At 30.0% G+C, this 60,948-nt stretch overlaps 6 protein-coding genes across 13 annotated transcripts; 3 read left to right on the forward strand and 3 right to left on the reverse strand.

The window, feature by feature from the left end:
* The first annotated feature begins 12,938 nt into the window (after nucleotides 1-12,938).
* Nucleotides 12,939-15,795, forward strand: LOC8277541 (transcription factor TCP8). Its single transcript, XM_015725272.3, has 2 exons — nucleotides 12,939-15,293; nucleotides 15,392-15,795. Exon 1 carries the CDS (start codon nucleotides 13,619-13,621, stop codon nucleotides 15,257-15,259), a length of 1,641 nt encoding a protein of 546 aa, XP_015580758.1. The 5' UTR covers nucleotides 12,939-13,618; the 3' UTR covers nucleotides 15,260-15,293; nucleotides 15,392-15,795.
* A 7,978-nt stretch (nucleotides 15,796-23,773) lies between these two features.
* LOC8277540 (protein EI24 homolog) lies at nucleotides 23,774-29,958 on the reverse strand. Of its 4 annotated transcripts, none has more exons than XM_025159102.2 (14): nucleotides 29,764-29,955; nucleotides 29,455-29,520; nucleotides 28,242-28,392; nucleotides 27,508-27,560; nucleotides 27,027-27,164; nucleotides 26,849-26,912; nucleotides 26,647-26,732; nucleotides 26,481-26,563; nucleotides 26,085-26,161; nucleotides 25,864-25,979; nucleotides 25,311-25,316; nucleotides 25,088-25,179; nucleotides 24,892-24,955; nucleotides 23,774-24,361 (listed from the first exon to the last, which is right to left on the reverse strand). In XM_025159102.2, exons 1-12 carry the CDS (start codon nucleotides 29,883-29,885, stop codon nucleotides 25,113-25,115), a joined length of 1,029 nt encoding a protein of 342 aa, XP_025014870.1. In that variant the 5' UTR covers nucleotides 29,886-29,955; the 3' UTR covers nucleotides 23,774-24,361; nucleotides 24,892-24,955; nucleotides 25,088-25,112. The 4 variants fall into 4 exon arrangements, with proteins under 4 accessions (XP_025014870.1, XP_025014869.1, XP_025014871.1 ...); XM_025159101.2 differs by having other exon boundaries at nucleotides 23,847-24,361; nucleotides 24,483-24,955; XM_025159103.2 differs by lacking the exons at nucleotides 23,774-24,361; nucleotides 29,455-29,520 and having other exon boundaries at nucleotides 24,635-24,955; nucleotides 29,764-29,958.
* A 3,775-nt stretch (nucleotides 29,959-33,733) lies between these two features.
* LOC8277538 (cx9C motif-containing protein 4) lies at nucleotides 33,734-36,076 on the forward strand. Its single transcript, XM_002528961.4, has 2 exons — nucleotides 33,734-33,948; nucleotides 35,638-36,076. Exons 1-2 carry the CDS (start codon nucleotides 33,863-33,865, stop codon nucleotides 35,744-35,746), a joined length of 195 nt encoding a protein of 64 aa, XP_002529007.1. The 5' UTR covers nucleotides 33,734-33,862; the 3' UTR covers nucleotides 35,747-36,076.
* A 1,389-nt stretch (nucleotides 36,077-37,465) lies between these two features.
* Nucleotides 37,466-40,441, forward strand: LOC8277537 (2-(3-amino-3-carboxypropyl)histidine synthase subunit 1). 2 transcript variants are annotated; one of them, XM_048375560.1, is made up of 3 exons: nucleotides 37,466-39,350; nucleotides 39,716-39,827; nucleotides 40,027-40,441. In XM_048375560.1, the coding sequence occupies exon 1, from the start codon at nucleotides 37,817-37,819 to the stop codon at nucleotides 39,119-39,121; it is 1,305 nt and encodes a 434-aa protein (XP_048231517.1). In that variant the 5' UTR covers nucleotides 37,466-37,816; the 3' UTR covers nucleotides 39,122-39,350; nucleotides 39,716-39,827; nucleotides 40,027-40,441. The 2 variants fall into 2 exon arrangements, with proteins under 2 accessions (XP_048231517.1, XP_048231518.1); XM_048375561.1 differs by lacking the exon at nucleotides 39,716-39,827.
* Nucleotides 40,442-41,107: 666 nt separating this feature from the next.
* On the reverse strand, nucleotides 41,108-46,631 carry LOC8277536 (probable magnesium transporter NIPA4). 3 transcript variants are annotated; one of them, XM_048375563.1, is made up of 10 exons: nucleotides 45,884-46,022; nucleotides 45,239-45,343; nucleotides 44,884-44,940; nucleotides 44,619-44,709; nucleotides 44,378-44,538; nucleotides 44,153-44,280; nucleotides 43,918-44,055; nucleotides 42,532-42,624; nucleotides 41,767-41,872; nucleotides 41,108-41,601 (listed from the first exon to the last, which is right to left on the reverse strand). In XM_048375563.1, exons 3-10 carry the CDS (start codon nucleotides 44,891-44,893, stop codon nucleotides 41,495-41,497), a joined length of 834 nt encoding a protein of 277 aa, XP_048231520.1. In that variant the 5' UTR covers nucleotides 44,894-44,940; nucleotides 45,239-45,343; nucleotides 45,884-46,022; the 3' UTR covers nucleotides 41,108-41,494. The 3 variants fall into 3 exon arrangements, with proteins under 3 accessions (XP_048231520.1, XP_002529005.1, XP_048231519.1); XM_002528959.3 differs by lacking the exon at nucleotides 45,239-45,343 and having other exon boundaries at nucleotides 45,884-46,629; XM_048375562.1 differs by lacking the exons at nucleotides 42,532-42,624; nucleotides 45,239-45,343 and having other exon boundaries at nucleotides 45,884-46,631.
* Nucleotides 46,632-52,777: 6,146 nt separating this feature from the next.
* LOC8270046 (ATP phosphoribosyltransferase 2, chloroplastic) lies at nucleotides 52,778-59,934 on the reverse strand. 2 transcript variants are annotated; one of them, XR_007216473.1, is made up of 12 exons: nucleotides 59,469-59,934; nucleotides 59,242-59,301; nucleotides 57,990-58,103; nucleotides 57,096-57,161; nucleotides 56,874-56,981; nucleotides 56,668-56,751; nucleotides 55,985-56,086; nucleotides 55,744-55,857; nucleotides 55,579-55,659; nucleotides 55,226-55,345; nucleotides 54,150-54,361; nucleotides 52,778-53,165 (listed from the first exon to the last, which is right to left on the reverse strand). XR_007216473.1 is itself a non-coding variant. In XM_048376033.1 (11 exons), exons 1-11 carry the CDS (start codon nucleotides 59,754-59,756, stop codon nucleotides 54,266-54,268), a joined length of 1,233 nt encoding a protein of 410 aa, XP_048231990.1. In that variant the 5' UTR covers nucleotides 59,757-59,934; the 3' UTR covers nucleotides 53,980-54,265. The 2 variants fall into 2 exon arrangements, 1 of the variants encoding a protein (XP_048231990.1); XM_048376033.1 differs by lacking the exon at nucleotides 52,778-53,165 and having other exon boundaries at nucleotides 53,980-54,361.
* Between the last annotated feature and the right edge of the window lie 1,014 nt (nucleotides 59,935-60,948).

Here is a 60,948-nt window from a genome sequence, read left to right on the forward strand (position 1 = left end):
TAAAATATAATTAATATACTATTTTCTAAAATAGAACTAGTATCATTATCTGATTAGGAAACTATTTATTAGTTAATACAATATTAAAATATAATTAATATGTTATTTTTTAGAATTAGATTCAATATTTAATTAGGAACATAACTTATTAGTTAATAAATTGATAGAAAAGAATTATAAAATTACACATAAGTTTGAATCACATGTGTCAAAAATAAATACACATGTTAAAATAAAAATTCTATGTGTCAAAAATTAAACACACATATCAAAAAAAAATTAAGTCTCATCAATTACGGTTAATAAAAAGATAAAAAGATTATTATTTTTTCAACTCTTTTTTATTTTTCTTTATTCTATAATATTATTACAATAACTATAACATTGGTTGAAACTGTTATAATTTTTTTTTAATTTACTGAATGATTTATAGATTATTGGACAGACACTTCTTTCTTTCTTTTTCTCATCAGCAAAACAGATTTCTGTTAATATTATTGAATGGTAGGTGGGGAGATTCAATCTTGATTCTTTTAAATTCTTATTTTTCAGAGTTGAAAACATCAAGCAATAATATATTGATATAATTTCCTATTACTATATAATTGTTTTTTTTTTTTTTTCTGTAATTGGGATATTTAACTCAAACTCACAATTACTGTAAATTGACATGCATACCACTTTATGTTAGAAGATTTTTGTAGAGTAGTGTAGAATGTAGGTTTTGTCTCCTATTAATTTCCTTACAAAAGCAAAGCAAATTGAAGAAAATATCCAGAATGGTCCAAAAACAGAACAATTGATTAGACTGTAGAGTAGGCCTAACCTATTCATATTTATAGCTGAACCCACTGATTGAAATGTGGCCTACCTGTTCCTTATATTACTAGCGCAAGAATATCAAAGATTTGGGTTTCTATAACTATTATTATTATTCAATACTATATGGTATGGATTGTCACCTTATTTTATCTCCTAAAGCTAGATTTTATTCTTCTTTTATTTATTGAGTAAGGTTTTTGCACTAATAAAATATCATCCACTTTAAAAGAACTATAATTATTGCAATTAATTGAAATAAACTAGATAATTCTTAAGTTTGAAAAAAAAGAAAGAAAGGAAAATGGCATTAATAAAATCTAGTATTAAATTCGATCATTAAATAAAAAAAATTATTTATTAATTATTATAAAATACTATTCTTTTTTTATTTTTACGAATAATTATGTGTTCTTGATTTGGTGATTTTATGACTGGCCTTCTCATTTTAAAGAGTAAATTCAATTTTATTTAATTTAGTCCTTTTATATATTTTTATTTAAAAATAGGTGCTTGGACATAAATTTATATGAGTTATTATTTTATTTTGATTTCATTATATCATTGTTAATAAGTCTAATATTGAGGTTGGATAGTTTTAGGTATATGACTAAATGTGTATAAAATAAAATAAATAAAAGTAAAATTAAAACTAGGAAGAATTGGACTTTATTGTAGCTTAAACCTCACCTTGGTACCTAAAGGAACTTTGCCCTTAAAACAAATTTCCTCCAAGTCCCTCCCCAGCTCCTTCTTCTTCTTCTTCTCCAGCATAAGCACCTACCCTGCCGCCACCGTTTACCACCATTTGTGCCACCACTCTCCGCCAAATGCCGACTAAATCTTCCTCCTTATCCCCTCAGCTCACCGGCAATCCATTTCCTCCCATTCCTCGCCTAAAAACGTTGAACCAAAGAGGAAAAGACCGCTACCACAGTCCACACCGCCACCTGCCATTATTATTCCTCCAATCTGACATCGGATTCAAGCTCCTGGACCCTGACAACCCCAAGCTCAAACTTCCCTTCCATTTTCCTCACACCGGTAGCCGTGTCCTAACCCCATCAGAAGCATAGCTTTATAGCCTCGATCTGGCAGTTTCCGGCGAGCTTCAAGTGATAAGAACACCATTTCTGGACTCCTCTCTTCGAAAGCTTCGCGTGGACAGCCTCGGATTTAATTTTCGACACCGTTGGAAATTCTGGCGATCGGATTCTAGGGACATTGGGACGCATGTCAAAGAGCAGAAAGTCTATCTCGGCTTCTCGATTCATCACGTGCTAACTGTTCGAATTAAACTCGTCTCAGTATAATATCTTCAGACCCAGAATTTAATTTAATTTAATATTTATTGATCATTGTTTAATTTTATTAATTGTTAGTTTATTATAGTTAAATTTCATAAATTAATTATTAATTTTATTGTGGTTTAATTTTAGTAAATTAGTTAAATGTGTTAGTTGTATACTTGTGACTGAATAAATTAATAGCTGAGATAGTTCTGTAAATAATTGTTGAGCGCGTTAATTAAAATAATTAATTATTATTATGGTAATATGTTGTGTTGGTAAGTTAGAAATATGTTGTAATTTTAGGCGATCCGATTTCAGTTGAATTTAAATAATTATCTAGAAGTGGTTTTAGCAGGTTTTGAACCAATTCTACGAAAAGTAAACATTCTTATTGTAGGGGAAGTTTTTCTAAATTATTAGTAATTGAGATTAATTAGAGTATAGGCGGTCAAATTTTAAAAAAAAAGTCTAAGATTAGAATTATTTATAGAGTTCTATATTAATTAAATTATTTTTTTAAATAGATATTCCGGCAGTTAAGGCAATTCCATCATAACTGTATTGTAAAAGTAACTCGAAAAATCGTTTGAACTGTGAATTAAAATTATATAATTAATTGATTTTATATTATGTAATTTATTTAATTTAAATATTATTGTTGTTAATAATACTATTATTATTATTATTATTATTATTATTATTATTATTATTATATTTCGATTATTATTTTCATTATGACTCATGTTATTAAATTTAAAAATAATTGATTTTAATATTATCTATTCTGAGGACAATAGTAGAATATGTTACTTGATTAATTATATTATAACACGGGCACATAAGTGAAAATCATACATGTATAAAAATGTTATATATGATAGCTCTTTGGGCTTACCGGAATTAGAAATTGCCGAATAAAAAATTTCTAGTTGAGCTTGGCTCTTTGGATACCAAATGAGTTGAAAATAAAAACTATGGTCGAGCTTTACTCTTTGGGCATTAGTCATATGTAAGAGAGTTTATTAGCTAGTATTATTTGAATCTATGATTTTGCTAATGTCTTAGTACTGTTCTATAAAAATTGATTTTTTACACTAATAGCATGACGAGTGGATATTTAATCTGTAATTATTTCTATATTTATATAATTAGTTTTCTATTGTAAATATATTTATTTTAGATTACATAATTTTAACTTGCTTGGAAGTCTCAAATCGAGTTTTAGATAGTAGTCAGGATTTTAGAGCTCTACTATTTTTCAGCCCGATATCTTTCATTTTCAGGCTCAACGTAATCGCTTCCTATTGTATTTCTATATATGACTTCTAGACATTTTGCAATATTTATGTTATGAATTATTTTATTTTGATTTGATGTGTGTAATGAAGTGGTATATTATTTAATAATGTGCCAACTTGTATTATTGATAATGAGATGTATTTTATGGTTATATGCAATGATTATAAATATTGAACATCATATTTGATTACAAATATATATGATTAGGATCTTATTAAATTTATGTTTGCTAGAAACACGGTGGTCTTCCATCTATCTATTTTTTAGCATCGATCACAGGTCTATGTGTTGAATTGTAAAATTAAGTGGCAATAATAATAATAATAATAATAATAGTAAAAATAATATAAATTCTTGAATTATAATTAATTATTTTTTACTAAAAGTTTCTGCGTGAAAACTGATACTCTTGCACAAAAAGATAGTTTGCTATGATGACTCGGACCCATTACGTGGAATAAATTTCAAAGTGGCACTATCTTTAAGAAATCATTTGTTAATTTATATTATTTGACATGGATATGATCTAATCTTTTGAACTATGGTATTTTCTATTGATGTTTAGTCTTCACTTATATCCAAATTTAATGTTGTAATAACAGAAAAATTAAAATGTTAAAAGTTCTATTAGGTTACAAAAGTTTCCTTACAAATTTATTTAAAAATTATTATTATTATTATTAATATAATATAAGAAATCATGAAATCTTAAAATTGTATTTTAGTCAAATTTTATAGATTTAGTATTTTTAAAATAAAAAATTGATTTTGATTTCTTTAAATATATATATATATATATATAAGAAATTAAGTCCAAATTTAAAATGAGAAGCATGATTGTTATGGAGCAACTTATTGGATCACGGGATGAACGAGTGCCACTTCAAATCAATTGCATAATTTCTGGATAAGGAGACATGTCCAATGGGCCCCGCCATCCAAATTGCAATATCATATCATTTATTTAATTTCTGTCCATTTTCCCCACGTGTGATATTAATAGCGCATTTCCTTTTCAAACAAAAGATTTACCATGCCATTATTTGTTCACAAAGCTTTACTCAGTAAATAACAAATCAATTCTCTCCATTACTGTAATTATGAGACTACTATTACGAATTTTCCATTACTTCTTTTGTTTCTTTTTTTTCAATTTTCCTTTATACTTTTATTTACTAATAAAGAAATTTAAAGCATTTTAATCTCTATAATTGAAGAATTCGCAAGTTCATACTCTGTTATTGATATAATTCACAAAACTTATTTAAAAAAAATATACTTTCATAATATTTATGAATTTTAATCTTTTTAGCAGTGTACTAAATATTTATATGTAATTAAAATACATAGATTTAGTTACAAATAAATTTTTATTATAAAAAAAGAATTTTGTCATTATTTAAGAAATACAAATGATACTAATATTAACACAAGAAATATGTATGATATTAGATTTAAAATTATGATTTTATTATTAGAGAGGGCAAATTGCAAAAACTAGAGAGTGGCTGTGAAACGCACGTGATGTGCAAGTGCGGTCAAAATGGTTGAAAATCAGTACAATCATTACATTACATGAATGTCCCGCTCCGTAAATTTGAGGAAAGACTACGGTACTCTGCTGTTTTTATACGCCAGATATCTAGTAACCAATATTTGAGATGAGACCCACGGATTATGACTGCCACCTTTAATTAATTAATTATATATATATAAAAAAAAAGGAAGATCCTGCCTAAAAATAAAGAAGGAAATCAGCCAGGATGTACTTTCTTAAAAATTATCAAAACCTCTCAATTTTGGACATTTGATTGTCTTAATTTTTAAAATAATTAATTGATATTTTAATTTAGTTTTTATAAACTTTATATTTAAATATTTATTATTTTCTCTTATTTTTTACGATGCTCATTCAATATAATTTATAAAAACTAAAATTAAACAGAGTAATTAAATACGATTCAATTAAGAAAAATCAAATATTAAACAGATATTCTAAGTTTAATATTTGAGTGTTGAGTGGAGATCTCCGAATTCCGAAATCAGGCCTACCTCTCATACTTGATTGGCTGACAATAAAGGCACTGGTGATTGCAATTTTTAGCGTATTTAATGGGTAACCAGAGTGGTTGATGTGTTTTCAGATTTCTGAAAAATCAATCGTTGAATAATGCATTTTCGTTAAATTACAATAATTCATTTCAATTTTTTTAATATAAAATAATAATAATAACTGATTAATTTCTCAATTAACAGAAGTAATTTGACTCTCTGTTAACATGTTTAATATAAAACCTCCTAAAGAATCGGATTTGATAGAAGAAATACTCATTATATCGGATTTGATTTTTTAAAAAATGCTACAGAAAAGTATTTATAAATACATTAAATTATTGTATAAGTCTACGTTCTTACAATTATTTAAAAAGAAATATAAATTTGACAGAATAATATTTAAATATTATAAAAATATATATACTTTTTCTTAGAAAAAAACCTCAAATATTCTAAATTCAATTTTCATATTATCTCGGAAACAAAAAATGCAAGCCAATAATGGGACGTCATAAAATCACTTTCATTTTTTATTTGAAATAAAAAGAGCCTTTCATTAACAAAAATAATTAATAAATACAACTTACAGTGGATAAATAAACCTGGCGATCAAAAAATACATGCTAATTTTAGAAGATGAGCTTTTTTTTAGCTTCATTAATTGTGTTGATCGAACAATTGTATATAATACATTGGCTGCATTTGACGCATCAGTGAGAAATATATTTCACTCAGTGGCTATATTGAGCCACAAATCAGTTTCATTGTCAATTGACGAGTTTTTAAACGAGTACGATCTTTTAAATATAAAAATCAAATTCATCATATAACTCCCATAGACAAACTCCCATAAAAAAAAAAGATAAAATAAAATACTCATAATATTTAATCAAAAAAATTAATAAACAACTAAGAAAAGTAAATATAAAATAAGATCCAAATATACTTTCGACTAAATAAATTCATCTTTATTATTGAAAAGTTTTAATTTATCTCTAAATATTGATACTTTAGCAATCATGGAATCTTTTTCCATATATTTTTTATTTATCATTTGTTTATCCAAATTCACTATTAAAAACTCGTTGCATTCAGAATTTATAAACTCTCAACTCATACAAATAAAATAATTTAGTTATCTTATTGTGATTGGAAAAAATTACTAGAAAAAAAGGAAAAAATAAAAAATTGAAATTACTAGGGTTTGGGTGTGCAGAAAATGAAATCACTTTCATTGATTCGTGGTCTTTCAATCCAATAAATATATTAAAATTAAAATAAAATTTAATTTTTCATTCCAAATTTTTCTTTCCAACATAGAGTTAATTATTCAGCTACCTAATTAAAGCATGATATAGAAAATGTATGCCAAGGGTGAAGAATTTCATATATTTGTCAAATCTTCCATAATTATTTCAAATTTATTTGTGTGAAAACCAAACATTTAAAATATTCAATTAGTTATATTCTTAAGCATGCCACCATCAGTTTTCATGGTGGAGTGGAGCCTACCAAAGCAAAGCTCCTTCACCATAACCATATGTTTTAGTTTATAATGCAATTGGAGAATCCTATTAATTAAAGCATGCAAATAAACAATATTAAGGTTAAAAATTTGCAGTTTAATTTTAAAAGAGTCCAAAATTTTAGTATAGTATTTGATTGCAATTCATAAAGTTTATAAAATTTATTTATAAATCTAAAATTTGTATACTTTTAAAAATTTACTATTTTATATAATCAAATTTGTAGAATTTATTAAAATTAAACTAAATTCTAACAAAATAAATAAAATTTTTAAATGAGTTCCACATTAATAAGTCAATACATTTTATAACACTAAATTATCTCCTTCAATTTTATCATTTTCGTTTTACTTTTTCTTTTATATTTTTTTTCCAAATGGAATGAGGAAAACTCTTATCTAAATTTAGTGTATATCCTCACCTATACACCAAACCGATAGACGATTGAGATATATTTATTAGTTTTAAATAATGAAATATGTATCAATCATCGAATATCAAAATATAAAATATTTATACATACGTGTCACTCTCATATTAGTTGTGGTGTGTACACTAAATCTAAGTAAAAACCTCTCATAAAATGAATTATTTTATGAATTTCAACCAAACATAGCATAAATAATATTTAACTATCCATCCAAATATTTAAGTTTTTAAGTTACTAAAAATGTTTTTCACCTAATATTATTTTTACATCATTGTTAATCTCTCTCTATATATGGAGAGAGGGCTTTTACTTATAGGAATAACAATTAGATGAAATTTTTTATTTCTTTCTCTAAATGAGGTGATAAATTTCTTAACTTTTTTCTCTAATGGGGTGAGAATGGAAATATAACTCTTGCACAAGTACTTGAAAAATATTATATATCAAAAATAGAATTATTTTTATTTAATCGTTCAATTGTCATTTCTACTCATACAATCATATCTAAATTAAGAAGTAATTATTATATATCTTTTGTATTTTTATATTACATTACTTATCTCTCAATGTTTAAAAATTCTGTTATATCATTTTTAGTTTTATAATTTTATACTAAAATTTATTTGTCAAAATTTCTATTAAACATCATTAATTAGGTTAATTTTATACTATTTATTTTTTGATTTTTGATGCAAATATAAATTGCCTCTTATATTTTGTTTATTATACTAAAATTTACTTGTATTTCAAAAATTAATAAATTAAAGAACTAAATTGATAAAAAATAAAATTTAATTTTTTAAACTTCTTATCAAAATAAAAGTTAAAATTTTAATATAATAAAACTAATAATAAAAATAATATTTATTTTATTTTAATAATTTAAAATTAAATTAAATAAATTTTTAATATTTTATTAAAATTAAATTATATAAAAATTAGAGCAAGTAAAAAAATATTTATTTTGTAGAGAGACTGAAATTAACTTTTTGCTAAAAGCATAATATTATCTTTATTTTAGATGAGTGTGATGATGAGCATGAACTGATATTTTAAATTATTGTGGGTAGATAGTATAATTCAGGAACAAAATTGCAAAAACTACTTTTTTTGTTTTTCTTTTTTCATTTGTCTCGTAATTTTCACTAATTAATAACTCTCATTATGAAAGGAGACTCAATCAAATTAAGACAGATGAGAAAAGTCAAAGAGTATTCCTCTTTTCTTTTTCTTCTTTGATTGAACATGAAAGATGACTTGCAGCTTTGTTTTGCAATATCATCACTCTCTTTCTTTTGGGTTTGAATTGAAGCTGCAGCTTTTTCTTCTTCTTCTTCTTCTTCTTCTTCTTTTAATTCATATATTAACCTTTCATATATTTTAAAGTTTGACAAGGAGTAAATAAATAAATTATAATAAGGCAAAAAAAAGGTCAAAAGGGGAAAGTATATGGGAACAGAAAGAAATGAGGATCAGGAACTGGAAAATCATTGATGGGGCCATGGTTAAATTTTAACTTGGCAGCAAGTGTCACACAATTCTGTACTATACAGCACCACTAATTACGAGGTCCCCCTATAATAGAAATAGTCCATGTGGGTAGCTGCAAAATTTTCTGACAGTACTTTGACACCATCATTTTGGAATGTGATGTGAACAATTTGCAAGAAAATCAATGGGATTCAAAATATTAATGGATTACAATTATCAGTGTGTTCTTGGGTAATATGTCCATGGACTCTGCTTTCTCTCCTCTGTTTTCTATTATTTTGAAGTTGGATCATCTGATTGTAACTTTAACTTTAAACCCATTTTTAGAATTGCGTTTTCTACTAACCCTTTTCTTTTCTCAACTATTTTTTAGAATCTCAGTAGAGTAAAATTTTACATAAAAAGTTGAAAATTCTTAAAATTATCAAAATAAGATTACCCAGCAAACTGACTCTAGATGAGAAATTGAGAAGATATAAAATTTGTGCAGACACTATATTATTTTTATTTTAAGAAATTGAGAAAATAAAAAACTAAAAAGAAAAGAAATTGAACAGAAAATGAATAAAAATAAGAGCAAGGAGGAACTGAAAATTATATTTCAAAGACATCCATTTCATATGGAGAACCCAACCAAGAAAATATGATGTCTGAACAGTAATGTGCTCTGTGACTACTGTCCTTTCCTAGCAGGTACCACAGTGATATTAATGTATGTGTATTATAGATTTTAAATTTACATTTGTACCCTTGATGGAGACAGAGAGAAGATTATGTTGTTGCTTATTTCAATTAAATTATATTTTTATTCAACATTTGTTAATTGGATTGGATAAAGATATGGGTTGGGAATTTAGATTAATTTAATTATTAGATGATTATCTGTTTAGACTATAATAAGTTTTCTTATAAAGTGGGTCCAGTTAGAATTTGCTGGCTGATAGTGTTTTCTTTGGTTTAAAATATAAGGAGAAAAAGAAAAAGAAAAAAAGATGAAATGATTGGGGCACCTCAAGCTATGAGTTTGGCAGCCCCTAATAATGAGTGGACAAAAAAGTACTTTTATCAACCACTGTTAAAAGAGCATCCACAAAAGCATTATTATGTCACACAACTTTTTATCTCCAATTTGAAAATTTACAATTTTATATGAATTTTTAAAATATAAAACTAGTAGAGATGACAGCGGGTCGGATCTTTTAATATTTTAATAAAATGAGAGTTGAAATTTAATTTTCAACGGATTTATATTTAATATGTTAACATTTATATTAAATTTATATTGCATAGAAATTCAATTTCTCAAACAATATAATTACTAAATATGTAATATTACATCTGATTTATATTTGATAATTTATATGATTAAATATGATGAATTTTATGATAAATTGTATTGATATATAAAATTTTTAATTTTAAATTTGATTAGTTTATATTTCATATTTTTATTTTATTAGATTAATTTCTAACTTTTTTATTTATATTTATTAATTTATTTTGAAATAAATAAATATCTATTTAATTTTTAAATGTTTATATAAATACAACAGATAAAATATTCTTTATCCAATTAAATATCAATAAAATTTATTTTACAGACTGTATATTAAATGAGTTTGAATAAATTCAGATAATATATACATATCTCTTTTGACACATATTTAGATAATATACAAATATTTTTATCTGTATTTATAAAAAATTTAAATAATAAAATATAATGTTTTAAAAATTAATTTAAGATGAGTTTATATAGGTGAATTTTAATGAGATATAAATTCATATAACTTAAAATGGGTGGCTACCTGCGCGACTGCCATTGGTTGGTGTGCTTCCACCTATGTATACTAGATTCAACCAATAAACTACATTCTAGTTATAGTTGGTTAAATTGAATAAACCATGCATATGGTAGAACAACCCGTAATTTCACAATCTTATTTTACAAAAGATAATTCAAATTTTAAAATTTGAATTTTATAATGAGAAATCTAGATTTTAATTTACAAAACTGAATTTTATTATCTCAGTCTCGTAATAACAAAAAAAAAAAAAGAAGATATTAAATATTCATGTTAAATTGTAAAATCTTAAATTATATATATATATATGTGTGTGATGAATTTATTCTTTTTTTTTTTAATGATGCTAATCTCTCTTTAATCATACATGTAGATGTTGTATGATTTTGTTATCATTTTAGTCTGATATTTACCATCATGATATTATTTTGGATGCTTAAAGCATAATTAATAACCTTTTGATTGTAGTAAGCTATGTTATTTGTTATTTTACTAATCCACTTCCAAGTCAAGGCAGCATTATGCATATGGGTGGCAATTAGTATCTTCATAAGACCATATTATAAAATAATATTATGTTGAAAAAATTTAAAAAACAAAATCTTCAAATGATCATACAGAAGAATTGCATTAAACTTTTCATTCATTAATTTGTTGTTACCATAAAACCCTATTTATCAGTCCAAAATCATAATGCCACGGTGCTATTATATGCAATCATGATAACATACCATTGTGATAATATTATGAAATTGGACTGTTGAAATCCACGATTTAATTAATTTAAATTCTTATTTTATCATTTGGGTCATTTGTTTGTTGTTTTATTCATTAAAATTTTGATGATTATATTAAATTAATTTTTTTATTGTCATAACATATTATTCATCTTCTTAGACTCAATATAAAGATGAAAAGTCAAAAACTCAAATAATGAAATGAAGAGAATTCGAATTTAAGACCTCTTACTTTCAAGAGCGAATGTCTTGTCATTTGAGCTAGACTTCAAGTATATATTAAATTAATTTTTATATGTTGTTTAGAAATCTTTGAATATATTTATTTTCTAAATTTAATCACCGTATTAATTTATATTTTTTTTATATATACGGTCTTAAGTAGAATTTTACAATATTACTATAAAATTCAGTAATAAAAGAATGCCGAGCTGATTAACTTAATTGCCAAACTAATTAGTTCCTGTGAGTGGCTTCTCTCTCTCTCTCTCTCTCCCTCTTTTCTGGTTTTGTCTAATCAACTCTTTATAATTTAGGCAATTCTGTCATTTTGCAAACCTGTAAATATCAAAAGAATAAGTGTCCAAATTGAGTTATACAACAGCCCAAAAGATCGAAGAAAAAAATAAATAAAGAAGACAGAGAGGGAGAAGGAGCATTGGAGATTAAAAATAATAAGTGAAGAAAAACAAAAACTATATATATATATTATATATATTTTTCCCAGTGTGGGGTTTGGCTTGGAATGAGCTGTCCCACTGCATTAGATGCTTTTATCTGATGCTTACCTGCGCTGTCTATCTAACTATCTGCTTGCTGCCCTGGACTCACCACCATTCTCACAAACTCACACCCCATTCTCTTCCCTTTTCTTACTTTCTTTTCTTTTCTTTTTTACCATATCCAAAGCCCACTTCACTCTCATAATATATCATTGTTCACCTTGAAAACCCTTAAACCCTCATTCTTGAAAAGGGTCAAACTGGAAACTTGAAAGAAAGACACACACACACACACACATATATATATATATATATATATATAGAGAGAGAGAGAGAGAGAGAGAGAGAGGGAGAGAGAGACAGAGATTTGCTCTATATAATATGGTGTACTTGCAGCAAAAACTAAAAATACAAAACAAAACAAAATCTTTGACAGTGTAGGTACTGTGTTGAATCCAAAATCAGCTTACTTGTGGACTAGGGTTTTCATACAAAAGTACAGAGAAAGACTTGTTATGTCTTGAATATTTCTTTTTATTTATTTTTCTGGTCTGAAAAACTGTGCACCTGCAGAGCATGATCAAGAAATAAAGAAAGAAAAACATGAAGAGAAGAGAAGAGGCAAAAAAAATAAAAAAACCTGAGTAACTCAATTAACTCGGTCATATAAAAAGCATAGAGGTAAAAATCAGGCATTTGTGTTTTGTATACACATAGAAGTTTAGAGGGGGCCACTGAATCATTTTTAATTACAAGATTACCCCTGGTAACATGTAATTTTGTGGGTTGAGACTGAGGGGTAGTATTGGGTTTGAAAGAGAGTTGTATCTTTATATGTACATGTAAACTAGAGGTGATACTATATTTTTATATGTGAAAAAATGCTAAATTGTTTTAACATTCCATTGTTTTTTACTTGACCCCACGGGTGGACTTCTTCTGGTAGCAAAAGCTTTTCTTTATTTATTTTTCTTTTTCCCCTCTAAGGTTCCCCCAAACACCTGCTTCCAATTTGGCCAGCCAGCCAGCCAGCCAGCATCTTAACCTGCGCACCCTTTATTTTCTTTTCTTTTCTCTTTCTTTCTTTCTCTCTCTCTGCTCAAGCAAAGACAACAGTCAATCAATCAGAAAACAAAGCAAAGCAACCCCACAAACAAACTCCTAGTCCTATACTCAGGTCCAGTTCCAGACCCCCTGCTGCAAAAGATTTTAAACTCGCTCTTTTTTCTTTTCTTTCCTTTTCTTTCTCTTGTTTTCAAGAAAACACATGAGAGGTAGATGAGGAACAAAGAGATGGTGGGTATTGAATTTTGATCAATCCAAACAAAAATTAATTAGGGAAAGAAAAAGGAGGAAAAAAAGAAAGAAAATTTTAAAAGAAAAAAAGAAAAAAGAAAAAAAGAAAAGAACCCCATCAAACCCCACTTCCACACAAACATCAAATGGAACTTACAGATATGCAAAACAAGAAGCAAAATAATACTTCTTCTAACCAAGAACCCCACCACCAGCAACAGCAACACCACCACCATCACCACCACCACCACCAAGTTGCTTTTGATGGCAGAGGACCACCATCTCAAGGCGGTCCCTTTATGGGCTCCATATCTATCCAAGCTGGATTATCTCGTACTTCTAATCCACTCCACCACCATCAACAGCAGCAGCAGCAGCAGCAGCAACATAATCTTGCTTCTTCAACTCCTACTACTGCTACTACAGGTTCCACTCCTTCAACTTCTTTATCCTCTTCAACCTCTTCCACCTCTGCCTCCACATCCTCCGCTCCTACTACTCCCCACCTCGTCGACGCGTCTCTCGCGATCGCCACCAGATCTGGGCCTTCACTTTCTATAGTCACAAGCACTGCTACCACCACCACAGCGACTGCTGCAGCTGCAACGCCAGCGAAGCGGTCTACTAAAGACCGACACACGAAAGTTGATGGAAGAGGAAGGAGAATAAGAATGCCAGCAACATGTGCAGCTAGGGTCTTTCAACTGACAAGAGAATTAGGTCATAAATCTGATGGAGAAACAATTGAATGGCTATTAAGACAAGCTGAACCAGCAATTATAGCGGCGACTGGAACTGGAACAATTCCAGCGAATTTTTCAACTTTGAATGTTTCTTTAAGAAGTAGTGGATGTACCCTTTCTGCTCCTCCATCAAAGTCTGCTCCTCATTCGTTTCATGGTGCTTTGGCTTTGGCTCAGGCGCATCATCATTCTCATTATGATCAAGAAGGGTTTGCTCATACGGGTATGTTAGGGTTTCATCATCATCAGCATCTTTTGACAGCAGATCAAATAGCGGAGGCGCTGCCGAGTGGTGGTGGAGAGAGTGGTGGCGGAGGTGGAGATGGAGATTCAAGTGAGAATTATGCGAGAAAACGATATAGGGAAGATTTGTTTAAGGAACATAGTCAACAGGAAAGTGGTGGTGGTGGTGGTGGCGGAGGAGGAGGAGGAGGAGGATCGCCCAATAAAGGGTTTAAAACAGGTTTACAGTTACCAAAAGGACAGCAACAAGAGACTGGTTCTACAGGACTACTAAGGCCATCAAACATGCTACCAGCAACTGCCATGTGGGCTGTGGCACCAGCACCAACTAGCGGCACTGCTGGTAGCACATTTTGGATGCTCCCAGTGACTGCTGGTGGTGGTGGTGGTCCGGCGATGGTTGCGACCCCCGCCGCATCTGGGCCTGCTGGACCATCAGAGCCAGTACCACAGATGTGGCCATTTTCTACAGCAACACCAGCAGCAGCTGCAAGTGGAAATACATTACAAGCTCCGTTGCATTTTGTACCGAGATTTAATCTTCCTGCTAATCTTGATTTTGGAGGTGGAAGGGGTAATGCTTTACAATTGGGTTCAATGTTAATGCAACAACAACCTTCACAACATCTTGGGTTAAGTATGTCAGAGACAAATTTGGGAATGTTAGCTGCTCTTAATGCATATTCCAGAGGTGGATTAAACATGAATTCTGACCAAAATAATCCATTGGAACAACATCATCAACATCAACAGCCTCAAACTACTAATAGTGGAGATGAAGACCCTAATAGCTCTCAGTGACAATCACAAAAAACCCCTATATGCATATAAGTTGGTTAGTAATTGCTCTTAATCTCCTTGTTTTTATTTCTTCTTAATTATTCTATAGGAAGCAGGGGCTAGAGATTGATATTGGGTTTTGGTTTTTGCAAGATTTGGGAGTTGAATTTGTGTGAAAGTAGTTTAGTGCTTGGAAAAATTTCATGGATGGTGATAATGATGATGGAGTATGAGAGTTCACTTCAATTCAATACTCTTTGTAATTGCCATTTTGGTTTTGGGTTTGTTTATTTCTTTTTTGAATTCTTGTTAGATTGATGTGGAGAAGTTTGAGATTGTAATTTGTTAGTTTGGTCCAAAAAAGGGACAAAAAAGAGAATAGAAATAGGGAGAGAGTTTGTATAGGAGGATATTTGTTTGTGTTTATTAGTATAATTATTATTATTATTTGCTTTGTTTGTATGAGCAAAATGGACAAGAACAAGAAGCAGAAGGAATTGAAAGAGAAAAAAAAAAAGAAAAACAATAAGAAACAACTCTTCAGTTTTTGTTCCTTATTTGCACATTTTCTTTTCTTTCCTCCCCACCTTCTCAAGTTTCTTTCTTTTTTCTTGAATCTTGCATAAAAAGCACTTCTTTTCTCTCCCAAAATGCCAAAAGGTAATAGCATGCAAGCCAAGGTAAAGTAATTTAAAGAACTCTTGATATCTTTCTCCATGATAAGGCTGCTGGATTCAAGAAATTCTTGGACACATAGAAGCTATAAAAGGTCTTCTTTATCAGCTAAATGGAACTGGGTAACTAATGGAGCAAGAAAAAAGAAACCCAGAAACCTACCTTCATTTTGTCTGTCCTCTTACATTTGCTTTTTTAAAAACATCTAACCATATAATTTTATTTTTTAATAAAAAGGTACATTTCTGCCTTCTTTTCATCAATTGTATTCTTTTTCTTTTATATATGTTTTATGGGTATGTTTGATGATGTGTTGAGCTGCCTTCACCTCCTGAAAATCTCCCTCTTTTCCAGGAAGTTTAATGTTACCTTGGTATTGCTGATTGTTACTTAAAATATTGCCAACATTTTCAAGAATTCTAAAGCAAAAACAGTACTATTTTATTCACTCTGTTTGTTGTCCTTGTTTTTATTGGATTCTAAATTGAGCAAAAAATGTTTTTTTAAAGTTTTTTGAATTTTGGGAAGGCATGATTTTGACTCGGTGGGTTATGACTGTGTCAACTCGGCGGATTCTTATATCCATGGTAGCTCTCTCTCTCTCTTGTGGAAAAAAGAAAAAAAGAAATTTTGATTTTTTTATGTAATAGTTTTTTGGTTACATTTTTTTTTCTTTTTTATGTATATTTTGTTAAGCTTATTCCCAGGATGACTTTTATTTTGACTTGAACAGTCAATTCAGATGACTTTTTTTTTTTTCTTTTTTGGTTTCATTGCTTAATCATCTTCAGGATTTTGCATTAGATCTCCTAGATTTTTAGCTATTTATGCTTTGGCCCCACTTCTTTTTTCTTTTCTTCTTTATTTACCCCCCAATAGACATACTCTTCATTCTCAAGTTTTCCCTTTGGAACTACTTATGAATTTTTCTGTATTTGGTGTACCTGAAAAAAATAAATGCAATAATAAGAATCTTAAATTATTATCTTTTTGGTTTACAGACACCAAAATGCAATTTTTTAAAAACTCTAAAACAAAGTTTTAGAATTTTATTCAACATGTATATATCAATTATTTATGTTGCATTAAAGATGAAAAGGAGAGATAAATGAGTGAGTAAATCATTAGTACTTTTATATAAAAAAAAATTACAAATGAAAAGAAAAAAGAAGTAAAAGAGAGGTTGAAAAAATTTGTTAGTACTTATTATTGGACCATCATAAACTCTTAAAAATCAACAATAAGTTAAGAGTTCTATTTTCTTCCTTATGAACTATTAGTTTGAGTGTTGGATTATTAAACAAGTTCTAATTGAGAGTTAGTTTAATTGCTAAGAAGGGCTTCTTCTTTTTTTCTTTTACTTTCTAAGATCATCCATTTTAAAAGAAGTATATCAGAATTTATTTCTGAATATACTAAGATGATGTAAGAACATACTTCTTAACATCATTTGAGAATAATCTTAATTTGGATAAAAATTATTATCATGTTTTGGTCATTATATTCAATTCTTTTAATTTTGATAAATTTATTTAAAAATGTAACAGTTTTGGTAATTTTAATCCATTAATATGGCCAGTTAAAATTAATTGACGTGCTTAAAATACTAGATTTATTTTTAACTGCACTTAAAATAAAAATTTAAATTTATACACCAAATATTAGTAAAAATAAAATGTATTTATTCTTAATTTATTTGCAAAGAATGATTTTAAATTTAATAATTTTTTGGCGATTTAATTTTGTTTAAGAAAACTAAACTAACCAAGACATGGCAAATTAAGTATTGTACTAATAGACATTTGGATTAATATGCAAACTACTCCAAAATATATTATTACTGTTTGGAAAATATAATAAGTTATTTCTTTTTAACTTCATCAACTCTAACCCCATTTATAATTAGAAAATGACTATTATTCTACAAAAAGATTTTAACAATAATGAAATCTATTAATATTATATAATGATGAAAAGTTAAAACTATTTTAATTCTCTCATGCTAGTTGAGTGTGATTCAAGCATTCACTTAAGGCTTGAAAAGAAACACTATATTATTATTGGTACAACCCACCCATAATACAAAGCACCACATTTATATTTTAGAACAATCGAATACTACAATGATTGCATATAACATATTATGAAACAGTTGAACCCTATTAATATATATTGATTTCATATTATATATTATGAAATAATAACTCAATTAAGATTATTGATACAACCACAATAATGAAAAATCTATCAAATATGAAATGTCCAACAACATGCACTAAAGTAAACTAAGCAAAATTCATATTTTAGGATGGAAAAAATCGGGAACACAAAAGTACATAAATGCACATTATATTAGATAATGAGTCAACCAAGTCCATTTCATGTCTTAATTTCCCTCAACGAAAGACAAAACTCAACTTTCACCCTCCTCCTCCCTTTCTTAACCTATATATATATATATATATATATATATATATATATATACATTTATTTTGGTACCTATATTAATATTATATAAATATTTCATTTCATGCTTTTTTGGTACCATCATCCCGCAATTTCCGCAATGGAAAAGCTAAATTAGGGCATTAATAAAATAATCTTCTTGTTTAACGAAAAATATAGTACATGTATATATATTTTATTTTGACTTTTTATACAATATTTAATATATAATAAAATATTTGGGAAAAAATGTGAAAATAAAGCTACTGTTTAAGGAAAGTGTATGATGATGATCGTAGATTACTAAACTTGTGATTATGAATGGACGGTCGAGATTGATTTGTTTTATCTGATCTTGGTAACGGAGACATGGAATAGTTTTTTTTTCTTGATAATGAGGAATAAAGAAAGACCACGCGTTTCACGTGCACCAATAATTGGCGTACTCAGTGCGGTTCTGGTGGATAGTATCTCTCTTTTTCTTATGCACAATGAATGTAATGTATGCACCGGCTATGGAACTATTCATGTTTTCTTTTATCTCCTTTTCCATTTTCTTTTTCAATTTCATTCACAATATTTTATTATTACGACTTGTAATATTTTTAATGTAAGTTTGTGAGACAATTTAAAGATTCTTTATTGTTAATGCTCGTCTCATTAAATTTAATTTGAAAAATTTATGTAAGAACAATATTTACGCAATTTTAAATTCAACATCGTTATATCTCCAACCACGGCACATGCATGAATTAAGTAGAATAAAATTATCACAATTTGATATTTATGCTTTATTCGAGATATTAGTTATGTTTGATGTGGATTTACATGACAATAATAATGAAAAAATACTTGACATAAGAAGTTGTATATTTTAAATTAGGCATTCCGACCTGGTTTAATGTAGAAAATTATTGATTTAGAGCTTGACTAGTTAAGAGCTATTCTCCCCTCATGTTTAAATTTGTGAAACTAGTAAAATGAACTCACAAACTTAGCCTCGAGAATAGCTTGTGAGTTCGTTTAATTAAGGAAAAGAAGCAATTTCATTACATTAAAAAAGTTAAGCCCGTATAAAAGACAAATTAAAACACGTATCTAATAGAAATTGACCCAGCTCGAATACGATAAAATAACTAACCCTAAAATTCTTCTCAAACAATAAGCATAAGAAGACGATGAATTGTCGAACACTAACAACGCCTCTATATATACAGGAGAGCAAACCTCTGGTATATATATATATATATATATATATATATATTAATTTATTGTACTATATATTTTATATTTTATATTTATATTAATTTAGTTTAATATTTAATATTATTATAACTTTAATATTTAAATAAATATGATATTATTATATATAAATATTATACATATAAATAAATATTATTAAATATTAAACTCGAATTTTTATTAAGAAACTGAAAGAGAACTCAGAAACGAAAAGAAAAAAAGAGAAAAGTGAAGAAGAAACAAATGTAGAAATAGAAACAGAAACAACTTTCAAAATGAAGGGAACTAAACAGGGATCCACCGAAGAAGATCCTTCTTCTTCTTCCCTTTTCTCGAAAGAAAAGGAGGATTATGACAAAATCGACCAAACAGAAGAGATCCAAGGGAATGGAAAGGAAAAAACAAAGAATGAATTCTATTTTCACTTTAACGAGACATGTTATAAAAATATACCACTTTATAAAACTTTTATCTGAATGGGAATCAAGAAAATTAAAAATTAGAAATATTGATAGAAAAAAAAAATCTTTTCTAGTTTGAAAAACCTCTTGTAACTATTTTTTTTACTCGAAACGTTAAAATTGTTCATCATGATATATAAAAATTGATTAGTTTGAAAATGCTACATAAATATAAATAATAAATTAAATCTAAATAATTAGCTGCTGTCGAAGCTTCGTCTATAAATGAATAAGACTTAATCTTAGTACGTGTGAGTTCTTGAAAATAAAACAAAAAAAGAAACAATAGCTAATTTCGTTTAATTAAAGAAAATAAGCAATTTTATTACATTAAAAAAGTTAAGCCCGTATAAAAAACAAATTAAAACACAAATCCAATAGAAATTGACCCAAGTCGGATACGTTAAAATAATTAACCCTAAAATTCTTCTCAAATAATAAGCACAAGAAGACAATGGACTGTGAAACACTAACATGGCCTCTATATATACAGAAGAGCAAATCTCCGGCATACATATATATATATATCCTTTTTAAATAACATATTTAATGAATTAAAAAATTATTATTTTATATTTTTTGAAACCAAAAACTATTAATTTATTAAGTTTATAAAGAATTTAAAATATAAAATAGTACCAAATTAGTATATACTAAAACTAAATTACATATACAAATTTAAAATCAATATTACATAAAATTAAAATTTTAATATAACAATGGAGATTAAATACTTAGTTTTTAATCCAATAAGTAATTGACATAGGAAACCATACTTTATAATAATTCTTTGATAATTGAAACTTTTTTAATAGAAAATATACTTTTTGTTTCATTACTTTCTATTTCGCTAATTTCTATAATTTTTATTTTATGTATAATTACTTTTTAAATTTTTTAAAATAACAGCATTTATATGGTCTTTCAGCTGAATAAAGGTATAATAAATAATTAGAATTTTACTTATTCTCTCTAATAATCAATAGATGTAAAGATTTTTTTTAAATCTTCATTATTATTGCATAATAAAATTATTAATTATTAAAAAAAGTTAATTTTTCTATAATTTTTTAAATATTAAATATAAAAGGTTGAACAGGATGTGATTTATTGGCATATTTCAAAATTTGGGTGCTTCTCATATTTGAGGAACACCATATGAAATCAGAGATGTAAAGAGGGGCAAAAGTCCACCTAGTGGAAGAATCATAAAAGGCATCCACTATCTAAATTATAAAAAGAACATAGAAAATAGTAAAAGATGAAACATAACATGTGGATGAGGGAATTAGAAACAAAAAAGAAAAGTTAGAGAGAAAAAACTTTATTTTATATTTAATAATGTAGAAAAATATTGGATGAAAATCTTTAAATATATTGATTTTTTAGTAATTTATGTAAATTTTTTAATTAAAATTGGTTAAAATTTATCTATAATTGATTATTTTTCTCAAAATATTGGTTGCATAGTAATGAAGAAAAGAGGGACCAAAAATAATAAATTTGAAAATTCACAGGCATTGAAAATGAATCATGTGAATGATGAATCTCATAGTTAGAATTTATTTTTATTTAAATAGTTGTACTATACAATATGATTACTTTAAATTATCTTCATTATAAACCCATCCTCAAAGTGGAAAATTCCCTTTTGAATCTAGATTTCTTTGTAGACTTTATTTATAGGAACTCCACTAAGGGGTAACATGATTATAGTCCTATAAAAGATTGAACTATTGATCACACTTAGTTTGCAAATCATATCTTCCCTTTCCTTTGAATCAAATCTATCATTTTGCTTATTGCAGACTCCTCCATTCCTCAATTGACCAAACTAGCTTCAACTTGATTATATAAATTTTGGGGCGAAGTCAAGATTGTAACTCAAGAGGTGCAAAAACGATAGTATTAAAATATAAATGGGTCAATTACCACTTTATAAGGGGTGAAAATGAAAATATCTTTTTCACAAGCAAAGATACAATTACCCACATTATATTATATAACGTGCAATGGTGGATCCAAAGAATAAAGCTAGAGGAAGCAAAATATAAAGAAAATAATAACTTAAGGAGTGAAATGATAATAACTTAAAAAGGGGAGAATAATAGATGAGGGTAATAACATAAAATACCCATATATATATATATATATATATATATATATATATAAAAGTTAAGAAAATAACAAAAATCTATTGCTAAGACTGGCCTCCCAATTCCATTATTGATAATGCGGCTTCAACCCTATATATGAAATTGACAAAAGCCACCAAAGTCCTTGGCTAAATCTTAACACTTAAAGATTGAAACTTCAAGTCCACAAATGGCTGTTAAAGAAATAATTCCACAAATGTGGGATCTCCATATGACTTGTATGGAGCCATGTTTATTATTTTAAATATATGCTATGGAGCAACTGAATAATGTACCTTGATCACCTAGAGTGGCACTCTAGTGGTTTTACCAAGTAATAAAGATTCCCCTAGTGCTTTTACTGAGCTATAAAATTCAGGATTAGAATTTACGGAATTAATTGCATCTCTTTTAATTTGGTTTTGACATTGTTACCGTTGTGACGAGTTTAGACTTCATCTCAAGCTAGTTATAATAAACATTTTACAGTAGACGAGAGCTCGTATAATCATACTCAACGAAAATTGCTACCACTAATTGTTATTGATCAAGAATAATAATTGCTTGTTAGAACGTGGCTCTTGTTAATAAACAAATGTAACATGGATGATTCTTAACAATACATTTTGCTTAATTTGCATTGATAAATCGAAGTTGTTAAAATTCTTTTTTTGATGATGTGCTTTATTTATTATTGTTAACTTCAATATTCCAGCCCAAAAAATAGCATATGATTGACTGTTATACAGAAAGGTAATTAAAATAAAAACAAAATCTCAAAAGATTAGTAATTTCTCATTCAAAAAGATAATTCAATTGCATGTCATACTATTTTTAAAAATATTCTTATTAATTTTTTTATAAAAACTATAATATAAAAATTAATTGCATGTCATACTATCTAGGTTATCTAATAAATGGTATTTGATAATTTCTTACTAAATTAATAATAAAAAAAGAAAGATAAACTATAATTAGAAATGATAAAGAAAAAGTTATCTTTTTTAAAAACGAAGAAGTATTAATACTTTTTTTATCAGGCAAATTAAAAATTACACGAAACCTCAAAAGTTTTAAAACTTAACATTTCAAATCTTAAGAACCAATATTTATAAATAGACTTCATTAATCCTTTTTTATTGCATGCAATATCCCCAGCTTTTTTACGTCAAAAAGTCATAAATTTAAATTGATATTATCTTTATTCTAATGATTATATTAAACTATTTTAAGAGTGTTTCTCAGGATTTAAACCTTTTTTTAGATTAATGACTATTTTCCCCAAAAGAAAAGAAAAAAGAGAAAAGCACATGACATCATTATAACAGAGAAAACAAAATTGATGAACATGAACATCAAGTAGATGCATTAATTAAAATAATTAAATACAAAAAAGAGATTTATAAAGATAAATTGATGGAGACCGATGGGAAAATATAAAATCTGACATAAGAGTAGTGGAAATAAAATAAGGGTTTTGATTCTTTTCTAAATCGTCTTTATGACTAGGGATAGCTGTGATGTTTGAAAACTATAAAGCTTATATGACTTTTTATCCAAAAACAGGACTGGTAATATAAATAATAATCACCTCTTTAATAGATCAGTGATATTGACATTGACAAAATGGAAAAAGAAAGAAGAAAGAAATATAAAAAAATCAGTACTGGCAGGCTCTAGAGCTTGAAGAGGGAAAAGTTTTACACCATTGAACCCTAATTCCGACTGGCAAATCAATTATGAGCTTACAATAGTCTTTTACCCTCTATAAACAAAAAGAAAATAAACATGTCAGTTTATAAAGGCTAGAAAACTATGTGCAGGCTCACAATTGGTTGTCATTCTCTAATGTACCAACTTTGTCACGACCCAGCACTAAGGCACAGGTAATGCAAGTAGCTATTAATGCCCGTAGTAAGCCTAATGACAATCTCTAAATATCCTTACAAAATCATCTCGGCCATGGGAGGAAACACAAGGTATAAGTAAAATCACAGGTCTTTCTTATATAAAAATATATAAAACCACTAGAAGTTCGATAACAGTTAAGTCCCAGGTTTAGCTGAAGTAAAGGTCGGGCATGCCAATTTCCTTCTTCCTGCGTGTCCTTACGTTGGAGATAAACTCTAGAATTCTGCACTATCTACTGCACTGTATAATTTCTCCTGAAGAGGTTAAGGTGATTCTAGGTATGATTCCAAAGAACATGCATATTAAAAGCAAGTTTGTATAACGGATATGATCTATAATCTTTAAATAAAAAGTCCCAAATACATGCATGCTTACCATGCAGACGTTGTTACACTTCTGGGTTGTCTTAATTCTCACCATTCCAACATTTTATGATATATTTAGAAAGAGAAGAAAAGGGTTAAATAAAGTATATGACAAGAAGAATAAAGCAACGGTCTGAACTCTTTTGAGTATGAGAAAGAATGAGAGACTCAATAATGAGAGTTCTTAGTTACTAAAGCAATATTCCTTGCAACTTTACAGTTTACTGTCACATTTTTGGAGACATTTTCTCAACAGACAGTTTCCCAGAAAAATAGGACCAGCAAACAAATCCAAATTTTATAAATTTCATGATACAATGGCTGTACATACTTCCCTTCCATAATTAATGACATATTTATACATAACAAATGAAGAAGTGACAATTAATTTCTACCTACACAATGTATATACGCTTTACCTTGACTTCTATACAATGTTGAGCAACTTTGTGTAGATGAACTGCTTTGTAACATGCGAGAATACTGTTGCACATAGACAAAAACTAAATTAAGAGTTTAAACTGGTCAAGCAAATAAAGAAATAATGATAGGCAAGAAAATAAAGCCAATATATTAAATGTGGTGTGAGGATTAAGTCTGCAGTTTCTAACTTACAATTGTATGAGAATCAAGTTAGAATTTATAACGCCTTATTGTCTTGCATTTGTTCTTGAGATTCCAAGTGGACGAGAGACAATATCCGCATCCTACAAAAATTACATATCCTATGAAGATGTGCAGCAGGACTGGATTCACATATTAATATTGAAATTTAGATGAATTTAGTTTCTCCAGCGTAAAAGGGCTGTGATTGTTGATTGAAAAAGCCACGACCTACATCCACCTGAAAAGGAAGAAAACAGGGAATGCAATGACAAAGAGTCAACCAAGACGAGCGTCGAGATTGACCTCCCATGATAATTTCAAGATTCAGACAATTTCTTCTCCTTATTCAAAATTGAACAAATTGATATGTCACTCTTGAGTCACATGCATGATTGACATGTGTGTAAATTTGACTGTCATTTCAAGATCTATTTTGAGAACAGCCCTCTTATTATATTAACTACAATTCCCCATCACCCTTCAAATTGGCAAGGTGAAAGGTACAAGTGGCATGAAAACTTAGGTATGACTCACTGACAAGCATGATGATATAAACAAAGAATTTGGTCCCGATTCTTATAACTTTTAGCATCCTATGGTCACCTTGAATAAATGAAGCCAAAACAGCCACATAAGCAAACTCCTACTACCTATTGGAGTAACAGTGAAAAAAAGGTTGGAGATAAAGAGATATGGAGATGCCTTTTACATTAGTTTACTGCACAGTCTCTGTATGCTCAAATACTAATTTTCAGTAAGGAGATACTGAGATGTGGATAGCTTACGACAATGTATCCGCTGCATAAAATATTGGAAGCCTTCCCAATCCAACACCTTTCCATTTTCTTCTTTGGGTGAAAATAAGTTGCTCGGCCCGTGATCCTGTAGCAGTCAAAACAAACTGCAAGACACATATCAACCCAGTAAATATAGATGCATGTGCTGATGCATAGATAGGAAATAAATATATTGATCACCAACCATGGAAAGGAAATAACATATGTACCAGTGGAAAAAGAATAGCCATGACGCCATAGCTTATAAGAGGAGAGAAGAAGAAAATGGCAAGAACACAGGGGCTTCCTGCAAAGCCAATGAGAAATTTAAGTTGGAGATGTTACCCACAACCTTTGATATAGGAAAGAAAATATTCTAAATGCATGTATGTTTATGTATGTTCAAAGCAATTAACTATCCCATATATAGAATAACATAGTTAGTAATTTCCAGGTTTTTCAGTTTCAAGTGTCATTTTCTTATTTCAGCTTGACTAATTTGAAAAGGCAGGCATTACTTCATCACATTGACCTTTATTGCTAATGAGACGCACATCACAGCTGGGATCATATATCATGGAGAACACAAGTCTAATGAATAATAGGCTCCGGGGAGAACTATTTACCAAAACCAGCAAAGAATGCCCAGTTAGATTCAAAGAAGTCCAGCCGTCTGTCCAAAGCAACTTCAGATAAATTCCACTTGTACCTACATTTAGAAGCACAATTAGCAATTATCCAACCAGTAGTTGGTGCAGGACAACAATCATCAGACACACACTTGTCACTTACTCAAAACAGTAGTAAGCATACATCCAGGAAAGAAGAATAAAATTAACTGCCTTCCCCATAAATGGTATAAATCCAGTAGCATAAACCTGCACATAATTGTTAAGTGAGTATATCAATAGTTAAAGGCATGGAAAAGTGGCACCAAGTTCATTGCATTTCAAAAAGAACAGCAACTGAAACACACATCAAGTATATATTGTACCTCTAGAAAGAAGAAGCTGAGAAGCAGTATTGAGTACACCTGCTCTCCAATTCCAATCATAACCCTGCAGAAAAATATTAACAAAAAGATGAACCCAACAAATTTGTTCTCAAGCATGATGGTTTATCTAAAGGGCAAAACAACTGTCAGAAATCCCCAGGAAAGAAATGGAAATTACCCCCCTAGACCGGCAGGCTTTTCGGTTGGAACTTTGCTTTCTGAGGTTGTTGTTGCCTCATTCTGGCTTGAGAATTCCAATATGTTTTGCTCATTTTTCCCCATTGCAGAAAAACCGTACTTAGAAATTTCATTGTACCTAGATAATAATTAGTTTAAATCAGCATTTATTTATAATATAAAAAACTCCTTTATTATATATTAACAATTATACATCTCTATTTTCTCTTCAAAATGGTGATGGTATAACTCACAAGTTACAAATCAAATGCTTATTCAACTATGAAACTATGCCTGAGATACAAGCCTGTAAGATCTTATATTCACAGCTCATAATAGTGCCAGAATAAATGATAGGATCATGTGCCCTATGTCTCTATCTATCTCCAGCTAATGGCTATCATAACCTAGCTAAAACAACTGAAGTAACATTTAGTAAGGATTTGATGCCAACCAGGTAAAATTATAAGAGAGAAAATCACCAAATATTACTCAGTATAAAGCTGAAGAGATATAATGGGTAGAACCAAAAGACCTGCAAGTAAACAAGCAGCAAAAGTAATTAGGTCTAGTGAAAATTGATAGACTGAATTGATGCGAAGCACATCTTTATATATCACATCTATGCATGCATTTCTCATGTAAATTGTAAAAGAAAAGAAAACTCTGTTGTGTCATCACATGAACCATTCCAACAAAATATATCTATAATTCTTACTTGGAATCATATCAAAATTATAAAAGCTAGAGGGATGATAATTCTAATCCAGTAGGAAAAGAGTGAGAAAAGAATCATGAATTCTACAATGGAGTAGATTTAGTTTAAGCTTAGATCCTGGTGCTAAATTTTAGGCCTTTTAATGAGGTCATCTTGAGTCCCCTGCCAACAAAAAAAATCATGTGTATTTGTTGTCACTTAAAACATTACTGTATTTGTTCAAGATGCTTTCACAGTGGACAAGTTTGGGCACTTTGGTCTTCCAGACTGCATCAATGATAAAAGGATATAATAATTCTAGAGCTACGGTTCTATGTTCTAGGGCTATAAATTATAAATGGATAATACCAAATTTGGAAGCAATTGTTTATTATATAAGCAACTCTGGCATCAAATATACAGGCATTAAGCAACACCATTCACGCATCAAATAGGGAAATAAAGAATTTTTGTACAAATTAGATATGCAACAGCAATATGTATAATATGCAGACTTACATAAAAGAGTTGTATGAGTCCGAGGCGTAAGAAGGAATAAAGTTTTAAAATACTGCCAGATGTCAATGATTCTTGAGAACTAATATCTGAATGCCGGTCAGGTAGTATCCATTGTAATGTTGGAATGACAACTGAGTTTAACACAAACATACTGCATGGAAATGAAAACAGAACATTTAAAGCATAAAATCATGACACGCATGACTTAAAATATTAATTTCCAAAAGCATCTTTCACTGAAATAGATGAAGAAAACACCAAAAAAACTATATTATATTTCCAAAGTATTAGTAACCAAATATGAAAAAAAAAAAAATTCTTCTACCAATTTGAAGTACTATTAGGACAAGGCATGAGGAGTATCAAAAGAGCTTATGTTGGCTGTTGAAAGGGAACGCTAGAGATGCTAAGTTAGCTTGGTATTATTGATTGTCGCAGACATGCTGATAAAATTTGCACGGATTCAAGTTTAAGCTCCAACAGACTGCCCACCTTTGTCACAAATCTAAAAAATAATCAAGAGCTGAAACTATAGCTGTCTATAACTGCTCATACATCTCAGATCAACCTAGTAAGCAACAGGTCTGGTGCTATAAACTTTAATAACCAACACCATGAAAGTTCCTTCTAGTTCTGTAGCAAGATTTTGTTAAACTAAGAAAAAAGAAAGTTTCTGCCCCACCTCATGAATGCATCTATTATGCATTAATAAATGTCTGGTCAACCAGTTTCATAATTAAATGTTAATTCCAATTTAGTGATCTGAAATTCTTTAAAGAAAATAGTAACAACTCGACTTATTTTCTTTTAAAGGAAAAGTAGTTTTGTTTTAGAAAGCAATTGCCTATTCATGAAATCAATCAAACAACTAGCAGGAAAACCATAATCAATCTCTCTGATCCTAAGAAAGCTTAATAGCAAAATCCTGAAACTGGCCAACTTAAGCACCACAACCTGAATTTCTAATACAAAAGCTAAGAACCAGATTAGAGTAGCAGATAATGCAGCTTAAAACAATCAGAATAATAAGAATTCAAATTCTCAGTTGATTAACTTGAGCTCTAAATCTCACACTCTCTATAGTTCAGACCCAAAAATACTCGAAGACTCTAATCAATATACAATATAACATCGAATAAAAAAAAAGAGTTCAACTTGAAGATCAGATTACTAAAGACCAAACCGATATACGTAAACACAGAGAAATTATTACCTTCCTAAGAAGATGAAACCATTTAAGAGAAAGCATTGTCCTGTTCTAATCAAAAGCTTTCTCGACCTGACACCCAAAAATTAAAAGCATAAAATTTTAAAAAGTTAAACAAATTCTACTTGTATTATGAAATCAAATCAACAATCACAGAACAGCTAAAAATTCAAATTCCAATCTTTTTCGATAATCGAAAATTTCAACTGGGATTTCTTCCGGGCAAAAGAGAAAAAAAAACCTCGTATGGCTTAAAGACTAATCTCGCTGTATTTTTCATCAATCAAACCGTGAAAAAGAAGCAAAGAAGAAAACCTGTAACAGAGAATTACAACTCTATGTAGGCAACAAGCTTCTCTAAAACCCTCAAGCCATAGTAAAGATGCTTGCTTTACTTTCGTTGTTAATTCTCTTATTAATGGATTTGCTGTTTCCATTCTGTAAGCAAAGATAACAGAGACATAAACTAAAACGACGACACTAAACTTAAAGACTCTTTGACAAAGGTATATACATATACATAAGCTGCAGTTTCTAATCAGAATAAAACTATGAGGAGGAGATAGTTGGGCTTCGGCTTAGCCTTGAGCTTGGGCTTCGTCTTAGCCTTGATCTTGAGCTTGGGCTTCGTCTCGGACTTGGGCCTGGTCTTGGGCTCAGACTTGGGCTTAGTCTGAGACTCTGAATAGCATGAATTTGAGTTTACTATTGACTCGTAAACTGACAAAACCTGATGACTAAGTTATGAGTGTTATTTGCATGATTTTATCATAATAATAATATGACTTTGAAGTGATTATAAGAGCTAATATTAGTAAATTGTATAATTATAAATTTTTACCATTGATTTAGCTGAAGTGGTAAAAATATTTACTCTTAAAAGTAAAAGTCTTGAATTCTAATTTCCAGCTCATTTAGTTAAGAAATAATAAGATATATAAAAGCGAAAACATAATAAACTGAATTTTAAAATGTTGGAAGAAATTAATTATTACTTTGCTCTAAAAATGATGCAAATGTGCTCACAATTCATTTTGCTCGAAAAATCATAAAAATTAAAGGTAATTAGGGGTAATGATTAGATCCTTTAAATATTTTTGAAATAACAGAATAAATTAATTTTTATTTTTATTTTGAAAGTGGCAAGTAAAGATGCTTTTAGAAATAATATTATTGGCTGATATAGTATATTGATAGAACTTTTCTTTTAAGAATAGCTAGAGTAGATGACTTTGATTGTATGGATTGAAGAGCAATGGTAGAAAAAACAATTATTTAATGTAGCAGAATCTTTTATTTGATTTTAGTTATGTAATTGGTTGACGTTTATTTTGAATTTAATGATGTAGTAAGAGCTCAAGCTCCTTTTCATCTAAGTAATGTATGAGGTTCATCTGGCTGAATTATTGAAAAATATTATGTTTACTTTTAAGTTCAATTCAGCATCACTATTTAATTAGGTCTATTTAAACAATTTTGACCAACTTTTTAGATTTAAATTTTATCTGAAAGCTTAAATAAATCAAACTTATAAATAATTATATCTTGAATAAGTTAAATTAATTATTGTAAAATTAAATTAACTTTATTCATTGATTTTGAACTAAAATTTTATGTGTTTTATATGATAAAGTGTATATTATTAGGAAAACAAAACAATCTTTTGCTCGAAGTGTGGGAATATGAAAAATACTATAATAAATAAATTACTATAAGTAAATTGATTTATCAAAAATAAAAATATTAATGCCCATTTTGATCGATGTACTAAAAATAAAAATATATTTATGGTCATTTGAATAAGGTAGAAGCTACAGGTTCGAGGCCGTTAGTCTCTACGGATCCAAATTCAATAATCTAATAAAAAAATACATTAATTTATCTTTCTCTTTTCTATAGAAGAGGGATAAATAGCATAATTTTATTCTAATAGAACCCTTCTTATTATTTATTTTATTTTCATCTTACATTTCTCATCAAAATAAATATTTACATTTGTCATCTAAGTAATATACAAATATATGAATTTTCATTTTTTTCAACTAGTACTGATTGATAGGAACATATATGGGTCAGTGCAATTATTAGTAATGTTATATCCAAGATTCAAAAAGATACTATACTGAGTCTGGATTTTTTTATTACTCCCGGCCCATATAATAAAATCGAATCGAGTACTATATCTTTTCTGGTAACGCATACACAACTGTAAGGGTGAGCTAACTCCAAAAACACGTCCTCAGTTTGGATTGCAGGCTGCAACTCGCCTGCATATAGCCGAAATCACTAGTAATCGCCGATCAGCCATACAATGGTGAATTTGTTCCTGGGCCTTGTACACACCGCCCGTCATACTATGGAAGCTGGCCATGCCCGAAGTCATTGCCTTAACCGCAAGAAAGGGGATACCGAAGGCAGGGCTAGTGACTAGAGTGAAGTCATAACATGGTAGCCATACTAGAAGGTGCGGCTGGATCACCTCCTTTTCAGGGAGAGATAATGCTTATTGGGTATTTTGGTTTGACACTGCTTCACACCCGAAAAGAAGAAAGCTAGTATGAGTTAAACTTGTCAACGAAAGTCGTCTTTCTCGACAGTGAAATAATACCAAGTTGATAGGAATCTTTTTCGTCCCCATACTCTTCCCGTGTGGCGATATGAAGGCGGAAAAAGGAAAGAGAATGATGGAGTTTCTTTTGCTTTTGGCATAGCAGGCCCTCGGCAGAAGGCGTCGTGGTGCCTGGGTTTTAAGAGCTCTCAGCCACATGGATAGTTCAATATGCTCATCAGCGCTTGACCCTGAGATGTGGATCATCCAATGTACAATAGCATGGCATACTTATCTTGTTCGAACTGAGGTTTGAAACTAAACTCTCCTCAGGAGGATAGATTGGGTGATTCACGTGAGATCCAATGTAGATCCAACTTTCTATTCACCCGTGGGATCTAGATGATGTGAGGGCCACAGTTCAAGAGAATTTAAATAAAAAAAAATCTTTAAAACTAATTGAATTTTGAAGATTTTAATTAGATCTTAGAATCATATAATAATGTAAAGATTTTTGTTCTAAATTATTTTAGTTTTTCAAGATGGTTCGATTTAGAGAGTTAGATCCAACAAAACGGTTCAGTATAAAATAAAACAATAAAGATTGAGACACTTTTTATTTTTATTTAATAAATAATGATATATTTTTTAAACTTAAACCATTTGCAATTAACTTAAAAACCTATTAAAAATTTAAATTAAATATGAAAATAGTGAAATTACTTATTAAATGCTTATATTAAAAACTATGCAGTAAATTTTACATGCTCATTTCCAATGGAGATAAATATTATGAAATTAGAATTTACATTTTTATAATTTTAGATTTGTTATTTTTGCTTTAATAAAATAATAATTTTTTTAGATTAAAATTATTTAATTTATTAAGCCTTTTTCCATTTGAGTTATAAGTTTGGACTTAATTGATACAAGTTGAATTCATTATATATATGACGGTTTATTACAGTTTTTGATATGAATAATTAATGAAATTCAAAATCGTCCAAAAAATAACTTTGGTATAGTTCAATTTAGAGAAAATCAAACAGTTTTTTTATTCTAAATATTTTCGGTACAGTCCGAGATTTTTGAATCTCATATTTAGCCCTGCATTTGAAATATTAATTCTTGAAGAAGTTATAGACATTAATCTTTTGCATTAACTTATTTCTGACACTTAACTAAAAAATATTAAACTTAAGATTCTAGTTAAGGTTATATGTATATAGAAAGATAATTAGAATAATCTTAAGCAAAAAGTTTGGGAATATGAAAATACTATCATAAATAAATTAATTTATCGAAAAATAAAATATATTTATGGGTAATTGCAAGAAAGTATTAGTTTTTTTTTTTGTTTCAATAACTATTAAAATATTATCTTTATGAAAATTGAAACTAAAGATATTATTAAAGCATCTCCAAATAATAATAGTTTAATTTTGATGTTGAATACAATTAATTTTAAACTATTTAGTTCAAAATATTAAAATAAGAAGGCGATAAAAAAATAAGGTTAATAATACAATAAATTAATAATGTACAAAAATTTTAAAATATTGAAATTTAACTCAAGTTGCACAAGTGTGTGTTACGAGAATTACAAATTGAATTAGGTGAAGGATGTAATCGGTTCAACTAAAAAGTTAGGTTGCTCTTAGAATTTCTCAATAAAATATAAGGGTTAATTTTGTGTTAAACTTTTTTTTCCTTTTTTCTTTTTTACTTCATTCATGTAAAGTAATAGCGGACTCGATTCGGTTAAGGTCGGTTTATGATAGAAAAGTAATCAGTATTAACATTCCTCAAGAGATCATCATCATCATCAAATCCCAGTTGAAAAGAAAAAATCATCATCATCATCAAATGGCGCAACCAAGCAAAGAACCCTGCAAGAAAGAAGCTTGTGACATTCAGGCTTGTCTTTCCAAGAACAACTTCCTTCCTCAAAGGTTTTTTCTTTTTTCTTTTTCTTTTTCCATATTCTAATGGTATGATATTATGATGATTAGCTTCTTTTTGGCTTTGATGCTGTAATTACTAGATAATGCAACTGGGTATCTCGTACAAGATAGAAATTTCTGAACTAATTTATTTTGGATTGATAAATGTAAGATAAACCAATTCTTTTATTGCTTTCGGTGATACTGTATTTACGTTTCTGGATTGATATATTGTTGGCTTTAATTCTTTCGGTCTTTCTTGAATTTACTAGAATGGGTTTTCACCTTTGCAGCTTTTGCTTGTCCTTTGCCAATGGTTTTTTTTCTTTAGTTATTTTCTGCAATTTTGTTTCAAGGGGAAAAAAAAAAAGAAAGAGGTTAGTTTGGATGGTTTAGGCAACAATAAATTGATTGAAAGAAGGAAGAAAGATGTTTGCGTATATGGATTCAAATTCTATTGATCTCTAACTAACATGAATATAGTTTGTTGATGTAGGAAGTTGACTGTGTATCTGCACTGCATTTTTTGGTACAACAGTTGCTTTGAGCACATATAAGAGAAATCAAGTGGAAATTTTTTTCACAGTTGCATCTACATTCTACATATGTTTTTTGCTTTTGTTGGATGCTATTCCACTTTGATAATGAATCGTTATTAGAGAGTTCATTGACCGACATGCAAAGCATTTTATATTAGAACCTGAAATTGAAGCATATATAGATGTATTGACCACCACCAGTAGTCAGATATCCTAGATTTTACTGAAAAATTCGCAAATTGTTCTTTCTGGTGTGTATTCATTTAACAGCCTCCTACATGGACCCAGCCTCCAAATTGCTTTTAGTAGGTTTATTTGGAATTGGTGACCCAATTATAACTGTTATTTGATAGCTGCTAAGAGTTTCTTTCCATGCTTTGATGCAACTGGTGATGCTGATAGTACTAGCTTCTTTGGCGAATTGATTGATCGGAGTGTGGTATCAGCATTAGATCACATGCTTAAGCTTTGAGAGCAGCTACTTCATGCAAATCTTCCTTTTCTCCTGCTTCTTTTTATTTATTTATTCCCAACTTTAAGAACAATAGCAAGTACTGTATTCTTTATGGTGCGAGGTCATCGCAGATATTATGCCATTTTTACGCACCTATTAAATGGCTTCTTGGGCAAATCTCATCCATTTCATTTCTGCTTTCTTGTTTACCTGCTGTATAATATATTATGGGAGTTTGCTTCCAGCTTTTGAGATTGTTCTCATATCCCTGCATGTAGTTGGTAAGATTTCCTATAAGTGGATGATCCAACCTCCACTGATACTTGTACTGGTCCTCTGCAGAAGTGTGTTAGGCGTGCTGACTGCTAGGTTATTCTTGCCTGTAAGCTATAGCATACAGCATGGGCAGGTAATATCAGTTAGCACCTAGGTATTTTCGGATTAAGCTTCATTCTGTCCTCGTTCTTGTGACTTCTCAAGGTGCCAGAGGTCATTCTAGGTGTTTCCATGAGATGTTAGTTAATCGAATGCCATAATATATCTTCAGTCCAATTCTATTTCTGAAAGTGAACTGAACCAATTACATGATATTTAATTGCTAATATTCTTTTTTATTTTTGACTTTTATGCTATCCTTCCACCACAGATATACAGTCTTTGTTTTCATATATAATTCTGAATAGCTTTTTCATTGTTTACATGCAGGTGCCTTAAAGTCATTGAAAACCTTCAATCTTGCTGTGAGAAATGCGAGTACAAATCGACACATTGTGGTTCTGTATCCAGCCTACTGAAGCAAATTCCCAAGCGATAGTTCGTCTTTTCTTTTCTTTTTTCTTTTTTCTTTTTTTGACTAGAGGAATCCAATGGAACCAAAAATTGAAATTACTTAGTATAGGAAGAATCTATTTCTTTTCAAATATGTGAGCGTTGATCTCAGGCCAATTGAGAAAGCTTTGGCAAAGGAAAGTATTACACAGGAGATTATTGTCTGAGAAAAGGATGAATAACAGATGCTTCTTGTTATACTTGTATACTTATGTAGCAGCTAAAATCTTCATGTGAGCACATAAGAATGAACCTTTAAATAACAAAATTATATGATTTCTTTCTTCATAATGCATTTAACTTTTGTTTGGTTGTTCTCTAATGTTCCCATAGTTAAACCATAGAATTGTGATTTGAGTCTGTGGCTTTTACCTATAAACTCTCAAACAATCTGCTGACACAAATCATTTTCTTGAAGGGAAATGATTCGCATAGTAGTGCAAGGAGGTCTTGACTGTTGAAGTTCAAGTTCAAGTTCACTCCCAGTTTTTATAAAAAAACTGTTACATGTATATACTAGTGGAGGTTTCTATCCATTAAATGAAAATAAAAATGATATTGTTTAATATTACATATTATTTTTCGTATATTTACAGATTATTGCATAATAATCTGATAACAATTAGAAATCAAGGAGAAGAAAGAGAGAAAAATTCCTAACTATAGTGAGGGCTCATGTTAACGTATAGTCAAAGGGGAGCAAAATTTTAAAAAGCCGAAAAAGTCAAGTCAAAACGATAATTTGGTCCGTTTTAGTTTCTCTATTAAATTCGGTTTAGAATTTTTAAAATTAAAATTATTTCTGTTGATTCAATTTTATGTCAAAAAATTTAGTTTAATCGGATATTGAAAATAACTAATTTTTTTATTATTTAGTAAATATATTATGATTTTATTATAAAATTTAAACTTTAAAGTAATTTTAATTTCAGTCTGATTATTATATCTACCCTTATTTGATTCGGTTCATACTCACATTTAATTTCATTTTTAATGTTATCTGGTTCGATTCGGTTTTAGGTTTACTTGGTTTTATAGTAGAATTGGTTTATTTGGGTATTAAACTTAACAAACCAAATACTAAGCACTGTATATATTCTTCGATCAGAGGTGGCGTTTTCAGGGTATTTCAAGGCCTTGGCTGCCTAGGTGATTAGTCGAGTCGAGTTGGATACAGTCTGGCAGGGGGTGAGCATTTGGTAGCCGAACTGAATTTTTAAATAAATCGAATTAACCGAATTGTATATGAATATGTACCGAGTTGAACTGAATAGGAGGGTAAAATCACAATAACCGAATCGAACCTAATATCATTTTAAGAATTAAAATTCATGTTAAAAATAAAAAAATATATTTTAATAAATAATTAAATATTTATTATTTCTATTAAATTGAATTTTTTAATATAAAGCATAACTGAACCGATATAATTTTAATTTTTAAAAAATTTAAACTAAATTTATAAAAAAATAACTAAATCAAACTGAACAACTTTGGTTCAATTCGGTTTTTAATTTTTCTTTTCGAAATTTTGCTTAACCTTACACTCTGATAAGGAGTAGACCTATTCGTAGACTTGATTATCTGTTCGGTTCGCCAAGTCCGCACAAAACTTTTTGGGCTTAGACACGTTCTTTTTTAATTTAGTCTTGTCCAAGCCCGAACATAGCCCAATTATTTTCTGAGTAAGCTCGAAAATGTTTTTTTTTTTTTTTATGTCTGCCTAACAGATCTGGTCGGATCAAAAATTATAAATAAAATATTTATATTCTTTACGACGGTCGGGCTTGATCAAAAAATTGGGCATATACAGCAGACAGCTCGAACTTAGACTTGAAAAGTTAAACCTCAAATAAGCTCGGCCCGAAGCCGGATATAAAAACCCCTCACATATCAATTGTCAAAACTACCTGTCGTTTAAGCCTTGTGCTGGGCTATTAACTGGGGTCTTGCTTGCTTGCTATTTGGGTGTTGAATTAACAGGTTCATGACTTAGAATTGGCATTGCATCAATTGATTTGTGGCTTTTTCTGATTCTACAGACAATAACTGTCAAATGGAGAGCTTAGATCAAATTTCCAACGTAAAACCAGCAAAACCACCACCGAAACGTTTCGTAAAAAACCAGATTCCAGACTCAATCCTTAACGACGCATCTCTGAACGCCGCCATTGCCCTCCTACCCTCAAACTACAACTTGGAAATCCACAAGTGCGTGTGGCGAATTCGCTCTACTGGCACCAAGCGCCTCGCTCTCCAGCTCCCTGAGGGCCTGCTTATGTACTCACTTATCCTCTCCGACATTTTCACCGCTTTTGCTGGCGTCACTCACTGTTTTATCCTCGGAGATGTTACCTATGGTGCTTGTTGTATCGATGATCTTTCTGCTTTGGCTTTAGGTGCTGATCTTCTAATTCATTATGGTCATAGTTGTTTAGTTCCTATTGATGCTACTAAAATTCCTTGTCTTTATGTTTTTGTTGAGATTAAGATTGATGTGGAGTGTTTGATTAGTACTATTAAACTTAATTTGAAGGATTATAAAAGTGTTATTCTTGCGGGTACTATTCAGTTTGCTTCTGCTATTAGAGAAGCTAAACCTGAGTTAGAAAGGTTAGGACTTTATGCTTTGATTCCTCAGTCGAAACCATTGTCCGCTGGTGAAGTTCTGGGTTGTACTGCACCAAAAATATCTTCGAATTCAATGGTTGGGGGGGGCAGTGAGACGGTTGTGGTGTTTGTGGCGGATGGCAGATTTCATTTGGAAGCGTTTATGATTGCAAATCCTGGGATTAGTACTTTTAGGTATGATCCTTATATGGGGAAGTTGTTTTTGGAGGAGTATGATCATCGTGGAATGAAGGAGGTTAGGAAGGGAGCCATACAGATGGCTAAGGAAGCTAGAAATTGGGGTATTGTTTTGGGTACATTGGGTAGGCAAGGGAATCCGAGAATTTTAGATAGGTTAGAGAAGAAGATGAGAGAGAAAGGGTTTTCATACACAGTTGTTTTGATGTCGGAGATTAGTCCGGTTAGGATTGCTTTGTTTGAGGATTGTATTGATGCTTGGATTCAGATTGCGTGTCCTCGGCTTTCCATTGATTGGGGAGAGGCATTTAAGAAGCCTCTTTTGACGCCTTTTGAGGCCGAGATTGCACTTGGAGATTTACCAGGTTGGTGGGAGAAGAGTGCAGGATGTGGCAGTGATGATCTGTGTTCCGGATGTACTAATGGTGGTGATTATCCCATGGATTATTATGCTCAGGATGGTGGAGAATGGAATTCCGCTTATGTGAAGAAAGCAACTCGCCCTGTGAGAAGAAATGTGGTATCTTCTGGTGGTTATGGTGCTGCTTTGTAGCATTGGTGGCCTATAAAAGATTGTACTACAAGCATGTACAACACATTTTCTTTTGCTGATTCTTTAGAGTTCAAACCATAGAGGTTACTGTGGCTTTTCTAGGTTGAATTTTGGTTTGGGGAACGGGGGTGGGAATGGGGGTGTGAGGAGGCATTTACTTGAGCGGAACTATAAATTGCTAAAATGCCAATTAAGTTCTTAGTAGTAATCCAGTTTTAACTGCCGTTTTGTAAGTTCCTCATTCAACTTTTTAATTTGTTTACGTTAGAAAAATGTCTATATACATGTGTAATGCTGATTTGATGAATTGATTGATCAGATTGTGCATATGACCATTAGATCGTCTTTAGTTCAATATACAGACCTGTAATGTATGTCTGAATTCGATAATAATATATGTAGTTCTCTTAATGTTGAATGCTTCCAAGTAGCTGCTCTATCCTGAAACTCGCCAAGGCTTGATTGAGCCAATTCATGCCTTGCTTGTCTTTTTTTCTATGTAGTTTATGGAGTATGTACTGTTCACCAGATTTATAGACCAAAAGGATACAATTTACTGCATCTTCTTTTCAGATAACTCGTTCTGCCTTGCAGGTAGGTTATTTTTTATCTTTGCTTTGGTAGCACATGGGCAAATATGATTCTAATCCCACTAGTAGATAGGACGGGAGCATTTTGTGGAAGTGTCAGTCTTGCAATTAGAATGGTCTGTGCTCGAGGTTTTAGATCATCTAAATATTTTCTTCTTTCTATTCAACTTCTAAACTGTTTTCTTTGAGCAATCTCTTCTTCTTTTTTTCAAGATATCAGCCTTTTCTTCTTTGAGCAGTCATTTTTTCTCGATATCATTTCTTTATTTTATTTATGCCTTCTTCCATATGTAAAATAGTTGTATATGCTTCCAGCTGTTCAGGTACAATTTTTGCAGGCTGCAGGTGACCCACAAAAATCAAGTTGATACTAGCACAGCACTGCTCTATATGCAGGATGTAGGAAGTGATTATCAGGTTATGAGTTCTGTTCTGTTGTGGTGCATGTGAATTTTAGTCGTGTAAAGCAATTGCAGACAGGACGAGTGGTGTTCATTGGTCCCCAGGTACACATAATCATTATAAGTAGAGCTGTAGGACGAGGGCTATTCAGAGTTTGATCTGATAAAAGCTAGTTTGAGCTTGTTCATACGGGCTCGTCTAATAAACAAGCCAAAAGCAAGTTAGGGAAAGCTCGGCTGTTTAGGCTCATGAATTAGCTTGTTGTAAACTCATGAATGAGCTCGCAAATTAAAATATTAATGTGATATCTGAATACAAAATTTATATATTTTCTTTTTAAAAATTTATAATATATATAAAAGCACAAAGAATTGAACTAATAGTTTTTATAATAATAATTTATGTGTAAGGAGGGTGACGAGCAATACTAATAATAGAAATATATGCTTAAACTTATTTACTGGAATAAAATTATAAATTTTATCAAATATATTATTAATTTTGTAGTTAATTTTTATTTTTTAATAATAGGTGAATAATTTTATTTTAATTTCACAGTCATTAAACTCTGAAAAGTTATAGTAGACTCGATTGACAGTAATGCAAGCTAGTCAAGACTCAGTACGGTTGGATTGAATCCTTAATCCTACTTTTAGGTGATTATAATTGAAATTGTAATGTTATGTATTTAAAACAACTTGAGCCAATTACACGATAATTTAATTTTTTTAATTTCACATCACATTCATGCAATCCTGCCATCACAATCAATTGGATTCATATGTTTTAGTTTCTGATTAGCGTTTTTAGGAGAACATTCGGTGCTACTGTCATATGCTTGGCCATCTGAAGCAAATTCCCAAGTTATAGTCTTCTTATTCTGTGTCAACTTGAGGAATACAGCAGAACCAACATATATAGGAAACATAATTATAGCAAGGAGTTGCTTTCCCAGTTAAGATCCTTCTATCCCAGTTGTCCAAACTAAAGGAGATGTAAGAATTTGAAGGCATTCTATTTCCCAAGCATCAAAATTGAAGAGCAAGACTTTTACACGTGCCTCAGAAAGAGATAGAGTCAGTCATAAGCTAATTCTCTTGACAAATGGAACAACAAATGCGCTATATATTACCAATGTGCTCAAAATTACATTGGCCAATTCTTCTGTATGAACTGGGGAGTGTATACAAGGCAAAAGCTAAAAGCTAGACTCATTGCGACGCCGGCAAACATGGAAGGGAAAACCATCTCCTTCCTGTCTCTGACCGTATCCCCGTAAAGAAAATGATGGGAGAACTTTCATAAAATACAGTTTGATGTTGGATAGTCCCTCACCAAAATATCAAATCTGAAGCAATAGCGGAAAGGAGCTGAAGAATTATCAACTTTGTGATCTCAATGACTCCTGACGTCTGAGAGGGATGCCTTCGGCACCAAAGCTGTCCTCTTCTGTGTGCTTAGGGAGTCGCACAGGCAGAGAAGTTGGCCCTGTTTTACATTTTAAAACATAAATGCAAGAGTTAGATTACTAAGTACATGGGAGGAAATTCAAAGGCAATACCTTTGTGAGAAATGCAAAACTTCAAAGTGGATCATATCGAATTGGAAAATGGAAAAATTCAAAAATAGTGAAAGACAGAATCAAAAGCATACCATCAACCATATCCTTTGTCTTGTGAAGCAGAAATGTTCCTGAAAGAATAGTCACAAACCCACACATTTCAGTGACAATCTGTGTTGGACTTTGCCTATCCCAATCCTGCAAAGAAAAGACAACTTCTTTATTGGTCATTTACAATCAGCCACAAATTAGAAATTAGCAAGCAGACAATTGGTGCGTGGCAAATATAAGACTAATTCAAACATGAAATGGCAGGAATTAAATCATAGGAATTATGGTTCATGTTAGCAAGTTTCCCAAAGACATTGAACTAGAGAAGCAAGAGGTTCCCAATTCATTAAACAACTCTAACTCTCTCCCTGTTCACAGTAGAGTGATGTCAACCTGAGAAGCTGCCATCAGACCTCAGCTTGGCCTGTTTTTGCAGCTTGAACCACAAGCTTCTAGGCACACTTGTTACCCAGTTAGTTTGGTTGTTCCCAATAAATTTACTGGGAGAACAGCTTAAAATTTTACCAAATTAGCCACTGGATTAGTTCCTAGTTATCCACTGGATTAGTTCCTAGTTATCCTGCTTCAACCAGCTGGGCTAGTTGAATTTTGATGGCTATGCATGTAAGAAATGACAGCACAGTGCGATTTTCTTAACTCAAAGAATACCAAATTGCAGATATTTCTTTTTCCTTCAAGCTCTTTTCAAAAATCAACGCCAAGTATAAACTGAACATGATTGATTATTCAGATCAATTGCATAAAGCATTAGTGTTTGGTTTTATCAGTCAGCAGAAAAAACTTGCCTTGAACATGATTACACTAGCCACAATTGTTAGTGATGTGAACATAACATAGTATATGGGAGATACGACAGCTGTGTTAAATGTATCAAGCGCCTGCAATGGAAAAACCAGAGCATGAGAAATTAGAGAAAAATGTTTGAAAGATGGCATCTTTACAGATATTTATAGAAGTAAAACATAGCCAAGAAACTGTCCAAGTGCAAGTTTCATGCCACTGCATCAATCCCCAAATTTAAGGGTAGATGCTAAATAAGATGAACTACTTCTAAACACCAGAGAGACCTGATGCCCATCAGAAATTCACTATAGGATAATGTTAGTAATGTCTCACTTTCAAATGCTTCCATTTTCTTTCCTCTTTTCATACTACTTAGTAACTTTTGTACTCATCCATCCAATTAACATTAGTATATCAAATAAATGAACAGATTGATCAATATTAAATGCCCAAGCATCAAAATGAACAGAAGAAAACATAAAAGCTTTCTCAAATGCAAAAGAAAAGGATAGAGAAATAGAACTCAATGACAAGGACATGAACACGAGGTTTCCACACTTCAGAAATGCTTATATTTACTTATTTCTAAAGTCCATAACAAACTAAATGGAAAGATACAGCAACCATCTAAGCTTTGCCTGTAATTTATTTGATTGCCTAGTGCATCACTAGGAGAAAGAAGGAAAAAAGGAAAGAGCACAGGGAAAAAGAAAACAAATAAAACACACTATATACGACTAGTCCTTAATAATTCCTTTGTTACTCTAAACTGATCAGCACGTGGACCAAAAGGAACCATGCACTAAATATGCATACCAACCTCTTGTCTCTCAAATCTAGTTCATCATCAAGTTGTCTCTTTCAAGATCCCTACAATCATCTATTGCACATGAAGAAGATTACTAGCCTGGTGACAAATCAAAAGAATTGGATGTTTTCACCATCAACCTTAGCTCTTCATTTTTTTTCACCCTATTAATTCAAAGCAGCAATTTCCTTTCTTCTAACATTCTCGTTTTCTAATCCAACCTCCTTCCTCATTTCAAAATGAAGCCAATTGTTTCCAGACAGATTTGATGCAGCATAAAAGCAACATGGTAGCTACAGAAGTTCATAAAGACAGACCACAAATTCACCCACATACCGTACAATATTATTTCTTGATGTACTGCAAAAGCATTTTTTAGCAATTAAAACAGAAAATTGAAAGCATAGTAATCAGACACAAGGCTTCCCACGTTGCAAAAATTCAGGAAGGCTGAGTGCACACAGCATTTCCTTGGTTTGCATTTTTTCAAGAGCTCTATTATGCTGATAAGATAAGATTGCAAGTACAAAGAATGAAAACATATAAATTTATGTACAATAAGCTATAGAAACAACTTTACCTTGTTCAAATAATTCATTTGAGTAACCACACAAGTAATTACAACTAACGCAAAGGCCCATGTTTGGGGATATATTAGCTGATTCATTCCCGATAGTGTCAACTTCAATGCAATTCCAAGTGCTTTAACACTCATAACCTGTCAAACAACAAAGTTTAAATAAACGATGTAAAAACAGGAAGGAACATTGGAAAGGCAAACAGAAGTAAACCATCAACCTTATAAGAATACATACCGATAATGAACCAACAAGAGAACAAACCCCAATGTAAACCATTATATGTGTCTGGCCGTAGTCAGGGATATAGTGGAATATAAGTATAAAGACAGCTGTTATGACCAAGGCTGCATAGAAAAGAAAAGCTGGAAAAAGAAAAAAAGCCAATCAAACGTCCAGTTTTTAAGTATGTGTCATAATCACATTCCACTCTCAGAGCAGAAATAAAGCGTCAACAATTACCAGGTTCTGTAGCAAGATCCCAAACTTCTTTTACAGATTCAATTTCACGTTCTTGAGGAGCATGCAGGACAATTGTTGTAGAACCCACAACACAAAGAACACAACCAAGAATTCCAAAAATATGTAGCTTCTCATTCAAAATGATATGTGCAAGAACCGCACTGCAAAGGAACAAGAAGATCAGCAAAAGACCCAAGAAAGTAGACTTGAATACAATTAAATGCTGTCATGAAGAGCATGCCTGATAATAATACTGAGAGCACCAAGGGGGGTGACCAATATAGCAGGTGCAAAAGCATAAGCAGCAAAATTAGCAATTTCCCCGACAATCACTGTTGAAATGACAGTCAAGCATTAGCACGAATCAGAATAGCGCAAAAAGAGATGCACCATAAGACTCATGTCATTAGCCATCACGAATTTATTGAAAGAGAAAGAGCTTGGCTGATCTCTATAATTTGTAACATGGGAAACTTAACAACAATTTCTATGAAAGTAAAACTCACTTGTTATCATTCCCACCCACCAAAGTGGTTCATATAAGTAAGAATAGCCTCCACTTCCTGCAATTACATTGAATGGACTGAGTATCAGAGAAACTCATAAAAGTCATAATCATAGATTATTATATATAAAAAGGAAGCATTTTGCATTCATCCAATTAGCTTTTGCAGATATTAGCAACACAATTCAAACATGCAATAAGTGCTCAACTTCCTGCAGCAAGGAGCAACTGAACATCTCTACAGATTACCACCTGCACATGCAAAATTTAAATTCAACCTGCATTTATCAAGAAACTACCTGATCATCGATGTGGCAGCAAGTACAATACCATAAGAAAACTCGAGTAATGTTTACCTCCTATAACCAAAAAAGAGATCTTCCTAAATCAAATTTCACAAACTTGTGTATTTGATGGAGCAATAAGTTGAAGTTCTCACTTTTCCATCACATTAATTTGAACTGGCGAATGAAAAAACAAAAGATCACAGTTTGATACTGCTCATGAATTCCAAATTCCAATATTGATCTATTGAACCAGTATATAAAGATAATGTAACTCCCAAAGTACAAGATTCTGGAAATCTATCTCTTTAATCTTAACCTGGTCTACATAGGCTCTAAATAAAATCAAAGAAGCACTCAAACACTTGGTAATTGTATCCTGATAATGCACTGAACCAGTAACAAACACTTGATTAAGTAGATAATGAGTGAGCCTAAGTAATCAGCTGCATACAAATCACTCATTGGTGTTACTTCAACTTCCCTCTTTCCTGATCCAAGCCTACTAGCGGCAAAATGCACAAGCTTTCTAAATAAAAAGTCCAAACGAACACAGAAAACTTTTCACATTGTCCATCACAAACAAGAGAACATAGATCCAAAGCAAATCTTAAAAAAATCCTCTATTCACAGCAATCCCACATATCGTAAGTCACTGATTACACCAAAATCTTACATAAAAAACAACGACTACATGATTATATAATAAATAGATACCTGCCCTGAGACCAGAAGCACCAGCTTTTTTCAAGCCCTTCTTCTTGACAATGAAGCTAGCACCAATAAAGAAGCTAGAAGATAATGCCAAAACCAAACCTTTGATATTATCAGAGGACATACCCTTGTAAGAGTCTCTCCAGCTCTGTGTAGCCATTGCAGTAACTAACTAAAACTGCCCACTAAAGAGAAGCCAAAATTCTAAAGTTTTTATTTTTTTTCACCTTGTATCACAAAACCACCATTTCTTCACAAACTCCCAACTCAGCACCAACTTCAATAAAATACAGATGACAAAAAAGTTAAGAATTGACAAAGACCCAAGTCTGCAAATGTGATTTCTAGAATATATACATAAATTTGGAGAAGACACAACTCATTTTGGTTAGATTTAATACAAAAATCTCAAATTTATCAAGTGGGTAACTGAAAAATGAGTGGAAGATCAAAACTTTAAAAGAAAACTTGACTTAGGTTTGGACTGGGATACTAAACTTGCAAAGAAAGATTGGATCTTGAGAGGAGAAGGAGGAAGTATAGATTGTGTCGGCGCTCAAAGCAAGAAAGAGAGAGAGAGAGAGGTGTAAACTGGAAACAGCTGTGAGAATTGAGATTGCTTAACTTAGATTAGAGAAAAGAGGAAAGAGAAGAGAAAGGAAAGGAAAATGAAAGGAAAGGAAAGGAAAGGAAATTGGTTCTTTAATTTCTGTTTTACCAAAATTAGGACTCTTCTGCGACTCAATGTTGATGACTCATCCACTTCATCTAATTTATCTCCATTTTTTTCTTTTTTAATTCATGTTATTTATTGTTTGTCATGATCCTTTTTCTTTCTTGTACTAATTACTGTCTTTTTATTTTCCATCTCAGAAATGTCCACCCTGCTCTTTTCCTTTTATTCCATTGAGAAATTGTAGAAACAACAAGTCTAGCAGAAAATTCTTATAATTTTCTGAGAATTTATTTTAGCTTTAGTGGAGGTATATTTATCCAAATCTTAATCCATTTTATTTCATTTGATTTAATATCTTTTAATAAATTAACAGCCAACTAAATTTATAAATATAAACTTATTAATCGAGTACAAAAAGAGACTCTTTTAAAAGTAAATACTAAAAATTTAATTTTATTATGCGAAAGTATAATTTATAACTCCAAAGAAGAGGACTTTTTTTAATACAATTAATATAAAAATCTTTAGATTAGCTAATAATATTTTGATTAATAGGAAATAAGGTATCTCGTAAATATTAAACTTATAAGCTTTTTTTCCATAAGTTAGTTATAATTCTTTTTTACACTTGTGCACTTTGAAATTGTTAAAGGGTTTGGATAAAGTCAAATAGCAAAGGTTATGCACATAGAGTTGTTAGTTCATGGGGACATCCAAACAAGTTTTACTAAATTAGTAAGAATCTAGAATGGGCTCAGTGATAAGATTTGTTTGTATGTGGGGTTGAATAATGGTAAATTTAATAAATATTTTTTTCTTTTAATTAAAAATTATGTGATCTGGTTCATCCAAACTATATCAGCATGTTCTATTATGCAACTCATCTAAATCTATGGCTATAGTAAATGAAGAACACTTTTATAACATATAGAAGATTACTTCATCACTGTCTATTAACTATAATCTCAAAGTTAATGCTCCTATTGGAAACTCAGAACTCCTTTTAACACAATTATCAGAATTTACATGAGGAGTTTAAAATATTTTTAAAATAAATAAAAATAAATAGTGGAGGTAAAATACAAAGTGATTTTTAGATTATTTTGAGAGTTGATGATAATTATCACATGCAAGAATGAGATACAGTATAACCTTTCCAAAGTTATATTTTATATAAGAATATTCTTTATGTATTTAAAAAAAAAAAATTTGGTCCCAACTTAGCCAATTATAAATAAGAATATATTTACTTTGTAACAAATTAAATTATAATTTTTTAACTATTGTCTTAAAAAGATTTGTCTGGCATGATATTAATAAATATTTATATATTTTATGAAAAATATATACTATATACTATATCAAAACAAGATAAAAAAAATATTTATATAAAGTGATTTGGTATATAATAAATTTTTTATTGGTCTAATTATTTATTAAATTCTAAACTTTATACTTTTTAATAATTCTATTTCAATTGTTTTAGATTTTGAAATGGATATTAAAAAAATATTCATGGAGATAACTATACTAACGGTCAATAGCTTACACTATATTTCATTTTCATCACATAACTTCTTCTTTTTTTGTTTTATTACAATTTTTTACTTTAAATTGAGTAATATATTGGTTATTTGTCTAAGATTCTGGTTTATTCATCCAATGCTATAAAATAAAATTTATAATTCTGAAGTTTTAAAATAAAATATTAAATGATAATTCTTAAAATCCAATTTTAATGAACTAGCTCATAGACAACTAGAAAAAAATGGACTTATATATCGTAAATTTTATATACTTACACTCGTTTGATATTGAAATTCTTGCACCCAAATAGGAACTGATCATACATCCTTAAGTAAATACATGAACATGTAAATATAAATGAAAGGATAACTTAAATATAAATAAATGTAAAAATATTACTAATTTGGTGATTGATACTCTCTTTTTTTCACTTTTTTTTTCTTGTTGTTATTATTATTATTGTTATATTTTTTATTTTAGAAATAATATATTGATAAAAATAAATAAAAAATAATTAATTTGGATTAATTAAACTGAAAAAAAAAAGAGAATATTATTGTAACAATAAATAAAAAATAAAATATGAATAAAAAGAAAAAAAATGACAACGACCGGGATCTTTTTATCAAAGTCTAGAAGATTTCTAAAGTCTAAAGTTGGAATTCGTTTTAGGTTAAGTTAGCAGTTTGGTTTAATGGTTTGATATCTAAGATAGTGACTTGTTAATTTTTTAAAATACGTGTTAGTATAATATTGGATGCTTTAGACATATATTATTATAAGAATGTAATCACTAGATTTTAGATAAGTGACTAATCTGTTATCCAACTTAAAATTAAATAAATATAATGAAATCAAAAGATATTTATGACCAAAATGAAACGTAATATAAAATTAAGTGACTATTGGTATAACTATCCCGATATTCATACTTTCAATCTATTTTCAAAAGCATTTTTAAGAGACAATTTTTACAATTTCACACTAAAATAATTATAGTAAGTTGAATATATTTACTAAAAAGAAAATTTTAGAAGTCAGCAAAAAGTTCATCGTAAATTTAACAATATATCCGTTATTTTTCACATTTTTTGTATTTGATTGCATTAAATATTTTACTAATTCTCATATTTTTCTTTTAATAAGTATAATTGATCTACAATATTATCTTATTCATTGTAAAATTATAAAACTATTCTCAAAAAGTGTTTATTTTATTATATTTATTTTTAAATATTAAAATTATTAAATAAAAATATTAAAAAATATAAAATTCATAATTAATTAATGACTACCAGTATGAATATCTTCTTATTAAAGTTAAAATATTAAATTCTATGTCTCCTTTTTAATCTCATTGTTATACTTTTCTTGAATTTTTCTCAAGGTATATATTTGATTTTTTTTATACTCCACTAATTAATCAAATATTAAAACAAATTAATATTTTACTTTTATGTCACTCTTGCAGTAAAAATAATTAAATTAAAATTAAATTCTCTTATGAGAATACTACTATTAAATTATAATATTCTCATACTAATAAAATTACTTTAATCTTACGTGCAGTCATATTGCTTACTGGTCACCAAGTAGCTCCGCCCTAACACTAAAGACCAGATTTATATATAAAAAAATTGAGATTTGAATCAAAAAATTATTCAATTAGTTGAAAATTTTGAAGATTCGAGTTTGAGTTTTATTGTCCAATACAATAAATAAATAAATAAATAATTCACTCCAATCTTTATCTTTTTTCTTAAAGAAAAAAAAAACCTCTATGCGAGTAATAATTATTAAAATAAATAAATAAATAAAGTTTCATATTAAGAAAAAATGAAAGTTTGTTGCATAAATCCCTCAACTGGTCAACTGACTTCAGTTTCAAAATTAATTGAACATTTAGAGATGCCAAGGCAGTGCAGTTTTTGGCATTACTGATGGTGGGTCATAAAATGAAGAAGGCTGGATTTTGATTATCTTTCATATGTGGTGTCTTCATAAATTGAAGTATTCAACTAACTTCGGTCTCAAAATGTAAAAAGGTGTCTCAATTTTCTGATTTATGTTATTTTACGGATTTGATTTTTTTAATCAAATATTTAAATTTTAAAAATGTGATATATTTAAATATTTCTAACCGATTTAAATTAAGTATTCACTGAGTAAAATTGAATTTATGTTTACTAGATGAATTAGTTATATCATATCTAATTGATAACATAACAAATATAATTTCAATTTTTCTTTTTATTTCTTTTTCTCCATCTTCTTTCGTGTTCGGTATTTGTATTTCTACGTATGTGGTTTATTTTTAAATATAAAATTAATTGAAATAGAAAAAAATTATGATAGATGTCTTTTTTATAAGCTGGCACTGAACGGCGAAGGGCATTTTAATTTGAAAATTGTACAAAATTTAATCATATTTTTAACCATTTGACATAAGAGATTTTGTTGTTTTTTTATAATACTTTAATATTTCGAGAATTAAAATATTAATAATCTGCATTTAAATTCACTGTTAATTTCACAGTTATAACTCATTCATTCAATATTAATTGGTTGTGATTCTCGCACCATTCTACTCCTTACCAACTTAACTTTCATCTACTACTAGTCATATCTATTTTACAGAATTTAAAGAGAAAATGTAAAGAGAGAAAAAATAATCTCGTAATTTTATTCTTTTTTTTAATTATAGTCAATCCTGATAAATTTTGGATGATCTAATAAGAGTATAGAATTCTACATTTCGTTATCTATTCAACAAGACCGATTTTACAACAATTAGATTTTATTTAAAATTCAATACCCAAAACTATTATTGGTATTAATAAATTTGGACACAAATTATTAATAGCATATTCTCATAGTATTAAAGTGTCATGACAAAAAATTGTAGAACTTTTTGTGTCAAAAGATTAAATTATAGGATCAATTTTTATATTTTTTTTATTTTGAAATATATAAGTTTTATGAATTATTTAATAATAATATAATTATTAAATTTGTTAATTTAAATTATTATATTTAGAAAGATATAAGGAATGGATATGGAAGAAGAGAAAGAAAACAAGATCAAGTTGAATCTTTTTTTTTTTTTTTGGTCTTTCCTCAATTTTGTAAGGCATGACTAGTTTTCCAACAAGGATGGATCTTAATTAGGCTTAGTTGGTAATTCATTAAATCTAAATCGATCAGAAGTACATACTAAATTTTTAAAGTTTAGATATTTAATTGAATACAATATTTCAAATTACCAAAAGTAAAATAAAAAAGTTGAAAAGTGGACACACTATTTATATGAAAAAAAAGGTCACATTGAGAAAGTTTGGTAGAGTAAAGTAAATGAATTTTGGGGCATGACACAATTACCCTAAAATCATATTTTTGTTGCTTCTTTTGTATTTATCCATTCGGCCTTTTGTTCTTTTATGGGTTCTGTCCCTTTGCCTCTTTCTCCAAATTGTTGATCTTTTCTAGAATGATCATCACTGTCATCTTTGCAGAATTTACTTCTTTGTTGATATCTTTGTTTTGGGTTCTTATGTTCACTAAACCCCCCGCTGGTTTTTCTTGGCAAAAATTCATAGTGCTCGGCTTTCAATAGAAAAAAGAAAAAAGAAAAAGAAAATAAAGAGGGAAGGACCATTTCTCTAGCCATTGTACACTGAGCCACTGACCTTATCATTCTCCTCTAGCTTTTCAGACGGAGATGGCTAAATTTTAATACTTTAATTAGAGTGAAGCGATTAATTTTGTTAAATTACTGTCCAAATTAGTTAGAAAATTAAAAATCTGAATTACTTGTTTATTAATTTTAAATTCAGGAGATATTTTGATGACAAATCATAAAGTAATTTAGATATTAATTTTAAAAGTAAATATTGAACACTACTCTTTTACTGTCTGTTAGTATTAATAAAGGTTTATTATTTTTGTAGTGAAAGTAAGAAAATGATTTTATATTTATTATATAGTTTACTGTCTCTTAATTTTATTTTTTTAGAGTACGAAATTTTTTTAAAAGTAATTATGTTACTTTTGTGAAAAATATTATCCACAGCATTTAAGATACTATCTAATATTTTCTTTTTTGTATGTCTATTAATATTCGAAAAAGGCATGAAATTTAGTTTTCATGTTTAGAAATTGATAAAAGCTTCAGTCTTTTAATTATAAAATAACAAATCCAACTTCAGTCCTATTCATAATTCAAGCTTTACATTTAATTATATATGTCCTTTTCATACTCTAAACTCATCATTATTTTTTCTTTTCTTTTTAATCTACCTACTCTTTACTATCTCACATGATCAACAATTTGTTTAATGCATTTAATTATGAAATATTTTTTTTTTGAATCAATTATGAAAGATACTTAATTAACCAATTTTATTTATTTAATTATGGAAGATACTTAATTTTATTCAATGCACAATCATTGGTAGTGAAGCAAAATTAGAATGAAAAGTTTGAGCTACTTCTTCAGTTTTACTCAAAATGAGAATGTTAGGCTGTACGTAATTAAAAAAGAAAAGACATGCGTATATCTAAATTAGTAATTAGTAATTCTTTTAGAAAATTATAAAAATAAATTTTAAAATAATTAAAAAAAAAAACCATATACTGTGAAATTTTCTTCAAAAAAAATACAAAAATTAAAGATTTGAATACAGAATGAAGCTTAATTATTTAATTATTCCTCCAAAGTGCCATCCATAAATCAATTCTGAAAATTAGGTTTTTAAATTTTTTTACACAAGTATTGTTATGGAGTCTAAATAATGTCTTTTATCTTTTACAAGTGCGACAACAATATTTATAGCAAAGCATATTCCGAATATATATATATATTCTTTTTCCATCTCTGTTATGTCCACAAATTTAAATAAAAATTATTGAGCTGCTTGCCACCTCAGCTCCAAGTCACCAAGCTCCATCTACAACTAGTTGGTCATGTGATCTACATGTGGCCATAAATCATATCTCCAACCCACCGTCATCAGGAACAGTCGCAATCTCAGCCACACATTACATGAATTTGCATAATTCTAGGGTTTCACTTTCTCATCTTAGCTACATTCAGTGAAGGAAAACATCAGACCACCAGAGGGAAATATAGTTTTTAGCTCAGTTTTATATGATTCAAGCCAACTAATGCTCATCATTTTACCATAGCATCACAAACCAAGGACAATGTTGTGTTCAGAATTTTGTTAGAGTTTATCTAATATTAAAATTCGAGTTGAAAAAATTTCAACGTTATATTCGGTTAAAATCTATTAAAAATTTTATTTAAATTTTTATACGGTAACTATGAATTTCTTTTCAAATGAAGTAATGTCGTGTTGAAAATAAATATTATAAAAAAATTATAAAAAAGAGAAGACATGAAAAAGAAAATAAAACGAAATAAAAAATTAAAAATATATATTTCAATTTTATAAAATATATTGATTTATTAATATAAAATTTATTTAAAAATTATACTTATTTTGTTAAAATTCAATTTAGATATACTCGATTCATAAATTTAATTATATAGAATTATAATATTATATTTAGTTAAAATTTATTAAAAAATTAATTTCATTTAAGAATAAGACATGAATAAAAAATAAAATAAAAATAATAAAATTGAAAAAAATATTTTATACTATTAAATATATTGACTAACTAATTTTAAAAATTCTATCTATTTTATTAAAATATAATTTAATTATAGTTAATTTCATATAAATTTGATTATGTTAACTTTCATTATTTAATGCACAGAAATTTTAAATTTTCAAATAAATTTCATAATAGTTGAAAACATTTTAATCTCAATGAACTTTCATTTAAGTTGAACACATTTTATGGAATTCATTTCAACCAATTTGCTAACAAATTTCATAACATTTTATGAAATTCCATTCAACCAATATGCTAAGTACAGTGAGGAGACGAGTACAATTACAAGAAGGGGGATGGGGAAGCACAAAATTACAGAATCTTAGCTCAAGCAAAAAACGCCATTTGAAGAGTTTAAATCACAACATACCGGTACAGAAAACTTACAAAATTTTAAACCTGCTTCTTTCTGTGCTATGTTGAAGATGTACCTGAGAACAATCTAAGTATTTCAAGAAGCAATACGTTCATAAAGAGAAGCAATCATCATTGACCGCAGAGATCTACAGCCCAAGCTTTGAAAGAAGCTGGCGCCATCTTGGCGTCTCTTCATCGAAAATGTAGGTTAAAGGAGAAACTAGAACCCCACTGCCTCCAATCTGCATCAAAAGCCATATATAAAGCATTAGAAACTCCCTCACTAATAGTAATAAAATCCCGTTTAGGATTGAGGGCCAAGTATTTTTAAAAAAGAAGAAATACTTTCTTTGAGTTCTGGAACTGGCTTTGAAGAAAAGTAGGTAAATCAATGTTTCTTTTTCCAAAAGCAGATTTGACAAAAACAGCTCATAAATTTTTTTCTTTAAAAAAATCAATTTATTAAATCAAAATAAAAAATCAAAACCTATTTTCTTAATATCCAACAACAATCCGAAACAGGACCTGAGTAGGAATATTTGAAGGAGCTTTTAATGCTTAAAATAAATCCTTTCCATCAGTCAAATACAAAATCTTAAAGCAAAACATAAACCCATTATCTAATGTGTAATACCAAACGGAAATTTAAAGTTCACTTATAAACATCAGAAACAGGTGAGATGTTAAAATGAAATATGCATGAATAAACTGGGAGTCTTAGATATATATGAGACTTGGACCAGCTAAAAGATTCAATCACCATGCAAAACATCCAAAGGGCAAATAAGGAACCTGAATATACCTGTTATTTTTAAACCTAAATCATTGTTATGAACAAGAACCATCCACAATAACTAAATTATGTTACACCATGAACAAAGAAGTTTTGTAGACTAAAAAGAAATCTGCAAGAGCAGTTTAATTTTTAATTCTCCTCTTACTACAAAGGTCCCATTTACCCCAAACCCAACACCCCTCCTATAAAAAAAAGAATGGAAAGAAAGAGGGGAATACGGTTAAACCCATTCCATTCTTAGGTTCAGAGATTCAATCTATAAACCCCATAGGAATACTGCTTTATAATCTCCAAGAATTAGATAACTTACTGCTCTCAATTGCTGAACGGACTTGTACAATGCCTTCTTTGGAACACATATGACTATGGCATAGTAATCTGGTGTAACCTTTCCATCGCGCTTGCAGAAAACTGGACTTACAGTAGGCCCCTGCATGTGACCACAAAAACAACATAAAAGAGCCTGAAATTAAAAATACCAAGGGGGATGTCTAGTGCTAAAAGTCTCAAGATTCTTAGCATAATCAATATCCACATTCCTCCAAGCCACTTGTAGTGATAAGGTGAATATTGCTAAAAAAACAGTGTGCATGCTGCAATGCTTGCAAAATGTTCCAAGTCATTGAAAAAAGGGGAAAAGTTAGTATTTATCTTGATTCTCACCTGCAATCCAGACAACGATGGTTGGCTTAGTACACGCTCAGCCACTTCCGCTGCACTACTTCCTCTCATATTTGCAGTAACCTGACATTAAAGTGTTACCACCACAGATGAGAAAGAAAAGTGTAGGTAGGAGGGAGCACAGAATTTAATATACAACATACACACCGTGAACTGACCAACTGCCCTTAAATGTGCTTCCAACCTTTCAAGAATCTCATGTACTGTGTCCAAGGCACCTTTTCTTTGCATCAAAGACTTCCTGCTTGCAACAAGAATAGCCTGAAGAATGGGACAGTTTTAAGGTAAGGCATCTACTGAAGGCATAATTTTAACCACTTTGCATTAATTCAAGATCAAGATCAAATTGCATGCTCGATACAGTTCAATGTGCCGCTTGATAGCTTACCTGGCTCTGCAATACAACCCCACCTTCAATTTCTTTAAGATTGTTTTCTCTCAGTGTTGTCCCACTACTCACAAGGTCCAAAATGGCATCAGCTATTCCCATCTAATAAGAAAGACAATTGGCTATATAAATCCATGTGCATGGATAATGAGTATCATTTTCCAAGATGGTTCAAGTCTCAAACAAGGAAGCAAGCAAGAAATATGACTTACTAGGATAATTGCTTCTCAGTTTACAATCATTATTTGTTATTTCTACATAAAGAACCCAACTTCATAAATCATTTTCCACATACGAAACCACTTGACTACAACTAAGATAAAGGATGTCAAAATATCACATATTTGCAAAATGTCACACATGCTGCATTATTGGTCAATGAATGTCAACAGCTCGCCAAAGTAATTAATCACAAAAAATGAGAATGTGAATACTACTCTACGTAACACACTATTTCAAATAGGAAAGAGAATAAAGGGAAGGGAATAAAAAAAAGTGAAAAGACACATAATTCATCATCTAGAAATTCAAATTCAAATAAAACATTATCATTATCTTCCAGCCTTCTCACTTGCGAGGTGATGCACGTTATTACTGAAAATTAATTAAGAAGCCTAAATCAGCTATTATTTTTCATATTAGATAAAAATAGATCCAGTCTTGCATAAAGAGTTGTCTCTCACCGCAGGAGCAGCTTCCAGTGCTCCATCAGCAGTTGAAAATGTTACATGCTCCAAACCATTTTCTTTCATAAATTTAGGACCCAGCTGTGCACAAAGGTAGTAGAAGAGAAACAAATGTTACTGGAATCATAAAATGAAAGCTAACAAAACAAGATGTCAGAAAGCTGAATAATCAAATGTCTAAACAAACTTAATACATATCATACGTAAGTGAAGCCTGTTGCAACTCGCAGTGGTTTTTCAGCAGTCCATCGTGGCATTTGTGCTAGCTCCCTCAAGGAATTTATATTTTCAAAAACCCCATATTTGGGAATCTGAAAAATAAAGAGGATATTTTAATATATTACCAATGAAAACCACATGCCAATCGCTATGCTAAAGATGTATGCTTCTAGCAAACTAAATGTGAAAAATGAAAAGGAACTTACTGCAATAGATAAACGGCAATCCCCATACTCAAGAGCATCATGAACAAGGATAAGATCTTCATTTCCCTGAAATAATTTTTAGCTCAATCAGTAATTCAATATTAATGCACTCCATATTCATAGCAAGAGCCAGAATCCTGATTAGCAGAAAGAATTAACAAAAGCAGTTCCATATTTAGACAAGACCAATGGGTAGAGTTACAGGCTCTACAACTTTATCCTCTAATACGAACCATTATGCCAAATCGTTATCAATTTAACCAAAGTACAATTGTGAAACAAATTCCACCAACTGAATAAACTTGTAAAGAAAAAAAAAATTGTAACAGATGCCATTCATTTTAAAAAATTTAACCAATTGTCCTAGAATCCCAACTATACTCAGGATGTCCAGTTTGTACAGCCCACTGTACTGTCCTAAAACAGGCGTGTAACATTTTGTAGAAAATACAATGCCTTTTACTGTGTTTTATGTCACCAGCTACCACACAAAAGAATCACTCATGTGGTCGGAAACGCATTGCAACGAAGACCTTATTAGAAACTTTAATCATAGTTTTGCTAACTACCATTTTAATTGGGCAAAAATAATTAAAGAGAAAACAGACATCGTGATTATCTAAATTAGGCAAATAGCTAGTGCCGTTTAACTCATAATGCTTCAAACTACTGTATAGGAAAAGGCTAAGCATCAACCAAAGGCATATAGCCGTGGATATTAATGCACTGAGAGATGGAATGGTTAAACTATATCTTTGTTCTGTGAATTAAAAACTTAAATTAATTAACCATGAGATATGTAATAAGATTATTCTGGCTAGGCTGTCTAGGCATGTAATATTAGCATCATTAAACCTCCAAAACATAAAAAGAATGAATATGCATACAGCTTACCTGCCCATATTCACTGACTGTATCAAAACCCACAATTCCAAGGTCCAAATCTCCAGATAACAACTTCCGTACAATGTCTTTGGGTCGCTGGAACCACACTTCTAAGTTGGAGAGCTGTAACAGAGTAATATTAGTGAAATATATATATATATATATATATATATATAAAGTCTAGCACAAAATGAAAAATTAGCATTTCTATTAATTTAATGGTCTATAACAAATCAAAGATTAATCTAAACCTGCATCTGAAATTAGTACAGGATACATGTATCAAATAGCAAAAATATAATAAGAGCATGAAGATGATGCAAATGCCACGTGCCCTAGATACGCACAAAAGGTCTATGTCAAAACATGGGATAATTGTTGAGATAAATACGTAGCCAGTTAAACAGGCATCTCAGCACCCTTGTATTGGCTATAATGCAGTTCTTCTCTAGGGGACTTCCAAGAAAACTTAGTAGAATAAATACTATGGTTCCACAATGATTTTGTACTAACTCAGAAAACTGAGGAAAAGACTTTATCAAGAACACAGTGAAATTTGATAACCAGGGCTTACTGTATTTGATTAGTCAAGACAATCTACAAGTCGGATCTTAAGGAATTAATCTCAATCATTTTAAGACTTCAAAGTCTGAAGCATATTCAATTAAAGCTTCATGGCTTATAAATGCTCCAATTTACCTCTCAGTTGTAAAAGGCAAACTGCAATAACCCACTCTCCTGTCGAAGGAGGATTATCAAAAAGCAGACCCTATAAGCAACTACGAACAACTACTAGGAGTGGCTAGAATTGTAAGGAAGCAAAAGTGCAATTTCCATGCATAATTGTTTTTTGAACTTTATGTGCAAGTACGTAACAAAACCCGTTCACCATTTCTTCTATAATTTCATGAAACTAAAAAGAATTAGGAGGGTAACAGTAAAAAAAGTAAGGTCGCGTTAGCTGATTCTGTCCTGATTTTTCATCATTACCATGAAAATTTCATTTTGAACTCAACTCATCAAACTCATCCAAAACCCCCTATTCACAATCATCGAGAGACCGACTCAAAATTGTTGTTCTTTTGTCCACCAAAGTTCGACTTTATTCAAATTATATATTATGCATAAATTTGCAAGCTCTAAAGAGCAGTAAGGATTCAAATTACTCTAAGCACGGCTCTTCTTCATTACTTGCATCAATGAATACCAACAACTATCTGACAAAACGTTTATATTTCAGAGAGAGAGAGAAATGAGAAACCTGTGGAATTTGTGCAACATATTGTCGTGGATTGACCTGCTTGACAGACAATTGACAATCCTATACAAAAAATACACGAAAAAATCAGAATTCAAGCACTACAAGGAAGATTGAGCTACACAAATTTTATATCAAGGTCATGTATACTAAACAACTAACTAAAACAAAGTCTAAATAATATAAGACTCATAATCTAGTCAAACTCAACAATATTACTAAAGAAAAACCTTGAGGAGATCGAGAGTATCGGAAGCCATGCGGCCTTTACTAGGCAAACCGAGACGGATTTCATTTCTCTCAGAGACTTTGTTATCAATTGTGCCATTAACAACTGATACTTGAGATTGCGATACGCCACACACAACTCGCTGCTGCTGTTTGAGATGTGATATTGATGGTTTTAGAGTGATTATGCGAAATGACGAAAAGGAAGGGCAGAGAGATGTGGAGGAAGTGAAGGAGGCGGAGGAGGAGGGGCACTGTTGGAAATTTGGCTGCAGAATAGACATTGACATGGCTGTTCAGATTCAGTTGAAACTATGAGAGATAAACGCCGCCGTGGAAGGGAGGAGGTGAGGCAATTGAAAAAAGAAGTGAAGTGGAGAACTGAAAAGAGAAGATACTGTAAAAGTGCGTGCGTGCGTGCTGTTTTGATTCCTTTGTCTTTTCTGTCTAAATTTGTGAGGCTTTTGTTATGGCTGGTCGCAAGCTGATTATAGTATGTTCGGGACGGCACTACACCGGTTCATGATGCGGCCCGGTCTATATTTGGTCCAAATTAAATCGTTTTGAGCTTAAATCCGAGTCCAGCCCCGTTATTCGGGTTCAGATTTTTCTTTTTCTTTTTTCCATTTTAAAAAAAAAATAGTATTAAGGGTTAATTACTATACCCCTAAGGTTTGGACAAATTTACAAGCTTAATCCTACTTTTTCAAAAAATGAACTAACACCCCCTTAACATTGGATTCCATTTATTATCAACCCCTCCCTCATTTTCTTCTATAAGTCAAAATAATAAAATAAAAATTCAATTTGATTTTTATACTTATTATAATTTGTCTAATGAAAAATTCAACTCGGTCCCTAAATTTATTATTAATATTAAGGTCCCTAAATTTATTATTAATATTAAGCTTCTCTAAAATAAATTAATCTAAATTTATTAATAATTCCTTCAAACACAATCGTTGGCTATACTTTGACCTTACCGCATAGTTATAAAACCATCATCTTCTATTGCAATTATCAGATTTCCACTTATATTTTCTATAACATTCTCATATCGCACCAAAGTTATTAATATAAAATCATCTCAAGCAAGAACCTTAGCTACAACGATAGATATTTTCACTCTCCGCGAACAACTCTCGTACCAATTGTACAAATAAGCTATAAATAAATAATTCTATAGTGAAATCCTTAATTGTATGGCAAATATAATGTAACCCACTTTTAGAACCAATAGCTCAATAATTTAGTGCATGAGCTCTAAAATATATAAAAAAAATAGCTCAGTCATGACAACCTTGTCCAAAAACAGTCAAAACCTATTAAATCCTTTAAATCAAGTCCAAAATATAACTAAGCCAACCCCATTGATAAACAATTGATAAACAAATACTAACAGTGCCTTTAGATACACAACCCTTTGAATGAAAACTAATGTGGAAGATATGGTAGTCTCACACTATAATGAAGCCAAAGCTA

Source organism: Ricinus communis, chromosome 6 (assembly GCF_019578655.1).
Source record: "Ricinus communis isolate WT05 ecotype wild-type chromosome 6, ASM1957865v1, whole genome shotgun sequence".
Lineage (NCBI taxonomy): Eukaryota > Viridiplantae > Streptophyta > Magnoliopsida > Malpighiales > Euphorbiaceae > Ricinus > Ricinus communis.

Coding starts and splice junctions, on each gene's coding strand:
- LOC8277541 (XM_015725272.3), top strand. CDS start 13,619: ATGGAACTTACAGATATGCAAAACAAGAAGCAAAATAATACTTCTTCT.
- LOC8277540 (XM_025159102.2), bottom strand. CDS start 29,885: ATGGAAACAGCAAATCCATTAATAAGAGAATTAACAACGAAAGTAAAG. Junction 26,913..27,026: donor AAGCCTGCCGGTCTAGGGGG/GTAATTTCCATT, acceptor ATTTTTCTGCAG/GGTTATGATTGGAATTGGAG. Junction 26,162..26,480: donor GGCATTCTTTGCTGGTTTTG/GTAAATAGTTCT, acceptor TTGGCTTTGCAG/GAAGCCCCTGTGTTCTTGCC.
- LOC8277538 (XM_002528961.4), top strand. CDS start 33,863: ATGGCGCAACCAAGCAAAGAACCCTGCAAGAAAGAAGCTTGTGACATT. Junction 33,949..35,637: donor AACAACTTCCTTCCTCAAAG/GTTTTTTCTTTT, acceptor GTTTACATGCAG/GTGCCTTAAAGTCATTGAAA.
- LOC8277537 (XM_048375560.1), top strand. CDS start 37,817: ATGGAGAGCTTAGATCAAATTTCCAACGTAAAACCAGCAAAACCACCA.
- LOC8277536 (XM_002528959.3), bottom strand. CDS start 46,040: ATGGCTACACAGAGCTGGAGAGACTCTTACAAGGGTATGTCCTCTGAT. Junction 44,539..44,618: donor GCTCTCAGTATTATTATCAG/GCATGCTCTTCA, acceptor GTTCCTTTGCAG/TGCGGTTCTTGCACATATCA. Junction 42,625..43,917: donor AAATGAATTATTTGAACAAG/GTAAAGTTGTTT, acceptor TTTCCATTGCAG/GCGCTTGATACATTTAACAC.
- LOC8270046 (XM_048376033.1), bottom strand. CDS start 59,756: ATGTCAATGTCTATTCTGCAGCCAAATTTCCAACAGTGCCCCTCCTCC. Junction 56,982..57,095: donor ATTGCCGTTTATCTATTGCA/GTAAGTTCCTTT, acceptor TTTATTTTTCAG/ATTCCCAAATATGGGGTTTT. Junction 54,362..55,225: donor CCGTTCAGCAATTGAGAGCA/GTAAGTTATCTA, acceptor CTTTTGATGCAG/ATTGGAGGCAGTGGGGTTCT.